We start from the raw sequence: 72089 nt of genomic DNA on the forward strand, positions 1-72089 counted from the left end.
CTTCCACTTGTTTTGATTTAGGATCCCATGTTAATGAGATCCCACTAATTGGTTATCTTCTGTACTGTATTAGATTTCAAAAAACACAATATTTATTTTAAAAACATAGTATTTCTATTAATGTGCTACAGTTACTACAAATGTAAAAGGAGAAAGTGCGGTCTGATTATTAGAGTTTAGGGGAAAACAGAAGCAAAATAAACAACCCTGTATTTCTTTGTTAAGAGAAAATCAAGGAAGAAAGGAAGATGGGAAGGATGACGAGAAGGGGGAGAGGAAAAAGAAAGAAGGAAAGAGAAGTAAGGAAGGGAAGGGAAGGGAAGGAAGGAAATGAGAAGGAAGGAAGGGAAGGAAGAAGGAGGGAGGGAGGGAGGAAAGACAGAATGGAAGGATGGGGAAAGGGAGGGAATAAAATAAGAGAGTAAGCAATTTGGAGTTTTGCTTCCTATATACTTTCTTTTTTATTTGCACAATAAAACCCATCATTGGAACTGGAAAGACTTATTTCACTGCAGAATCGTGGTGAGAATACTTGCAGTGATGGACTGACCAATTGATAAATGACTACTGAGGATGAAAGGAAGCCCTAGAAGAAAGCAAAGGTGTATAAGGCAGGTTCTTCATTCTTATCATGCTTAGAGTCTGAAAGGAATAATATTCAGACATGAAAAGATATTCTCTGAATTAACATCAAAAGTACTTTGCAGGCAAAGCATATTTTTGCCTTACATACTGTGCACTTTGGTTATTTACCTAAGACCTATGTTCAGGTCCTAGGTCAAGAAAGTTTGAGATCTTATTTATATCACAATTAAGATTCCAGGTGAAGTTTTCGTTTAGTCCATTAAGTGAGCCCAGCTTCAGTTTTCAATTGGGACATTGTTAAGACTCCCTGCTGTTGTCATATCTAGGCCTGCTGGAATCCTACCCGGGTCGGCCAAGTAACATCTTCCCACCATCACCATTGGTATGCTCCTGATTCCAACCTCTTTATCTGTTTAACTCCACTTCATTAGTGTTGCTTTTCCTTTTCCTACTTTACATATGAGCTACTTCCCTAGAAATAGAAGCAGCACAACAAAATATATACTCTTTTTTTTAATAAAGCCCAATTTTATTCACTGTTAATATCCTTGCAGTCCATTGTACACCTTCTGCACTGATCCTTGTTTCAGAAGCTGTTCGATACCATCTCTTGCTTTCTCTGCTAACTGTTCTTTTAGAAAATCCACATCAAAAGTGATTATCAAAGAGCCCTTGATATTTTTGTTGTCAAAATTGGGGAGCCCTTCCCCTTTCTTCCATAGCTTGGCTCCCGACCTGGTGATCTTGTCCTGGAAAATATGTACCTTGTGACCATCCAAGTGAGTAATATCCATCTCAAAGCCAGAGAGACTCAAACCGAGAGATTGTCACATTTGTGTACAGATCATCTCCTCTTCTTTCAAATGTTCGGTGCTTGACAACTTTGATTCAGAATCGTAAATCTCCAGGTTCCCCATCCACATGAGGTTCACCTTCTCCAATGAAAGGGTGCTCCATGCCATCTCTCACTCCAGGTTCTATTTCTACTTCCAGCGTTCGTTCTTCATTCACTAGTTTGACATTAGGGCACTCATCACAGACCACTTCCTGGGTCATCTGGAAGCACGCAGGGCCCAGCTGAGTGGTCTGCATCTCTTGTCGACAGTTACATTTCCATTTGCCAGGAGCCTGCCTGGCCACAGGCTTATTTCTAACTACTTCCACAAAATTTCCCACATACACTTCTTCCAAAGTGACTTCTAGATCTACAATAATATCACTTCCTCTTGGAATGTTTCTGTCTTGCTGACGAGGGGTTCCTACAAACATGAAACCAAAATCTCCAAAGAAGTGTGAAAAAATGTCTCCATGGGAGCTCTGATGACCATCTTTCAATCCTTCCTCACCATAAGTATCATACTGTTTCCATTTCTCACTATCTGACAGCACCTCATACGCAGCACCTAGATCCTGGAATTTCTCCTGGGCTTGGGGATCATCAGGAGTCCTGTCAGGATGGAGCTGCAGGGCTAGTTTCCTGTAGACCTTTTTAATGTCCTTTATAGAGGCACTGCACAGCACCCCCAAGATCTTATAGAAATCCCGCCCAGCAATCACGGCCCCAGTGAGGTTCAACACCAACAGGCAGAAGGTGCCCAGGTTCTGCCTCGATGCTGGCCCTTGTCCCGCGTACTCCTCACGGCCTGGCCGGTTGAGGCCGCCTCACGCTGGGGGTCTTGCTACTTGGTTGGCACAGATAGCTGGCTTGCCCCCTCCTGTCTAAAATATATACTCTAATTCAGAGACGCTTATTTCCAGGCAAGTAGCCTGGGCCAATGACAGTATGGCACTGGCATACTCTTCCTAACATAATGCATTCAGTTAACTTTTGTTTTTGTTTGGTTTTTTTTTTTTTTTTGGTACCAGGGATCGAACTCGGGTCCTTGCACTTGCGAGGCATGTGCTGCAACCACTGAGCTAAATCCCTGGCCCTCATTCAATTAACTTTTTATAAAGTTAAATTGCCTAGTGAAAAGACAGCCATGAACACTGCCACAGAAGCAAAACTGGAATGCGTAGTTTCTCAAGATCAGTATTTCATACAGCCACACTGACTCCGTGATCCAATTTGCTTCTAGACTTCTGATGAAAGAGAAACAGCAGTGCTAATAGTTGTAAGGAATCTTCATTTGAAAACCATCCCATGAAGATATATCATTACTATCCCTTAGGAAAACAATTTCACATAGCATTCCTATGAGCAGTTCATGAGATCCCTAAGTAGAATTTCACTTTGTCTAGACTTATTGATTCTCAATTTCACTTGTCCCTAAATGCTTTTCCAAGCAATTAAACACAACAATTGAGACAAATGTAATAGAGTTGAGCTAATTGAGGGAAACAACTTAAAGTAAGCCAGAAAGTGTCCAGAAAATTGTTCCTTGAGAACTGAAAAATTATATGGAAATGTATTCGGTGGCCAAATGTCTCAGTATCTGGGTAGGTAATCAATAATAATCACTGAATTAGGTATTTGTAGCAGAGAATTCCCTAGACATATTCACTGCTCTCTTCTGGAGAACTTGCAATGCTGCTGAAAACATAGGTTGGACAGAAGAGTCCAAGAAAGCAGGAACTTATTAACAGAGGTTGCATCTCTAAAAAGTGGGTCAGGGTCATGAGGTTCTGGGACTAGTCGGCCAAGAAGCAGAGGAAGAACCTCAGAATATCGGTGCCTTTCAAATGGAAACTGAACAATGTTGGAGAAATGTCCATTTTAAAGGAAGAAGGGGCAGCAGAGAGTTCTTACTGCCTCTGTGTATTTATTGCTACATATTTTAGAATATGGGTGGATCAAAGGGAGAGGTTATTTCACAAATGTTGAGTTTCAGCAGGGCCTGGTGAAGACTGAGGCAGGAGGATTACAACTTTAAGCCCAGTGTAGGCAACTCAATGTCTTGGTGAGACTGAATCACAATAAAAAATAAAATGCCTGTGGATGCAGCTCAGTGTGAAGGCCCTGGGCTCTATCCCCAGTACCACCCTCCCACCCCCCCAAAAATGATTTTTTTAGTTCTATAAAAAACTGAGTTGAAGCATCAGTTTACCCCTGGCATTTGGGTGTTCATTCTGTGTTCGGCTAAACACTGATTGCACATCCACTTTGGCCTGGTGGTATAAGAATGAGTAACACAGAGCCCGCTGGAGATAGGCAGGTCTGTGCACGCCCTACCGAGGTCCTGAGTCATGCAGAAGACGCCGAATAAACTCGCTGCAGACAGGCAGGTCTGTGCATGCCCTACCGAGGTCCTGAGTCAAGAGGAAGACACCGAATCACCCCACTGCATACAGGCAGGTCTGTGCACGCCCTACTGAGGTCCTGAGTCAGGCGGAAGACGCTGAATCAGCCCGCTGCAGACAGGCAGCCACCTGATTCCACATTACCAAGGCAGAGAGGACACCAGACCACCAGACCAAGGTACTGAGTCCCACTGTTCCTGGCCCAGAGGTAGGGGCTTCTGAGCCGTCGTCCCACTCTTCCTGGTCCAGAGGAAGGGGCTTCCTGGTCACCATCCCTCCCGCTGCTCTCAGCCCAGAAGAAAGGGCTTTTGGGACACCTTCTGTCCCCCTGCTCCTGGCCCAGAGGAAGGGGTTTCCCGGCCACCATCCCTCCAGCTGCTCCCAGCCCACAGGAAAGGGCTTTTGGGTCACCATCCCTACCGCTGCTCCTGGCCCCTGGCCCACCTCACCCAGCTCAGAGGAGGTAATCCGTGCAGGAACTAACAGCCGCCCGCCCCAGTTGAAATGAGAAAACACGTAAATAAGTCTCAAAACCAGACTTCCAAATCACCTACAGCAACCCCAAAGGGAAATGAGATGGAACCTCTGATACTCAACCTCCTGGACCCACTGAACTGGCAATAAAAGGGGATCTGGAAAAAATGAAATCAGAAATAATTTCTCAGATAACAGGAGAAATTGTGCCCCTAGTGCAAGACATGATTAATAAATCTAGAGAGGAGCTCAGGAACACGATGGAATCCCAACATAAGAAACAAATGGAATCCATAAAACAGATGCAAATAGATTTCCAGGACATGAAAAACTCCATTGAAAGTCTACACAGCAGAATGAGCCAATGTGAGGACAGAATTTCAGATATAGAAGATAAGATTACAATTAGTAACCAGGACAAGAAAAATTGCTTCAAAATTATAAGGGAACATGAGAAATCAATCCAGCAACTGCTAGATGATGCAAAACAGAATAACATAAGACTGATTGGGCTCAATGAAGAAACAGGAGAGAGTGGAGATGACATAAAAAAATCTCTTCACAGGAATAATGGCAGAAAACTTCCCAAGCAGGGGAAAAGACCTTGACATACAGATAAGTGAGGCATATAGGACTCCAAATAGCCTTGATCAAAAAAAATCTACACATAGGCATATAATTGTTAAGATTCCAGAAACACAACAGAAGAACAAAGTTCTCCAAGCACTCAGAGAAAAGAAACAAATCACATATAAAGGAAAGCCCATCAGAATCACAGCAGACTTCTCAACACAAACCATCACGGCAAGAAGAGCTTGGAGTGACATATTCCAAGCCCTAAAAGAAAACAGCCTCCAACCCAGATTGATGTACCCTGCAAAACTATCTTTCAAAATGGATGGAGAAATAAGATACTTTCATGACCAAGAGCACCTTAGGAACTTCGTGAATACCAAACCAGCACTCCAAAGAATTTTACACAATATCCTAGGAACAGACGTTGAGGATCACAACCCCAGGAAGCAAAGCAGAATGAACCCATCTGGCATGACAAGAAATTAAATGGAAAGGGGGAGAACCCAACAAAAAGAAAAAGTCATGGCAATGACAAGTCAATACAATTCAGTTATAACCATCAATGTTAATGGTCTCAATTCACCAATCAAAAGAAATAGACTGGCAGAATGGGTCAAGAAGCAAAATCCAACAATATGCTGCATACAAGAAACACACTTCATTCAAAAGGGAACTCATAGACTGAAAGTTAAAGGGTGGAAAACAATACTCCATGTGACAGGAACCCAGAAAAAAGCAGGAGTAGCTATCCTCTTGGCAGATCAAGTAGATTTCAAACCAACACTGATTAAGAGAGACAAAGAAGGACACTACATCCTTGTAAAGGGAACAATCCAACAGGAAGAGATGACAATCACAAATATCTATGCACCAAACACTAGTGCACCCAACTATATAAAACAAATACTAATGGACATGAAAAGCCATATATGCACTAATACAATTGTAGTGGGGGACCTCAACACCCCACTGTCACAAACAGATAGATCACCTAGACTAAAAATAAGCAATGAAATACTAGAACTCAATCGAACTCTTGAACAAATGAACTTAACAGATGTTTACAGAGTCTTCCACCCCACAAAATCAGAATACACATTCTTCTCAGCTGCACATGGGTCATTCTCAAAAATAGACCACATACTCACACACAGAACATGTTTAAGTAAGTGCAAAGGAATTGAAGTTATCCCCTGTATATTATCAGACCATAGTGCGATGAAATTGGAGATCCATAGCAAAAGAAACTCAAAAAATGTCATAAACACTTGGAAATTGAACAACACACTTCTGAATAACCAATGGGTCACAGAGGAAATTAGAAAAGAAATCAGACAGTTCCTTCAATTAAATGACAATGACAATACAACATATCGGAATCTATGGGACACAATGAAAGCAGTCTTACGAGGGAAATTCATAGCAGTGAATACACCTATTAGGAAAACAGAATGAGCCCAATAAAACAACCTGATGCTGAACCTCAAGCTTCTAGAAAAAGATGAGCAAGACAACCCCAAAGCTCATACAAGGGAAGAAATTATAAAGATCAGAGCAGAAATCAATGCAATGGAGACTAAGAGAACAATACAAAAAATCAATGAAGCCAAGAGTTGGTTCTTTGAAAGAATCAACAAAATTGATAAACCTTTAGTCAAGCTTGTCAGAAAAAGGAAAGAAAAGGCCCAAATCCATGCAATTAGGAATGAAAAGGGTGAAACTACAACAGACCCAGCAGAAATCCAGATGATCATCAATACCTACTTCCAGAACCTATACGCTAATAAGATGGACAGCACAGAAGAAATGGACAGATTCCTAGATACATATGAATTACCAAAGTTGAATGAAGAAGACCTAAAAATTCTGAACAACCCAATATCAACCAATGAAATTGAAAATGGAATTAAAAACTTATCACCTAAGAAAAGCCCGGGCCCTGATGGCTTCACTGCTGAATTCTATAAGACATTTAGAGAGGAACTGCTGCCACTACTGTTTAAACTCTTCAATGAAATTGAAAGGGAAGCAATACTCCCAAATTCATTCCTGGAAGCAAGCATCACCTTGATCCCCAAAGCAGAGAAAGACCCAACTGAAAAAGAGAACTATAGGCCAATCTCACTAATGAACATAGATGCAAAAATCCTTAATAAGATAATGGCAAATAGAATGCAGAAGGTCATCAAGAAGTTCATACACCCTGATCAAATGGGATTCATCCCAGGGATGCAGGGATGGTTCAATATACGAAAATCAATCAATGCAATACACTACATCCATAGAGCCAAGGACAAAAACCATATGATTATCTCCATAGATGCAGAAAAAGCATTTGACAAAATCCAACATGCATTTATGATAAAAACCCTACAAAAAATTGGAATAGATGGTCTCTACCTCAAACTGATAGAAGCCATCTATGAAAAACCAACAACCAATATCATACTAAATGGTCAAAAACTGAAATCCTTCACACTCAAATCAGGAACAAGACAAGGATGTCCACTATCACCACTCTTGTTCAATATAGTTCTGGAAACATTAGCCATGGCAATTAGACAAGAGAAAGAAATAAAAGGAATAAAGATAGGTAATGAGGAAGTCAAATTGTCATTATTTGCAGATGACATGATACTCCATATAGAAGACCCCAAGAACTCCACCAAAAGTCTTCTAGACTTAATAACCAAATTCAGTCAAGTAGCTGGTTACAAGGTCAACACACAAAAATCAATAGCTTTCCTCTACACCAATGACAGACTCAGAGAGAGAAATAGGGCAAACAATTCCTTTCACAATAGCATCCACAAAACTGAAATACCTAGGAATCATCCTAATGAAAGAAATCAAAGACCTCTTCTCTGAAAACTATGGCACTCTGAAAAGAGAGATTGAAGATGATATCAGAAAATGGACAGACATCCCCTGCTCCTGGGTAGGAAGGATTAATAGAGTGAAAATGGCCATACTTCCAAAACTGCTATATAGATTTAATGCAATTCCAACTGAGATTCCAGCAGCATACTTCATAGACCTCGAGAAAACAATCCAAAAATTCATTTGGAACAAGAAGAGACCCAGAATAGCAAAAGCAATTCTAGGTAACAGAGATATGGCAGGGGGTATCACAATCCCCAACCTGCAACTATACTACAAAGCTACTGTGATAAAAACAGCATGGTACTGGCAAAGAAACAGACTTGAGGACCAGTAGAACAGATTAGAAGATGCAGAAAACGCCAGACACACTCAGCCATCTCATCTTCAACAAAGGAGCCAAACACCCTCACTGGAAGAAAGATAGCCTCTTTAATAAATGGTGCTAGAAAAATTGGGCTTCAACTTGCCAAAGATTAAAACTAGACCTATATGTCTCACCATGCACTAAACTAAAATCAAAATGGATTAAAGATCTAAATATTAAAATAGAAACTCTGAACCAGTTGGAACAGAGGTTAGGTAGAACCCTTGAAGACATCGGTGTAGGAGAAGATTTTATGAACAAAACCTCAGTTGCCCATGAACTAGTACAAACAATCAACAAATGGGATCTCTTCTTATTAAAAAGCTTCTGCACAGCAAAAGAAACCACCAGCAGTGTGAAGAGACAACCCACAATGTGGGAAAAAAATCTTCACCTGCTCTTCCTCAGACAAAGGTCTACTATCTCAAATCTATAAAGAACTTAAAAAGATCAGACCTCCCAAATTTAAAGACCCAATCCAAAAATGGGCATCTGAAATGAACAGACATTTCTCAGACAAAGAAATAGAAATAGCAAATAAATACATGAAAAAATGTTCAATGTCACTGGTCATTCGAGAGATGCAAATGAAAACAATGCTGAGATTCCACTTCACTCCAGAAAGAATGGCTGCTATCATGAAATCAACCAATAACAAATGCTTATGGGGCTGTGGGGAAAGAGGAACCCTGCTCCACTGCTGGTGGGAGTGTAGACTGGTGCAAGCACTGTGGAAATCACTATGGAGATACCTCAAAGAACTAGGACTGGAAATCCCATTTGACCCTGCTATTCCACTGCTGGGGATCTTCCCCAAAGAATTAAAAGAATCATACCACAGTGATATATGTGCACCCATGTTCATAGCAGCACAGTTTGTAATAGCTAAAACTTGGAAACAGCCCAAATGCCCATCAACTGGAGACTGGATCAAGAAAATGTGGTTTTTTAATAAAATGGAGTACTACTCAGCCATAAAAAATGAGAAATTAGAGACATTTATAGCTAAGTGGATGCACATTGAGGCAATACTCTTAAGTGAAATAAATAGGACACACATGTGTAAATACCGAATAGTTTCTCTGGTGTGAGAAACTGAAAGTGTAAATAAGGACTAAATGTATAATAGGTCATGTGAAATAGGAAGAAAAGGGGCAAAGGGGAAGGAAGTGGGAGGGCTAAGGGAAAGGATAGAAGGGAATGGGATTAATATGAGAAAATGGAAAAAGAGGAACAAAATTTTTGTAAATAGGGAGGGCTGGAGGGGTTGAATGGAGGGCTGGGCAAGGGTGAAAAACAACCAAGAGAGACTATGTAAAGGTGCAAATTTCCAATGATGAATGTCATTATATTGTATACCTAAAATGTACCAATGGTTAGAATGAATAATTGATAATGTAAAATAGGAATAAAAGGTGCAAAGGGGTAGGGGTAGTGGGAGGGGCAGGGGAAAGGAAAGAAGGGAAAGGAAAAAATGATGAGAAAGGGAAAAAATGGAAATAAAGTCTTTGTAAATAGGGAAGGGTGGAGGGTGTGAAGGGAGGGCTAGGAATGGGGAAAAAATAAGAACCAAGATGCATTATATAAAGGTACAATTCCCAATGAGAAATGTAATTGTGTTGTATACCTACAATGTACCAATAAAAGAATTTAATAAAAATAAAAATTTTTTTAAAATTAAAAAAAAAAAAAGAATGAGTAACACAGACAGGGCTCCAACCCTCAGAGGGCATGCAAACTAGGGAGAGCAACATCAGAGAGGAATTAACAGTACACACTGTCATTTTAGATGGTAATAAATGACATTGTACGAGACTGCCTTTGCCAAGGTTGGCTGCAACAGATTTCCTACCCCACAACCTTCCCTAGCATCCGGCACTAAGACACTGAGTCACATTCCCTTCCTTGCCTGTGAATCTGGACTGATAAAAAGTAAAAATGATGTTGAGTGACTCTCCAGGCTAAATCATAAAAGGTGATGCAATGTCAGCCTTGTCTACAGGAACACTTGGCTCTTGAAGACTTTACCCACCACGCAAGTAGTTGAACTACCCAGAGGCCATGATGCCCTGCAGAAGCTAAAACCAGCCCACCTGGAAGGAGCATGAGATCACAAGAAGAGTGATGTCCTATCTGCTCCAGCCTCAGGCAGTGCCAGCTCCAGTCTCCCCTGACTGTAGCTGCGTGAGAGATCCAGAGCAGAAGCAGTCCAGCCAAGCCATTCCTCTAGTCTTCTCCCAATTCCTGTGAGATGTAATCAAATGATCACATCTGCTTTAAACCACTAGGTTTTGTAGCAGTATCTTTATGGTGACTGATAAACAGGACAATTAAGAAGACAATGAACCAGGAGTGAGAGCTACTTAATCCCACAATGAACATGGTCATACAGGAATTTCTTTGGTATGCTGACATCATTTTTTTTTTAGTTGTATGCCCAGGAATGATATAGTTGAATCATATAGAAATTCTATTTCAGGTTTTTATTTTGTTTTGTTTTGTTTTGTTTTTTGGTACCAGAGATCGAACTCGGGACTTTGCGATTGCAAGGCAGGCGGCTGAACCACTGAGCTAAATTGCTGGCTATTTTTGGTTTTTAAAGGAACTCCATAGGGGTTGTAGTAATTTATAATCCCACCAACAGTGTATAAAGAGTTCCTTTCTCTTTACATTTTTACTAGCATTTGCTAGCCTGTCAACTGGAATGAAAGAAGTCTCATTGTAGTTTTAATTTGCATTTCCCTGATTGCTAATGATACTGAACATTTTTTCAATAACATGATAAATACAATTTTCAATAACACAATAAATATAATTTGGCCATTTGTATTTCTTCTTTAGAGAAGAATCTATTCAGAACATTTCCCCTTTTTAAATTGAATTACTTGCTTTTTTGTCGTTTTTTGTATTCTTTATATATTCTGGATATTAACACACACACCCCGTCAGATGAATAGCTGGCAAATATTTTCTCCCATTCTATGGGTTTTCTCTTCACTTAGTTAATTGTTTTCTTGTGCAAAAGCTTTTTAGTTTGATGTAGTCCCATTTGTCAGTCTTTTGTTTGTGTTCATACCAATCTCCCCTCCAAAGAGTTTCATTTTACTCTTTTCCAAAGAGCCTAGCAATAAGCATATCTTTAGTGAATGAATGACTTGCTAGAGCAATGCAAAAATAACAAATGTTTGATTTAGCAGAAAAATCTACATGTCTGCTGAGCTGTACTCTTCTAATCCAGTACTTAACTGTATACCTGGATGGGTCCTTCTAGGTAATGTCTTTGATTCCTGTGCCCTTCAGTAAATCTGCCCTAGTGTCAGGATTATGGGGTCTAGTATTTGAAAACAGCATTTGCAATTCTAAAGACATTCCCCAGACTTTTAGACTTTTGATCAAAGAAGGGAAGGGCAAAGGCAGGGGTGGGGATGATTTGGGAAAGGGTGGACCTGGACGGGTGGTCCACTGGTTCTTATCGTAACTGTTTAAGTTTCATTTACATTTTTCTCTCGGTTGCTCAGGTCCAAAGCAGTGTTATTTGATGTTGAACACCTGCCTCTACACACGGAGCACTGCAGCCAGCCCTGCCAAGAGCAGTATTGACATTTCTGCTGTGTAGAATTTATTGAATTGCACAGTGGGGCCAAAATGTGGACACTCATGGGCCCCACCTGGTTCATGAGATTCTGGCTCAGAAAGAGTCACACCAACTCATGATTACAGAAGTACAGAATCTCCCCTGGTGCTTTCAGAGCCTGTGATTGAATCAAGCTTGCCAGTGCTTTTAACTCATATGATTGAGACCATTTTTGTAGGTCTCAATTCACTGTTGGGTGAGCCATGAGTGAGAGAAAAGTGAAACCCAGGGTCTAGGGTGCTGAGCTGATTCTCAGCAGATCTTTGGCCACCATCTATAAGATGAATGGCTCAAGGAGCTCACCATTCTGAGGATCCAGATAATAATCAATACACAGGGGTCACTAGAGTGGTGCTTCTCGAATGTTAATGTCCAACTTAATCACCTGGTACTTTGTGACATGCGCATTTAAATACAGTACATCTGGACTAGGGGTTGAAGTTGCCTTTCTAACAAGCTTCCAGCTGATGGCAATGCCAGTTCCAAAGTTATACATTGTGTAGTAAAAGTCTAGTCTGGATTTCAGATCCTACAACCCTGCCACCAGCCTAGCAGTTCTCAAAGTGTGGTCCCAGGATAATCAGGGTCAGCTTTACCTCGGAACTTGTTAATACTTACAAATCCTCAGGGCTTACTCCAGACCTTTTAGGTCAAATTCTAGAAATGAAGCCTGCAATCTGTGCTTTAGAGGCCCTCCAGGAGGCTCAGAGTGTTGGTTACTAAAGTTTGACAACCAAAGCACAAACAAGATACATTCACTTGAGTGAATGAGAGGATTTTAGCCACTGTTTCCAAATTTATATCTATTTTTTTCTTTTCCTTCTTTAATTTACTACTATATGTATATAACAATTACATTCATCTTGGGGAGCTGGTACATATACATATCACATCTTTAAAATGCTGGGATATGACTCAGTGGTAGAGTACTTGCCTGGCATGTACAAGGCCTAGATTCAAGCCTACACATTGAAAAAAAAATCCAAAAGGCAAACTTTTATCCAATATCCAACAGCTCTAGAATAAGAAAGCTCAATGTACCTAACACAAAACTGGAGTTTAAATCCATTTCAAAATGTTTCATTATAATCAAGTTACTAATTCCATACAAAAATTTTCAGCAGTCATTCACATATTAAAAGATGAATCCCTCAATCCGCACTTAACAATCTGATCTAATAATATGATCTTAGGGCAAGTCGAAAATCTTGAAAGTTGAACTCTGAGTTCCCAGGTGTGGATGCCCAGCTAAGGGAGGAATCAAGATGGAGTGAATGAGTCAAATAGAAAACCTGCTAAACTGGTTGACATGTTAGGATCAATAGGGCTAGTAAAAATTAGACTACCTTCCCAGCATAGGCTGGAAAAACATCCCTGACCTCAGATTTTGAGGTGAAATTTCCAAGACCTGCAGGACAACCTCCAGGCCCGCATTAATTGCCTATCCCCTCTGAAAGCACAAAAGAGTAAGTTACCCCACAGATTACCAGGGAAGGCGGCACCTGGAACCTGTCCAGGCCACAGAGCGCCTGGGACACCTGTGAACAGGCGTAGAACCTTCATACCTACTCCGGTTTCAACTTTCACAACTGGGACCACTTTGCAGTTTCAGCTTTAAGGGTAATCTCGCAGAGAAATACATAAACCCCTGACTAATGCCGTCTTGACTATAACTATGCTAATACAAGACGGTGTAGCAGTTTGAATAATTCTGACTAATAACATGTTAGACTAATATAACCCTTTTCATCTGAGAACCTCAAAATACGACCTCACTAATCCTTGAAACAACTTCTGTGAAATATATGGGAAATATTATCATCTCCATTTCTCAGGGGGTATAAAGAAAGCACCTCCAGATTGCCTGGGTGTTACTCTAGTCTCATAAGTAGGTTCAAAGCTCACAAAAAACAGATTTGCGACGGTGAGGCACTCAGGAAGAAGAGGATGGAAGAATGACAAACCAGGAAGGAAATAGCTTAGGTTTTAATATAAGCAGCATTAATCTTGGATCCAACAGAATTACTAAGAAGCAGGAAATAAATTGACTTTTAAATGCCATACCCAGGGTCAAGTACAGAAATTTTTGTTGTTACAGTTTTGTTTGAGAATACAAATTCTTACATCCTCAGGTTTGCTTTACCCTTTATTCAGGTCAGTGTAGTTTTGGAGGGTTGGTGTGAAGAGAAGCCATTGCTTTATTTCTCTTCTGTGCTCAAGTTCATCTTGCAAAGTTCTGCCCAGAGGGTTAGTAGCTAAACTTCCACTTAACATTCTCATATTTAGTTTCCTCAAGATGTCCTTGACTCTAACTTCTTTCTCTCAATACTGCTTTTCAAGTAAACATTTTATTTATGCAACAATTGCAAAAATTTTCCCTGGAAGTCATTGAAGATATCAAAAATACTTCAGGGTTCCTAAACTGATAAGTTTAACATTTAAAACTGTTTAAAATGCAGCAATTGCCTTTTTCCCTCCTTCTTTCCCATTTTAAAATGTCAAAGGCTTCCTGACATGCTTTGGCCATGGAAATGGAACATATTTTCTCATTAGGTTAATTAATGACTCTGCTTGGGTGGCATAATTTGGTGTAAGTTTCCTTTTAGAATTCTGTCATAACTAAAAAGGATCTTATTTTTTGTTATGTTTTGTGGTGTCTTTAAATTTTTATGACTTCTACTTTGTTTAGTCTGTGTGTAATCCTTCTTTTGAAACCTAATGTCCTAGAAAATTTACAGTTTTCTCTCAAAACTGGCACTTTTTACATTTTAGTGATTCCGGTTTCTTTAGTTCTCACTAGAACTTCATTTAAGTCCTTAAGGTGTAATTCACAGCTCAGGGAATTTATGATTACATCGTCAAAGCAAACTCCCCAAGTGCAATATATTAAACCTGACAAGATGCTGTTCATTAATCTCTAAAATATAGCCAGGTGTGATGTAGTGAAGTGAGGCTCCCAACTAAGAACAGCTGAAGAAGTCCAAGCTGCCCCACCAGAGAGGATTCCTTCCTCATCACTGCCAAGGCTGCCTGGGTGGGGACAGAGACAGAGCCAAGGCCTTTTCTCTGCCAACCACGGTGTTCCCTGTCTCTGCCGTTGCTCCTATAGCTCTGCTGCTCCTCTTTTTTTCTCATATTTGTTTATTCAACAAATATTTACTGAAAGCCTACTATGTGCCAGATACAAGGTAGACCTACAAAGACAATAGTGGCCAAAAGAGATACAGTCCCTCATCTTGCCTACCTATAAACACAGGCCTCAAGAATCCTTTATCCCAAACCACCAAATCCATGCAGTGCAAATACATTACCTGGATGGAAGGCATCTCTCTTCTGCCCCAGTTGTAACTTCAATGCTAATTCCTGTTAGCTGTAAGATTGCAGTGCAACTTGCTGAACACTCAGGAGAGGTTGGCAATGGCACCATCAAGAAAGAGCAGGCAAATCTGTCTTAGGATAATGACTGCTCAGTCAGAAAAGCAAAAGCCAGCTAATCATTGTGGGACACTGTATCTAGGACAAAGCAGAACATCCAGGCAAAAAAGCAATCACTTTTATGGGCTGGGGATTTAGCTCAGTGGTGGCACAAGGTCCTGAGTTTGATCCCCAGTACCAGGGAAAAAACAATCACTAAAGAACAAAACAAAACAAAAAAAAGCCATACCTTTTAAAGGTACTTGTAGGTCTTTCCCAAGACCCTCCTGCTTGTCTTCATAAAAGAATACAATGCAGTACAATATGTAATCCTGGATTGGATCTTGGAACAGAAAAAAAAGATATAAGTGGAAAAAATAGACGAAACCTGTATAAGAGTATATCTCTGTCAGTGTTTTAGATCTGACAAATGTGTCATGGTAATGTGAATGTTAGCATGACAGTGATTAAGCTCTCTACTATCTCTGCAACTTTTTCTATAATTCTCAAACTATTCCAAAATGAAAAGGTTATTTAAAAAAATTTGATTACGGCCCCAGTCACACAGAACACATGCCGAATCAGCCCGCTGCAGACAGGCAGGTCTGTGCACGCGCTACCAAGGTGCTGAGTCACGTGGAAGACACCGAATCACCCCGCTGCAGACATGCAGCCACCTGATTCCACACTACAAAGACTCAGAGGACAGCAGACCACCAGACCAAGGTACTGAGTCCCACTGTTCCTGGCCCAGAGGTAGGGGCTTCTGAGCGATCGTCCCACTGCTCCTGGTCCAGAGGAAGGGGCTTCCTGGTCACCACTCCCGCTGCTCTCAGCCCAGAGGAAAGGGCTTTTGGGCCACCTTCTGTTCCACTGCTCCAGGCCCAGAGGAAGGGGCTTCTGAGCCACCATCCCACTGCTCCTGGTCCAGAGGAAGGGGCTTCCCTGCCACAATCCCTCTCACTGCTCCCAGCCCACAGGAAAAGGCTTTTGGGTCACCATCCCTACTGCTGCTCCTAGCCCCTGGCCCACCTTACGCAGCTCAGAGGAGGTAATCCATGCAGGTGCTAACAGCCCCCTGCCCCAGTTGAAATGAGAAAACACATAAATAAATCTCAAAACCAGACTTCCAGATCACCTACAGCAACCCCAAAGGGAAATGAGATGGAACACTCTGATACTCAACCACCTGGACCCACTGAACTGACAATAAAAGGGGATCTGGAAAAAAGGAAATCAGAAATAATTTCTCAGATAACAGGAGAAATTGTGCCCCTAGTGCAAGACATGATTAATAAATCTAGAGAAGAGCTCAGGAACATGATGGAATCCCCACATAAGAAACAAATGGAATCCATAAAACAGATGCAAATAGATTTCCAGGACATGAAAAACTCTATTGAAAGTCTGCACAGCAGAATGAGCCAATGTGAGGACAGAATTTCAGATATAGAAGATAAGATTGCAATTAGCAACCAGGAAAAGAAAAATTGCTTCAAAATTATAAGGGAACATGAGAAATCAATCCAGCAGCTGCTAGATGATGCAAAGAAGAATAACATAAGACTGATTGGGCTCAATGAAGAAACAGGAGAGAGTGGAGATGACATAAAAAATCTCTTCACAGAAATAATGGCAGAAAACTTCCCAAGCAGGGGAGAAGACCTTGACATACAGATAAGTGAGGCATATAGGACTCCAAATAGCCTTGATCAAAAAAAATCTACACATAGGCATATAATTGTTAAGATTCCAGAAACACAACAGAAGAACAAAGTTCTCCAAGCACTCAGAGAAAAGAAACAAATCACATACAAAGGAAAGCCCATCAGAATCACAGCAGACTTCTCAACACAAACCATCACGGCAAGAAGAGCTTGGAGTGACATATTCCAAGCCCTAAAAGAAAACAGCCTCCAACCCAGATTGATGTACCCTGCAAAACTATCTTTCAAAATGGATGGAGAAATAAGATACTTTCATGACCAAGAGCACCTTAGGAACTTCGTGAATACCAAACCAGCACTCCAAAGAATTATACACAATATCCTAGGAACAGACATTGAGGATCACAGCCCCAGGAAGCAAAGCAGAATGAACCCATCTGGCATGACAAGAAATTAAATGGAAAGGGGGAGAACCCAACAAAAAGAAAAAGTCATGGCAATGACAAGTCAATACGATTCAGTTATAACCATCAATGTTAATGGTTCAATTCACCAATCAAAAGAAATAGACTGGCAGAATGGGTCAAGAAGCAAAATCCAACAATATGCTGCATACAAGAAACACACTTCATTCAAAAGGAAACTCATAGACTGAAAGTTAAAGGGTGGAAAACAATACTCCATGTGACAGGAACCCAGAAAAAAGCAGGAGTAGCTATCCTCTTGGCAGATCAAGTAGATTTCAAACCAACACTGATTAAGAGAGACAAAGAAGGACACTACATCCTTGTAAAGGGAACAATCCAACAGGAAGAGATGACAATCACAAATATCTATGCACCAAACACTAGTGCACCCAACTATATAAAACAAATACTAATGGACATGAAAAGCCATATATGCACTAATACAATTGTAGTGGGGGACCTCAACACCCCACTGTCACAAACAGATAGATCACCTAGACTAAAAATAAGCAATGAAATACTAGAACTCAATCGAACTCTTGAACAAATGAACTTAACAGATGTTTACAGAGTCTTCCACCCCACAAAATCAGAATACACATTCTTCTCAGCTGCACATGGGTCATTCTCAAAAATAGACCACATACTCACACACAGAACATGTTTAAGTAAGTGCAAAGGAATTGAAGTTATCCCCTGTATATTATCAGACCATAGTGCGATGAAATTGGAGATCCATAGCAAAAGAAACTCAAAACATGTCATAAACACTTGGAAATTGAACAACACACTTCTGAATAACCAATGGGTCACAGAGGAAATTAGAAAAGAAATCAGACAGTTCCTTCAATTAAATGACAATGACAATACAACATATCGGAATCTATGGGACACAATGAAAGCAGTCTTACGAGGGAAATTCATAGCAGTGAATACACCTATTAGGAAAACAGAATGAGCCCAATAAAACAACCTGATGCTGAACCTCAAGCTTCTAGAAAAAGATGAGCAAGACAACCCAAAAGCTCATACAAGGGAAGAAATTATAAAGATCAGAGCAGAAATCAATACAATGGAGACTAAGAGAACAATACAAAAAATCAATGAAGCCAAGAGTTGGTTCTTTGAAAGAATCAACAAAATTGACAAACCTTTAGCCAACCTTGTCAGAAAAAGGAAAGAAATGGCCCAAATCCATGCAATTAGGAATGAAAAGGGTGAAATTACAACAGACCCAGCAGAAATCCAGATGATCATCAATGCCTACTTCCAGAACCTATACGCTAATAAGATGGACAGCACAGAAGAAATGGACAGATTCCTAGATACATATGAATTACCAAAGTTGAATGAAGAAGACCTAAAAATTCTGAACAACCCAATATCAACCAATGAAATTGAAAACGTAATTAAAAACTTATCACCTAAGAAAAGCCCAGGCCCTGATGGCTTCACTGCTGAATTCTATAAGACATTTAGAGAGGAACTGCTGCCACTACTGTTTAAACTCTTCAATGAAATTGAAAGGGAAGCAATACTCCCAAATTCATTCCTGGAAGCAAGCATCACCTTGATCCCCAAAGCAGAGAAAGGCCCAACTGAAAAAGAGAACTATAGGCCAATCTCACTAATGAACATAGATGCAAAAATCCTTAATAAGATAATGGCAAACAGAATGCAGAAGGTCATCAAGAAGATCATACACCATGATCAAGTGGGATTCATCCCAGGGATGCAGGGATGGTTCAATATATGAAAATCAATCAATGTAATACACTATACCAATAGAGCCAAGGACAAAAACCATATGATTATCTCCATAGATGCAGAAAAAGCATTTGACAAAATCCAACATGCATTTATGATAAAAAAAAACCCTACAAAAATTGGAATAGATGGTCTCTACCTCAAACTGATAGAAGCCATCTATGAAAAACCAACAACCAATATCATACTAAATGGTCAAAAACTGAAATCCTTCACACTCAAATCAGGAACAAGACAAGGATGTCCACTATCACCACTCTTGTTCAATATAGTTCTGGAAACATTAGCCATGGCAATTAGACAAGAGAAAGAAATAAAAAGAATAAAGATAGGTAATGAGGAAGTCAAATTGTCATTATTTGCAGATGACATGATACTCTATATAGAAGACCCCAAGAACTCCACCAAAAGTCTTCTAGGCTTAATAACCAAATTCAGTCAAGTAGCTGGTTACAAGGTCAACACACAAAAATCAATAGCTTTCCTCTACACCAATGACAGACTCAGAGAGAGAAATAGGGCAAATAATTCCTTTCACAATAGCATCCACAAAACTGAAATACCTAGGAATCATCCTAATGAAAGAAATCAAAGACCTCTTCTCTGAAAACTATGGCACTCTGAAAAGAGAGATTGAAGATGATATCAGAAAATGGACAGATATCCCCTGCTCCTGGGTAGGAAGGATTAATAGAGTGAAAATGGCCATACTTCCAAAACTGATATATAGATTTAATGCAATTCCAATTGAGATCCCAGCAGCATACTTCATAGACCTCGAGAAAACATTCCAAAAATTCATTTGGAGCAAGAACAGACCCAGAATAGCAAAAGCAATTCTAGGTAACAGAGATATGGCAGGGGGTATCACAATCCCCAACCTGCAACTATACTACAAAGCTACTGTGATAAAAACAGCATGGTACTGGCAAAGAAACAGACTTGAGGACCAGTAGAACAGATTAGAAGATGCAGAAACAACACCAGACACACTCAGCCATCTCATCTTCGACAAAGGAGCCAAACACCCTCACTGGAGGAAAGATAGCCTCTTTAATAAATGGTGCTAGAAAAATTGGGCTTCAACTTGCCAAAGATTAAAACTAGACCTATATCTCTCACCATGCACTAAACTAAAATCAAAATGGATTAAAGATCTAAATATTAAAATAGAAACTCTGAACCAGTTGGAACAGAGGTTAGGTAGAAGCCTTGAAGACATTGATGTAGGAAAAGATTTTATGAACAAAACCTCAGTTGCCCGTGAACTAGCACAAACAATCAACAAGTGGGATCTCTTCTTATTAAAAGGCTTTTTCTGCACAGCAAGAGAAACCACCAGCAGTGTGAAGAGACAACCCACAATGTGGGAAAAAATCTTCACCTGCTCTTCCTCAGACAAAGGTCTGCTATCTCGAATCTATAAAGAACTTAAAAAGATCGGACCTCCCAAATTTAAAGACCCAATCCAAAAATGGGCATCTGAAATGAACAGACATTTCCCAGACAAAGAAGTAGAAATAGCAAATAAATACATGAAAAAATGTTCAATGTCACTGGTCATTCGAGAGATGCAAATGAAAACAACACTGAGATTCCACTTCACTCCAGAAAGAATGGCTGCTATCATGAAATCAACCAATAACAAATGCTGGCGGGGCTGTGGGAAAGAGGAATCCTGCTCCACTGCTGGTGGGAGTGTAGACTGGTGCAAGCACTGAGGAAATCAGCATGGAGATACCTCAAAGAACTAGGACTAGAAGTCCCATTTGACCCCACTATTCCACTGCTGGGCATCTTCCCCAAAGAATTAAAAGAATCATACCACAGTGATATATGTGCACCCATGTTCATAGCAGCACAGTTTGTAATAGCTAAAACTTGGAAACAGCCCAAATGCCCATCAACTGGAGACTGGATCAAGAAAATGTGGTTTTTTAATAAAATGGAGTACTACTCAGCCATAAAAAATGAGAAATTAGAGACATTTATAGCTAAGTGGATGCACATTGAGGCAATACTCTTAAGTGAAATAAATAGGACACACATGTGTAAATACCGAATAGTTTCTCTGGTGTGAGAAACTGAAAGTGTAAATAAGGACTAAATGTATAATAGGTCATGTGAAATAGGAAGAAAAGGGGCAAAGGGGAAGGAAATGGGAGAGCTAGGGGAAAAGATAGAAGGGAATGGGATTAATATGAGAAAATGGAAAAATAGGAACAAAATCTTTGTAAATAGGGAGGAATGGAGGGGTTGAAGGGAGGGCTGGGCAAGGGTGAAAAAATAAGAACCAAGAGAGACTATGTAAAGGTGCAAATTTCCAGTGATGAATGTCATTATATTGTATACCTAAAATGTACCAATGGTTAGAATGAATAATTGATAATGTAAAATAGGAATAAAAGGTCCAAAGGGGTAGGGGTAGTGGGAGGGGCAGGGGAAAGGAAAGAAGGGAAAGGAAAAAATGATGAGAAATGGAAAAAATGGAAATAAAGTCTTTGTAAATAGGGAAGGGTGGAGGGCGTGAAGGGAGGGCTAGGATTTGGGAAAAAATAAGAACCAAGATGCATTATATAAAGGTACAATTCCCAATGAGAAATGTAATTGTGTTGTATACCTACAATGTACCAATAAAAGAATTTAACACACAAAAAAATTTGATTATGAAGCAGGAGCCTTAGAATGAATAAAAAAAGCTCCTAAAAGAAAACAAAAGCACATACAGGGTATGGGAAAAGGATATAGCTCCTGATGACAAATTACAAATCTTTCTTGAAACTAAGGAAAAAACAGACCTAGAAACCCAAAGACCAGGAACCAATATTCCATAAATGACTTTATTTTTCCCTCTCTCACATGCCAATCGAAGTTTGCCTTACTGGTTCTAAGATAGCTTCTTAATGTGTGTGTAAAAGAAAGAAGGGTGTAGAAGAATCACGATCCCAAGTCAAAGGAGCGAGATAAATTTTCTTTCTTTCTTCCTTTCTCTTTTCAGTAATGGAGATTGAATTTAGGGCCTCTGCACTGACGTACAAGCCCAGCCCTTTTTATTTTTTATTTTGAAATGGTCTCACTGCTCTCCAACTTGTGATCCTTCTGCCTCAGCCTTCCAAAGTGCTGAGATTACAGTCATGTACTACCAAGCTCAGCTCTATGATTTCTTTTTAACTCTCTGTGCTTTAGATCATTGACACCTCCCCTAATTCAGACACACGTACTCACACTCACATACACACACGCACTGAATGGTGACTGAGACACTGCTAACGTGTCTTTCTCTGACGGAACACTTGCATTTTCCTCTACTCATTTTCCTGGCCGTGTAGAAGCTTCATTTTAAGTAACATAACAAGTATTGGTGTGCAGATTAAAGATATTCCTGGCTTAGAATTACATTCAAGAAGACTTGGCTTACAACATCCAAGGAGTGATTCTTGTTTTGGTTAGACTTGCTACCCTGGGGGGGAGTTACACAATGCATGTAATACACACACCCACCTCAGTCTTTTCAGGGAGAATTTTTTGTTTCAAAATAGAAATGATGGTGATGAAAGCAATACTTTTTTTAGCCAGCCGCATGCTTGAAAAGATAATGGTTTTATGAACCAAGTGTAAACCTCAGAACAAAATGCTGGCTGCAATAAAGAACTTCCTCAAAAGAGCAGAATTAGCTTTTCAACATTCAAATGGTGCCTTGTTCATGATGAAAATTTATCCCCATCTAGAGAAATAGGTCATAGAATAAGATTGTTAGAGGGGGGAGGATTCTTAGAGATCATGTAATCTAATTTCATCTTATTACAGATGAGAAAAAACAACTGAGGTCTGTGCTTGTGGCTTAATTAATGCTCTGAGACTGAGCTGACCTCAAAACCAGATGCCAAGCCTGGTGTCCCCTCCTTGAGCCACACTGACCCATCTCCTGTGACCCTACCCTGAGGATTTTAATGTGAATACTCAGTTTGCTTTATGTTCCATACCTATTTTAAATGCAGTCATGTAAGCAAACAATTGTTGCTGCTGTTATTATCATCACTAGCTACTTTGAGCTATAAGAGCAACACAAATTTTATAATGCCTGCACTGAACCGAAAGGGAATTTATATGTGTTGACCAACGTCTTCTGTTCTTTCCGGTTCCACTGCTTTCTCCTGGGGTCCCATGTTCACTTCAAGAATATACTTTTTAAAATTCCTTTCCTTCTGTGAGGCTTTCTCTCCTCTCCCTCTCTCTCCCTCCCCCCCCCCGCCTCTCAAATATATATAAGCCAACAAGGAGGACTCACTGAAAACAGAGCCCAGGTTTCTAGAAAGTCTCTGCAAATAGGAAGTAAAACCACATCACACCATGCATCTGCCAAAAGTAATAAGCCCAGCCAGCCTCAGCACCCTCTTGAGTTCGTCAGCAACTAACACTACTCATTTCTCCCTTTCCTTGCAAAGGAAAAGGAAAAAAAAAATGCCAGGCAAAGAATGCCAGGCAAATCAAACCATGGGAAAAATAACACCTTCCAACTCAGGGCAAAATCCTCATTTCCAGCCTCTGCTGCAGATGTCCCATCCAGTGTGTCTGGCAACCAGCACTGCTCTTGGAACAAGATCCAGATCACAGGTTAGAGAGGAGATTTTGGCCAGAGACCATTTGTGAACATTTAATTCATAATTGAAAAGCCTGAGAAATCTCACTATGATTCAATTTTATGTAATGATTAAAACAAATCCATATAGGCAATACTTCCTCATACAGCTTTACGATATAAGGTACCTTCCAACTTTTTACAAACTTTTTTAATTACTCCCCCAAATGACTAAGTATGTGCTTGGAGATCACTGGAGGACAAGTTAAAAAGCTCACCTTGCTAATGTTGGCTTTTATCTTTCTAATCAACCAAGAATAGCAACCAAAATAGGAGAAACAAAACAAAACAAGAAAAACTCATTATGAAACATTCTTTCTGAAATACAGAAATTCGAATTAAAGTTTTAAAAAAACAAAACTGGAATTTAATCCCTGCTATGCCACAAATTCTGTTTGTCATCCCTGGGCTCTCAGACTCCTTCTAGCTTCCAATATATCTTTTAATAATGTAGATAGTCCCTTCCACCCTTAATATTCTGATTTTATTATTCCTGAAATTAGATTTCTATCAAGTAAGGAGGAACATATCATCATCTTCAAAAATGTAGAAGTCTTTTGTCTCCTTTGTTAGATTGATTTTTAGATATTTCATTTTTTTTGGATGCTATTGTGAAAGGAATTGTTTCCTTAATTTCTCTCTCAGTGAGTCTGTTATTTGTGTACAAGAAGACTATTGATTTTTGAGTGTTTATCTTGTATCCAGCTACTCCACTGAATCTGTCAATTAAGTCTAGAAGTATTTTGGCAGAATTTTGGGGGTCCTCTATGTAGAGTATCATATCGTCAGCAAATAATGACAGTTTTACTTCTTCCTTTCCTATTTTTATTCCTTTTATTTCTTTCTCTTGTCTAATAGCTGTGGCTAATGTTTCCAGAACTATACTGAGCAGAAGTGATGATAGTGGAGACCCTTGTCTTGTTCCTGATTTTAGTGTGAAGGTTTTCAGTTTTTGACCATTTAGTATGATGTTAGCTGTTGGTTTTTCACAGCCTTTATTAGCTCGAGATAAAGACCATCTATTCCAATTTTCTGTAGGGTTTTTATCATGAATGGGTGTTGGATTTTGTCAAATGCTTTTTATGCATCTATTGCTATGATCATATGGTTTTTGTCCGTGACTCCGTGATATATGCACACTCATGTTTATAGCGGCACAGTTTGTAATAGCTAAAACATGGAAACAGCCCAAATGCCCATCAACTGGAGAATGGATAAAGAAGACATGGTTTTTCTATAAAATGGGATACTAGTCAGCCATAAGAAATAAGAAACTAGAGACATTTATAGCTAAATGGAAGCACATTGAGGCCATCCTCTTAAGTGAAATAAATAGGACACACGTGTAAATACCGAATAGTTTCTCTGGGGTAAAATACTAAAAGTGAAAATAAGGTTCAAATGATATAATTGATAATGTGAAATAGGAATAAAAGGTCTAAAGGAGTTGGGGAAGTGGGAAGGGTAGGGGAAGGGAAAGAAGGGAAAAGAGAAAATATGAGAAAAAGAAAAAATGGAAATAAAGTCTCTGTAAATAGGGAAGGGTGGAGGGAATGAAGGGAGGGCAGGGAAATGGGGAAAAAATAAGAACTAAGATACATCATGTAAAGTACAAGCTCCCAACAATGAATGTAACTGTATTTTATACCTAAAATGTACCAATAAACTTTTTTTTTTTTACTTCTTTTATTGGTACATTTTAGGTATACAATTCGGTTACATTTATCATTGGGCGTTTGTATCTGTACATGATGTATCTTGGTTCTTATTTTTTTCCCCATTACCTGTGCACCCTTCACCCCCTCTGCCCTTCCCTATTTACACAGATTTCATTTCCATTTTTTTTTCTTTTCTCATAGTTTTTCCTTTCCCTCTTTTCCTTTCCCCTTCCCCTCTCTTCACTCGTTTGTCTTTGGACCTTTTTTCCTATTTCAAATTATCAATTATTCATTTTAATCATTTTAACTCTTGTTTACACTATCAGTTTCTCACACTAGAGAAACTATTCAGTATTATTTCACTTAAGAGTATGGCCCCAATATGCATCCATTTAGCTATAGATAACTCTAGTTTTTCATTCTTTATGGCTGAGTAGTACTCCATTTTATTTTAAAAAACCACATTTTCTTTATCCATTCTCCAGTTGATGGGCATTTGGGCTTCTTCCAAGCTTTAGCTATCACAAACTGTGGCACTATGAACATGGGGGCGCATATATCACTGTGGTATGATTCTTTTAATTCTTTTGAGAAGATACCCACCAGGGGAATAGCTGGGTCAAATGGGTGTATCAATAAACTTAATGAAAAAAAATGGCTATCACATGTGTGGTGAATGGCACATGCTTATATCTCAGGAGATGGGTGATCAAGAAAAATATTGTCTTCCAAACTAGAAAATCACTCAGGTTTCTTCTAAATTCTTTATCATTTATTTATTTATTTTCTTAGTACACGTTTGTAGAACATACTGCTTGCATTCCTTGCATGGAGTTGGTACATGTACATTACACATCTCAATTCCTTTTTTCATTCCCTTCCCTGTCCTCCCTGCCTGCTCCTGCATCTCTTGATCCCTTCCCATTTGAGAAACATCTATCTCCCGACTTCCTATTATCCATCTTTTATTTTGTTCTCTATATTTTCATATAAGAGAAATGTGATATTTAAGTTTGTGTGTCTGATTTATTTTACTTAACATTATGGTCTCAAGATGTTAATGATTTCCCATCATCAAACACACTGCTACTTTCTCTACCCAGGGTTTCTGCCAGGAAAGAGTATACTCAACAGAAAACTCCACTGAATCCCTAGAAACTTTGTCTCCAATCATTAAGAATTAGTGGAGAAGATAACATTTTGGCACAAACTACTGGATTTGGTGAATTCTAAAATAAAATAAAAATACAAGAGAAAAGGAAATTCTTAGTTTTTAAGTGAATAAACTAATGTCTGATGTCCTTTATAGAAAATACAACTGAAGATTCAAAAGTCACCAAAGGGGAGCCAGACATGTGGCTCATGTTTATAATTTCACCTACTTGGGAAGCTTAGGCAAGAGGATCACAAGTTTGAAGCTAGCCTGAGCAACTTAGCAAAACTCTGTCTCAAAATAAAATAAAATAAAAAGGGGCTCAGTGAGAGATTGCTTGCTTAGTGATTTGCAAGGCCCAGCATTCAATTCCCAATACAAATTTAAAAAGATAAAAATACCAAAGGCAATGTCATGCACTTGAGATGTATATAGTGTACACTGCACAGAAGACATCTCATTGGTCATTCTTTTCATGTAGTATTTCCTACCAGATCTTGGTTTCCACCCAGAACCTTTGCAGGAGCAAAAGAGGCAGGAAGGAGAAGCAGGGCTGGCAGGGCTGTAAGTCAAGGCAGGCCTATTACAGTATAACCATCATCAAAATGACACTCAGAAAACCACCCCCTAGTGGCTTTGTTTCCAAATGTGAGAGAGTTGGGAAGCTTCCTGGCTAAGATTAAGCTTCCCAAATAGCTCTTCATTTCATCCCCTGACCATGTAAGCACACAATACATTTACTCTCTCCATCCTCCTCCATATGGCAAAATCAGGGGCAGTGAGGGGAAGAGGAGGAGAGGCTTCCAGGTGTCCTGCTCAGAGGGATTAGAAGAGCTCAGATTTCAACTCACCCCCATCAACCCATTTATTCATACTTCTCCCATCACTCACCCCGCAGATGAAACTTGCCCTTTGGCTGCCTTCATGGGAGGTGTTTAGAAATAAGAGCACCTGTCTACGAAAGCCAGACATTCGCAGGAGTGGCCAAGGAGACAATGGATTACATTTGGGGAGTTTCTGGGCCTGAACTTTTACAACAGCTGTATCTGCACTACATAAGCTTTTGTGAAATTGTGTGTTGAGAGAGAGACAAACAGGTTCCTTGTCTTTGCACTGAAAATACATCTGCAAACCTGTCACATTCTACAGCAACTACAACAAAGGTAAACATTTAATAGTACTTGGAATTCTATCCCTTCTCTGTTAAGGAAGGTTAAAACCTGTTGGTTAAATGAAAAGTTTGTCTGAAACTAGATTCTTCTCCAAACACAGAAGGAGATTATAATTTCAAGCATTTTCCTTATTGGATTGGTGAATATTAAGTATTGGTACCCAAGTGCCAGAGTAACAAACTAAAGACCACCCATTAACTTAATTCCAGAGGATTATTTCATGTAACTCAAGCTCCACTTATCTGAGAATGACTGATGCTATTCACAAATGCCCACAACAAAAACCAAGAGTGCTTATGGCAATTTGACCTTTTCATTTTTCACTGGTTTATTTTCAGATAGCTGGGAAAATATTTTTAACTTGAATTCGATGACATGGTTTCAAATCCATCTTGCCTAATCTCAGTTAGCCAGGATCACCCCAGATACCACTCACAGTGAATCATAAGCCAAAAAAGCCACTATTCAGTAATGAAAATTTAGCAAAATATAATGTGGACCTAATGATACACAAGATACTAATAATTCATGGAAACAACCGACTTTCTCCTACACTTGTACTATTTGCCATATCTTAATATAATTCCTTTTATTTCTTTTTAAGCATTTTCCTTCCACTGAGGTCCAAACACACAGACCCTCTCACAATAGCACCAACATTCCATCCTCCCCCCTTGGCATTTTAGATAGAAATAAAAGAGTTTATCCCTTGTTTCAAAATCTAGAGTGCATCTCTCTTTGCTCTTGAGTACAAGAGAGTGCAGGTATTTCAGTCAAAGATCTGAGATTAAAATAATTTCTGAGGAGGGGACATGATGCCAAAAGTGAAAACACATTCTTGGTGCACTGTTTGCCTATTAAGAATAAACTGCATTATGAAGAGGAATGCAGAGCAAGGTATCTACAGAAACTCTGAGGCATAAGAAAGTTAAAGCTCCTTGATCTGCATCAAAATGTTGACAGTTCTGACTGCTCTGTTCCAAGAGGACTTTCTAAGATATATCTGCAACATTGCTTAAAAGTCCTGCCACCTAGTGGAAGCGGTAAATAAATGGGATCTCAGGTAATAAGCCAGATTTGAGAAGCCCTGAGGGAAAAAACTGCTCCTCTATCAATGAGGCTTCCCCTGGAAAATCATATTGGGTTACCCTTGGAAAGGACTCACATGAAGCATTATGATGAATCGAATGGATCATTGTACTCTTCCTTGTTCAAGTGCATCACATTCAGGATGGGAAAGACTTATGTTAAAGTCCTGAGAACCATGTGTGGAATCCACAAATAGCCTATGATAATCATTCCATTAATCTGCTTTGGTTGATAGTTTTCAAAATGGATTCCTCGGAGTTCAGAAATAAACCAAATTTGTATGAGCTTCCCTCATGGGGACTTGGACTTAATCTTCCAAAGGCTCAGCAGGAGGGCTCTTCATAAAAGCAATTTCTTTCATTGGCTAAGGGAAAATATCCTGCTTAAACAGAAAGTTAGATCATTAATGGCCAGACCTCACAGATAGCCACTGTGTTTCTGAGAAAACTTTCTAATGAGTCAGGCTAAGAAGAAACTCCCTAGAAAGGTTGTTTCAAGTAAAGTTCTATTCATGAATAAGATCTGCAATGCATGCTTGATCCCGGTGATACCAACACATGTATATGACAGCGATCAGTTCCTTAATGACCTAAAGGTATGGACTTGTCTCCCAGGCTCCCTGGCTAAGAAAACAAATGGCTATGATGGACAAGATCAGAAACTGGGATTACTGCACACTAAGGATGAATGTATTCTCCATGTACCAAAGGCTCTTTCAGTTTCTTCTTTGTCCATGGGTAACAGCACATAGTACTAGGCAAGGCCACTGCCTCTTTCCAAAATTCCAGGACTATCCAAAAGGAACCAACATTTTCCTCTGGTAGAAATTTATGATTCCAGACTCCATTAATCGAATCTTCAATTCTATCTCCTATTTCTGAAAAATGATCTACTGGCAGATAGTTGTAGATAAATGACGTATAGATGAACATGTGTGAGGTTTAATTTATTATGTATAAAACCCTTGGAAAGAAGTTATGAAAGGCAATCTTACAACTCAATATTCAAAAATTATACTCTGTGCCTTTATCCAAACTTTCCATTATTTGTTGTTTTTTTAAAAAACAAACATTATTATTTATAGATCCAGATTTGATTTCACAAAGAATTTATTTCACAATTTAAGGCCAAAGTGCTTTCTTAATGTAATTATTAGTATTGCTACATTCAGAAAAGATTTTTCCACCATTCTTATGGAAGAATAGTTTTCTAAAAGTTCTACAACAATAGAACCTTTAAAACTTGTTCAAAATAAAAGAATTACAGTGTTTCCAAGGAATATGAAATACACTTTTAACAGAAAGTAACTATTATATACCATTTTATCAGACATTCCTAACAATTTTCATAACTACTCCTGTGGCTACATGGAAATAAATGAGAAACCCATAAATGAACTTGAGACCTGCCCTATAAAAAAAGTACTAAAGGGAGTTCTTCAGGGTGAAATTAAAGGACACTGGACAATAAATCTGCATAAAAATAAGGTGAGCCCTAGTTTTACAAAGGGAAAAGTAAAAGACATAATAAATGGATTTTCATGGTAGTTTTTTTCTCTTTTCTAATTTAAAATATAACTGCATAAAACACTAAGTTTAAAACTATGTTGATAGGCAGACAATGTATAAAGATGTCCTTTGTATGAAAACAACACAAAGAAGTAGAAAGGAAACAGAGTTGTATAGGAGTACAGTTTTGTATACTATTGAAATCAAGTTGGTATTAATCTGAAGTAGATTACCAAGGAAACCGCTAAAAAAACAGAAAATATATAGAAAAGAGAGTTGACAAGGGAATTAAAATGGTACACTAGAAATTACATATTTGCCACAAAAGAAAGCAGGAGGAATAGAGAAAAAAGACTTAAAATATATAAGAAATACATTACAAGAGTAGACATAAGTGGTAGAGCATCCCTGGTTTCTGTCCCCAGTACCATCAAACATTTAATTTTAAATAAGTTTAAAAGGACTAGATTCATACAAAATATGATCTCTAGTCACAACAGAATAACGTTAGTAAGTAATAAGGAGATAAATTTTAAGAGTTTACTAATACATGAAAACAAAGCAGCACACTCCTTTAGAAAAAGCAATGTTTCAAAGAAGTCACAGGAAAATATTTTAAATGTCTTAAGATGAATAGAACTAAAGCACAAAATTATAAAAAACTGAAAGTATATAAAACACACCTGGTGAAACTAAAGTAGTTCATACAAAAAAATTTATATGCACAAATGCTTATATTGAGAAAGAGAAGAGACTTCCAGGAAGATGGTGGAGTAGTGAACAGCAGAGAAACAGCTTCTCTGAGATTTGGTGTCCAGACCCTGGAAAATAGAAATACAAGGAACTGAAGAAGGAAGAAAGTGGGTCCCTGGAACCCAGCAAAGATCTAAAGTGAAAACTGAAGCCCACAGGGAAAACAAATAGAGAAACCAAATGCAGAAGGGGTGGCAAGAGGTGCTTTCTCCCAGAGCCCTGATTCATTGTGTAGGAGGGATGGCTCAAACCTGCAGTTGCACGGTGACTGTTAGCACCCCCAGAGGCCCCCATAGATAAATGTACCAGTGGAACAGAGCAGTGGACATAGCAGACTTCAGTGCCTGGTGAGTTATTTGGGTTCGGATGTTCCCCAGGAGAGGGAGACTGCCCAGTAACCATCTTGGAGAGAGGGCAACTCAGTTTGGAGTGCAGAGCAGCTGTGGCCTGGCTCCATCTAGTGGCTCCCAGTGTCAGAGTGACATGTAACCACATTCAAGTTGGCAGGAGTCAAGGAGCTGGGTTCAAGCCAGCAGGAGGCACATGGAGTGTTGCAGGCTGGACAAATCAGGTTGCAGCCTCAGAGTCAGAAACCAGCCTGAACTTCATTAGAACTAAAGGTGCAGGCTTGCTGATATTATCCACTACCCCACCCTAAATCTATGGTTGGCTTGCTGGGATTAATCATCACAGATCTGGGCTCTGTCTGCCCACCCTGTCTACTACTTACAGCAGTGACATGCCCTGAAGTGGACATTTTTCTTCTTTTTTTTTGTTTCTTGTTTTGTTTTCTTTTCTTTTTTCTTGATTGTTCTTGTTTTATGAGAATGTGAACATTGTTTCTAGTTTTCTTGTAGTTGTTGTTCTATTCTGTTCTTGTTTTAATTTCTTTCTTCTCTCTTTCTCTCCTGTCTTCTTCACCAGTTTCCCAAAGTTTGTCCTCGAGCCTTGCTTCCAATTGCTTCCTCTTCTATTTCTCTATTTTTCCCTAAAACCCCTGTTAAATTTTCTCCCCTGCGGGGAAAATTACTATTTTGAGGGCATATTTACTATATACAATTTTCTGGTTTGTTTTAGATTTTGTTATATAATCACAAATATAGTTCATATAGTTAAAGGTGGTAAATTAATAATTATCACAGTTTGTCATTCTCTAGGCTGTGTTTGATGCTGCTGTTATTGTTGATTGTACTGCTTTACTCAAGGTGACAAAATTGTTCTAATCAGTTGTTCTTCCTGATATGCCAAGAGTGAGATTGCCTGAGGGTCATAAATAATACTATAGACAGGTGCCAAAAAACCAGGGGGTAGGCCAAATAGAGAGTAACTTCTCATCCCCAGTAAATTGAAGGGGTAGGCTCTTCCAAGAGACTCAAAACTCAAAAGCCAGCTACACCTGAAAGACTTCTCTGAGAAGCAGTCATTTCCTAAGGGTTATAGCAATAAAGCTGCCTGCCATAAGCAATTTAAAAGCATCAAACCAGGAATTAAACTTAAAAAAATAGAAAATGAGAATACACTTAAGCAAGATGCAACCCCAGACTTCACCAAAGGCAAACCAAGGTGGCAATGAAGTGGAACAATTTGAAAGTCACCAACCTAGACTCTCTGAAATGGTAACAGTGGAAGTAATAAAGACAATGAGTAAGGCTCTAGAAATAAAATCAAATCAGAAATAATCCTTCAGATAACTACAGAGATGGTGACCATAATGAAAGACATGGTTAATGATTCTAGAGCAGATACAGGCAAAAAAAAAAATACAGGTGCTCAGGAAAACAATGAAAAGCACAAATGCCTAGGATAGGAAAGAAATGGAATCCATGAAACAGATTCAAACAGATATCCAGGAGATTACAAATTTCACCAAAAGTATACACAGCAGAATGAGCCAATGTGATGACAGAATATCAGATATAGAAAACAATATTGCAGTTAAGGATCATGAAAAAAAATGATTTCTTTGAAAAAGCAAGGCAAGGGCCAGGGATTTAGCTCAGTGGTTCCACCATATGTCTCACAAGCACAAGGACCCAAGTTTGGTCCCCGGTACCAAAAAAAATTTAAAAATAAAAATAAAAAAGCAAGACAGCATAAAAATTCAATTCAACAGCTGCAAGATGATGCAAAGAAGAATAACATAAGATTGATTGGAGTCAGTGAAAAAGCACAAGATAGCACAACTGACATAAAAAACCCTGCTCATGGAACTAATGGCAGAAAACTTCCCAAGCATGGAAAAAGAATTTGACATACAGATAAATAAGGCATATCAAACTTCAATTAGCCATGATCAAAGAAAATTCTACACCAAAGGATATAATAGTCAAGATTCCAGAAATTCAACACAAGAACAGAATATAAAAATCTTATAGAGAAAAGAAACAAATCACATATAAAGGAAAGCCCATTAGAATCACAACAGACTTCTTAACACAAATCCTCAAATCAATGAGAGAGTGAAATATTTCAACCCCTAAAAGAAAACAACCTTCAACCCAGATTGCTGTACCCCACAAAACTATCTTTCAAAATTGATGGAGAAATAAGATACATTCATGATGAAGAACACCTGAAGAAATTCATAACCACCAAACCAGCACTCCAAAATATTCTGAAGGACATTCTAGAAACAGATAACAAGGACTACAACTCTTTGGTAGATCCAATAGAATGGATCTACCAGGGAAGGCAAGTAATTAAACAGAAGAGGCAAAAAAACCAACAACAGGAAAATAACATAACACGGATAAGTCAATTCATATCAGTTATAACTATTAATGTAAATGGTCTCAATTCACCAATCAAAAGAAGCAGGCTGGCAGAACTGACCAAGAAGCAAGATCCAACAACATGCTGCATACAAGAAACACATTTAATTCAAAAAAAATTAATAGGCTGAAAGTCAAAGGATGGAAAACAATACTCTATATGACAGGAACCCAGAAAAAAGCAAATAGCTGTTCTATTTGCAGACAAAGTGGATTTCAAACCAAGACTGATTAAGAGAGATGAAGAAGGTCACTACATCTAAAGGGAATAATCCAAGAGAAAGAGATAACAATCATAGGTATATATGCACCAGATACCAGCTCAATGAACTGTACAAAACAAATATTAACAGACATGATTAATCAAATAAACCCTAATACAATTGTAATGGGGGACCTTAATGTCCCACTGTCACAAACTGACAGATCAACTAGACAAAATATCAACAAAGAAACATCAGAACTGAGCTAAACTTTTGAACAAATGGACTTAGTAGATGTCTACACAGTGTTCCACCCCACAACATCAGAATACAAATTCTTCTCAGCTGCACACAGGATGTTCTCCAAAATAGACCATACACTAACTCATAGAATATGACAAAGTAAATGCAAAGGAAGTGAAATTACCCCATGCATATTATCAGACCATAGTGCAATGAAACTGGAAATCAATGGTAAAGAAACTACAAAAACTTCATAAACACATGGAAATTAAATAACACCCTTCTAAACAACCAATGGGTCACAGATGAAATTAAAGAAGAAATTAGACAGTTTCTACAATTAAATGATAGTGCCAGTGCAACATACCAGAACTTATGGGATGCAATGAAAGTAGCCCTACAAGAGAAATTTATAGCAGTGAATTCTCATATCAGAAAAACAGAGCAAGCTCAAATAAACAACCTAATGTTGAACCTCAAGCTTCTAGAAAAAAAGAGCAAGGAAGTCAAGCCCAAAGCTATACTTTATTCTCACTGTGTAGACTCATATTCATAATTATCAGATTAGGAAGTGTCATAATTTTTGTTCACCAGGATAATTGTGATTGTCAAATAATGAATCAAACACCTACTATATGTAGAAGCAGCCCAGAACTAGGATTGGTGTATACAGTGCACATTGAAGAAGATGAGGCAGTAAGCAAAAACAAGGGAGAACAGAAACCAGTCTCTTGGCCAAGGTTGAAGCTGTGGAAGGTACACCATATTCACAGAGCCTGTAGCCTTATTCTAGTGTGTGAAGCTTCAGGATTGGCCTGAACTCCTATAGCAGGATATTTCTGTTAGTCTAATTAAGAATTATTATGTTTGTACACTAATGTTCATAGGGGCATTATTCAAAATTCACCTATGTATCAAAAGATAAATGAATAGAATATGGTGCACAGTAATTAGGATGATATGTCAACTTGATTGGGACCTGCCCCAGGGACTAATGGAGCACACTTCTAGGTATGTGCAGGTAGTTCACGGAGGCACAATCTTGGGGTCTGTATCTAGACCCTTGCCTTTTTGGTACTGTTCCCCTCCTTTGCTTCTCAACCTCCATGAACTAAGCAATTTTGCACCCTTACTCCCTTCTTCCATGATGTCTCCGCTTTGGAGCCAGCTGACCATAGACTAAATCCCCATAAAATATAAGCCATATTAAATCTCTCCTCCTTTAAGTTGTGAGTGTTGGGTAGTGTGTCCAGCAATGGAAAAGCTGAGTAATTTAGTGCATTTATGTATATAATGGAATAGTATTCAGCCCCCCAAAAGAATGAAGTCTTATACATGATACAACATGGATGAATATTGAAAATATTCTAACAAATGTTATGGTTTAGATCTGAAATGTCCCCCCAAATCATCATGTATTCTGAGGTGGGACTTTTAGAAGATGATTGGATCACTGGAGAACTATACTCAGTAGTGGATTCACCTACTAATGAGTTTAGCAGCTGAGTGTGTTGCTAAGAGGTAGGGCCTGGGTAAAAATGGATGACTGGGGCTATGACCTGAATGGGTATATATATCACTCTCTGGCTCCTCTCTTCTCTCTGCATCCTGGCCACCATGATGTGAGCAGCTTTTCTCTACCCAACTCTTTGACCATGCCCTTCCTGCCTTGGAGCCAGCTGACTCTGAACTAAATCCTCTAAAATGCGTGAACCAAAACAAGCCTCTCCCACTTTAAGATATAGTAGTGGGTATTTTGTCCAAATGATGAAAAAGTGGCTAAGAAAGATTTTGCTACCAGGGAAATGGGGTCATTGTCATAACTATATGTGGCCATGCGGTTCAGAAGCCTTTGGAACTGGCTTGTGGGAGTTGACAAGAGAAGCTCTAGAATGCTGTAAGCTGAGATTGATAGGAGATTCTATAGCATTCAAAGACCAGAATGCTCATAGAAATACACACACACACACACACACACACACACACACACACACACACAAAAGCCAGGCACAGGTTTCAGCTGGGAACAAGGAATTCACTGGAGTTGGACTTGAGACCGTGTGTGTCATGCTCTAGCAGAAAATTTGTCTACATTTTACTCATGTCCATTTTACCCATATTATGGTTTAAACATGGGATATATTCAGAGGTGGGGCTTTTAGTAGGTAATTGGACCATTGGGGCATTATACTTATTACTGAATTTACCCACCAGTGAGTTTAGTACTGTTGTTAAGAGGTGGGGCCTGGTTTAGTCATGATCTGGAAGGGGATATCTCCTTCTACAGCTCCTCTCTTCACTCCCCATTTCCTGGCTACCATGTTGTGAGAAGCTTGCCTCTGCCAGACCCTTCTACCATGACCTTCCTGCCTTGGAGCCAGCTGACTATGGACTTCATCCTCTAAAAATCATGCATCAAAATAAACCTCTTCTCCTTTCAATTGTAGATGTCTAGTATTTTGTTCCAGCAATGAGACGATAAATAAAACAAGCCACATAAAAAAGAACAAATATTGTATGTTTCTACTTACATGAGGAATCCAGAATAGTCAAATTCATCATAGAGATGGACAGTATAACAGTGGCTACTAGGGACTGAAGAGTTATTATGTAATGAGTACTGTGTGTCTTTTGTAATGATGAAAAAAATCTCTGGACACTGATGATGATCATGATTTTACATATGCATGTGTTACAGTGAACTGTGCCAGCTCAGTGTTACAGCCAAGCATTACAGCTCTGTGTTACAGCTATCTAAAGGTCTCCAGAGCTGAAGAAACCAAGTGGCACTCAGAGAGATGGATGGAACAAAGTTTATTATGCCAGTAGTCTCAGAGGAGTTCCTATTTCAGTGTCTGAGCCCCACACAGAAATGGAAGCAACATTATATAGAGATCTATGGAGGAAGAGGTTGGGCCTATGTACTGGGCAAGCACGCTCACAGAAGTGGGAGGGCAGAGTTAACAGAACATTCTTGAAATGTCTGGTAGAAACACTGCGCAGTCCAAACAGTTACATTGTTTGAATGGAACATCTTACGGCAAAAACATCAGGGAGGGATTGGCAACAGAAAAAGGCCTGCCATGTTATGCATTATTTCCTTATCAAAGGTACTTAATGTCATTGAACTGTACACTTAGTGTGGCTAAATTGTTAAGTTTTGGGTTTTGAATAATTTACTGCAGAGCAGGATAAGTAGGACTACCAAAGAGACGGGGCCCATAGGCACAACTTTCAATCAATGACAAATGCATTTGGTGGATAAATACTCCAGCTGCTCTGCTCCTCTAATGAAAAACTCTGAAGCATGTTCTTTGCCTCCTCCCGGGCAAAGTGGTCCCAGTGAGAGACCAATGGGATGGAGCCCAGTGGTCCACAATAACAGTCTGCTTTTAAATTTAAGTTTTCTGTTTTGCTTTCCCACTCTCTTTCCTCAGTTTCCTAGAATCACATCCCAAAAAGGCATTTACATTCCAATCCATGTCTGAATGTCTGATTCTGTGAGAACATGTATATCATGGCTGGTGAATCCACACTGTTGTCTGTCCATTGCACCTGCAGAAACATTGTAAGGGATGTTAAATATTGTCTGTTTTTCTTCATGGCATTCAAGGTAAATATCAAATACATATTTGGTGCTAAAATATATTTGTCTAATCATCTATCTAAAGTTGGGGAAAATATTTTTTATTCAGAGAAATGTATCAATTTGTATGTGAATAGATTTGTTTTCTAGGGCTCCTGTTACAGATACCATTACAGACTGGGTAACTTCAATAACAGAAATTGTTATCTTACAATTCTGGAGGGTAGAAGTAAATTCAAAGGGTAGGGTAGTAGAGTTCAAAGTGCCTGCAGGACTGGTTTCTTCCAGAGCTTGCCGCTCCCTGGTTTATGGACTACTGTCTTCCTCCTGTGTCCTCACATGGTATTTCTTCTATGTATCTGTATCCTAATAACCTCTTCTTATAAGGATACCAGTCAGATTAGATTAGGGCTCTAATGACTTCAATTTAATCTATTTACCTCTTGGAAGGTCATATCTCTAAATACAGTCACATTTTGAGGGGTAATTAATACTTGAACATATAAAATTCAGGAGGGACATAATTTGACCCATAACAATGAATATCTGTATGTTGTATCATTTTGTCTTTAAAGACAAAATGTTTTATGAATAAATGGTTTTTCTGTCACCCTCCTCTTTCTAGATTAGTACCATGTGGACTACATTACTGAATGAACTACAGTTCTTCTCTCCAAAAAACTAAATAGAAGAGATACTAAAAACAAGGAAGAACCAAACAACTTTAACAGGAAGAAAATTGTGAACTTCTTGAATAACACCATCAGATTCTTAGAAAATATTCCTACTATATACAGTAATACCTCGGTTCATGAATGCTTCTGTTCACAAACAATTTGGTTCCTGAAGAGAAGCATTCAGCAAAATTTCGCTTTGGTTCACAAACTCCACAGTGGGTGACAAATATGACTGTGGCCATCCTCCCCTCTCTGAGATGTGGTCATGGCTTCGTTTAGTCAAGACCGTGGTTGCAGACACACCTGTGCACACTTGCTGTGAAGCTCTTTTGTGTGCTTTTTAGCATATACAGTACTGTACAGTATCATTCCACCCAGCATGGTGCCATAGAAAATGCAGAGCAAGCATGGTACTAAAACTTACAGAACAATAATGAAGGTTACAAGAACATGCAGAGTAGTAATGAAGGTAATCAGAATGTGAAGAGTGGTAATGAAGGTGACGAGAATGTGCACAGCAATAATGAAAGTTAACAAGAAAGTGGAGAGCAAGAATAGTAAGGTTTTGAAAAAATAACCATGAATTGAAGAAGGAAATCATAAAAAAGCATGTGTAGTATTGATATGACTGATCTGGCCTCATAGTATAAGATGTCAAAGTTGTCAATCTCAACTATTTTAAATAAAGATGTTATCTAAGGAGCTGATGTGGCAAAAGGAGTAATGATGTTAATCAAGCAGAGGAGGCAAGTGCTGGAAGAGTAAGTGATCTGCAATTTCAAGAAGCTGTACACAAAGGCGCTTTCACTGGGTGTTTTAATGTCACTGAAGAGACCTCTTTGACTCTGAACGAGATCTGGAAGAAACATTTCCTCCACTGCATCAACCTCATTGACAAAGCCTGGGAAGGTGTCACATACCAGACCCTAAACTCAGCCTGGAGGAAACTGTGGCCAGAATGTGTCACTGAATGTGACTTTGAAGGCTCTGAGGCACAGGCAGCGGAGGAGACTGTGTCCATGGGCAGGAGTGTGGGTCTGGAAGGACATCAGTGGGGCAGACACAGAGGAGCTTGTTGAGGACCATAAGGAGGAGCTCATGACAGAACTCTCTGAACTCCAGTGAGCAATAGAAGGCGCTTATGGAGGAGCATTCCACTGAGGAAGAGGAAGATGGAGAGGAGATTAGCAGGGATGTGATAAAATCCATTATGGAAAAATGGAATGAGTGCCAGGATTTCTTAAGAAGCAAGAAAAAGTAATGAACAGAGTGTTGAATCTGATGAATGATAACTTGGTCTCTCATTTCCAGAGGGTTATACAGTGCATAAAAAAAAAAAAGACAAATTTTTCATCAAAATTGGCCCTGCAGCTAGGAGAGAAAACCCCTGAAGTAGATTTCCTCAATGTCATTATAGAGGGGGACTCTCCCTCCAAACAATATCCTCTTTCCCATCCACCTTTCTGTCCTCCATGCCAGAAGTCACCTAGAGCAAGGTTAGTATTCTCTCTCTCTCTTCACACTGTACTGTGCTGTACATTGTTTCATATTTTTGTTGTTAAAAAATACAAATGGTTCAAAATGTATTAACCTTATTTACATTGAACATTATTGGGAAATTTGATTCAGTTTGCAACAAATTCAGTTCACAACCAGAATCATGGAATGAATTAAGCTTGTAAACCAAGATACCACTCTAGTAGCAACAAAAAAGCATTCTGATCTGCTTTTGAGTGTTCACAAGAAATGTCAGCCAACAACTCTGGTGGTCTTCATCCTGACACCCTGGAGATTTGACAAGACAGGGTCATTTTATATCTCAAATTGCATTACACATTCATTTCTCTATGACTTAAATGAGGACTCTGGGGGCCAGTGGCCAATCCTAGGTTCACTTCGTCCTGTAGAAGGATAGGAAAAATTATGACAGGCTCTAAATGATTAGAGAGTGTGATGATAGCATGATTTACGACCAGCAGTACCAGCATGGCTATTATTCAGTGTTAAATTATAAATAAACTGAGGAAAACGTTCTTTTATGCCACATCACAAACCAATGTCATCTGAGCAACTTAGTGATCCCATGACCCAGGATGTAAGAAAATATTTCATTGAGGATATGGGTAGAATGGGAAGGCATAATCACAGTGATGAAAGAGGCAATGAAAGTTTCTTACTTCTGACTAACAAATTTTCTGCCAGTTACAAACACCATCTCCACTCAATACTACATCTTAATTTTGATATAGTATCGCCATCTCTTCTTACTACTGGGACTTCTAATTCTTCTGTACTGCCTTCCTGCCCGTATGTTATGGTTTGCAAAACATGCTGAACTGCAGTGAGAGTTTTCTTGGTCAGGAAGGAAAGTCAAGCTTGTTTCCTGCTACACGTTTCCAGGCCACAGGGTCTGTTATTGTTGTTGTGTTGTGTTGTGTTGTTGCTGTTGTTATTAGAACTTTCTCTAGGTTCTCAATCTTTCAGATGTATGACAATTTTAGTCCTACTTTGCTTCCACAGATGCACTTTCATTTGTCTTTTTTCAATCAATTTCCAGATGTTGCTTATTCATTTTAGTTCCAGCACATTTTATTCTTTCCTGAACTTCTGCATAATTCCCTTCCATACTGCCCTTCCTCCCCTCATCCACCCCAGGAGGTAAATTCCTAAAAGCTGCTGCAATTCTACCAAATTTAGTTGGTTCTTACATGCTCCAGCTGAGTGTGCCCGGCCCCTGGGGACAAAAGGGATGATTGGTCTGCAGGAGGACCTCTCCGAAATGGGCTGCCAGCTGAGAGCCAGATGTTGCAGAGGTTGGGCCTACTATTGTGTTAAAGTCCCTATAGGGAGGAAGAGTGCTCACTGAGGCTCTGAGTCCAAACCGCAGTTTGTTTTAGAACTTTTTTAATAAGCTTTTTGTGCAAATATCAAACCAGTAAGCCAGAAATATTTTTTAAATTGTTGTTGAACAATATAAAAATTGTAAAGAAGTCTCACTGTTCTGTAATACTTCACACACTTGGCATTATTTGGAAATGAGCTTCCACATAGATTAATTTTTTAGACAATTGAAACATGTTTTTAAGCCCCAAATTGTTGCAAATCATTAAACACTGTCTATATGAAATCTTTCTAGAAAGCATTATATTTTACAGTGTGCTGATAATGATGACTGCATGTTTTCTAATCATTTGGGTATAATGCTGCGGACACAGTCACACCCTAAAATCTGCGAGGTATTAGTCTGCTTTGGCTCATGTGAGGTTTCTCAACCTTAACATCATTGACCTGTTGGGTCACATAACTCTTGTAGGAGTACGGCCTGAGCGGTGCAGGATGCTTAGTGGCATCCTTGGCCAACAGGTACCAGGGGCACCATCCTCTGAGGGGTGACCACTGCCAATGTCTTAAGGATGTGAATGTGCACTGTCTTCACATATTCTCAGCACTGTACTGGAAAGCCTGGTCAGTGCAACAGGAAAACAAAAGCAAAAGAAATCAAAATATAAGGATTGGAAAAGAAGAAATACTTGCAAATCGTATGATTATATACAAGGAAAACCTAAAATAATATGCAAAACATTAGAAATAACAAAAGTGAATTTAGAGGGTCATCAGTAATAAAACTAACATACAAAAATAAAGTATATTTGTACGGCCTAAAAAAAATTGGAAATAAAATGTTTTAAAATACTACACATAGCCTCATTTAAAAATAATTAGAAATGAATCTAACAAAAGATGTGTATCACTGAAGACTACAAAATATTAAAGTGAATTTAAAGAATTAAAGAGGAACAATATATTAATAGATTGGAGGAAGTCATATTGTTAAAATTTTAATTCTTCCAAAATTTATTTATAAATTGAATGAAATCTAAAACTAAATAAATCCCAGCAGTTTTTGTTTTCACTCTTTTTGAGGGGAAACTGACAAATGAATTTAAAACATATGAAAATATAAGAGACTTAGAAAGACAATCTTAAAGTAGAAGAAATTTGGAAGAATAATACTATGACATTGAAAGACTTCGTGTAAAACAACAGTAATAAAGACGGGGTGATACTGGATTAATGGAACCCCAAAATATCATATTTAGATGCATTCATATATAATCAGATGATTTATGGAAAAGTTGCTATGAAATTTTCTGGAGAAAAGGTGACGGTTTTATTAAGTGATGCTGTAACAATTAGATATCTATTAAAAAATCTTTATTCCTATTTCATCCCATACACAGTAATTAATTTGAGTTCATCACAGATATAGAAATAAGTGGCAAAACCACACAAAAACTTCTGAAGAAAATATCTTCATGACTTTGGGATAGGCAAAGGTTTCCTAAGGAAGATTCGAAGAGTAATCATCATAAAAGAAAAAGTGTTGTGTTATATATATTTAATTAATCTTAAGAAGTACTATTCATCATTACTATACTACTAAGAGAGTGAAAAGACAGGATAGAGAGTGGAAGAAAGTATCTACAACACAAAAATCCAACAAAGGACTTATGTAGAGAATATATTTTTTAAACTAATTTAAAATTGGGCAAAAGATATAACCAGATAGAAGAAATTTCAGTGGACAACAAAATATATGAAAAGGAATATAAAATCATTATTCATCAGAGAAAGTAAACTTAAACCACAAAGAGATACTAGCACATGCCCACCAGAATGGTTAAAATTGAAGACTGACTGTAGCCAGTATTAACAAGAATTTGGAGCAAATGTATTTGGATAAAAATGCAAAGTGCTATAACCCCTCTGGAAAACTTAGTATTTCTCCTAATGTCAGACATCTATCCACAACTCAGCAATTGTACTTCTAAGTATGTAACTGAGTGAAATAAATACATATATTTGTTTTTAAAAGATATGAACAAGAATGCTTACACCAGCCTTAATACCTCTAATAGCAGTAACATGGAAATAACTGTTTATCAAAAGGATCATGGAAGAGTAAATTATAGTATACTCCTACTGTGGCATACCTACATCATAATAAAAAAGAATAAATTACTGCAGTAATGTGCTGGTAAACATTTAATAACTGTCTAGCTAAGAAAAAAAATTCTAACTGGTAGCATTCTCTGATTTGGGGGTATAAATACTTGCACCATGGCCAATTTCAACATATAAAGAAAATCACAGAATGTAGACTTGGAAAGAAATGTGCACAACTGCAAGCTATGTGGGCCAGCTCTAGCACATCACCACATTACTGACACCTGAAGCAACATTAAGGATTTTCTTATGAACTATATTGAGCAAAATAAGCCAGAAAAGAAGACCTAATGATTACAGTTATATTAATTAAAAAATTATTTGATGATGATAGAACCCAAAAAGAGTTAATATGGGGAATTGGTATAGACAGGGGAGGAGGACAAAAAAATTTTCTTGGATGCTAGAGATGTTTTATATTTAAATTGACCTTGTGATTGTACAGAATAAATATCAGAATAGATTTATGCAGAAATTCATCAAGCTATAAATTTTAAATTATTGTGCTTTATACACTTTACTATATATGTTATGTATCAATAAAAAATTTGAAGCAAGCTATTGAAGGATAAATCTAGCAAATTAGACACATATAAAATTTTAGGTTCATTTTAAAACTTAAAGGTCACTGAGAGGCATGATCTTGAAGGGGATAGTGGAGCCCCACATCCCTGGCCATGAGGTAAGCAGGTTGAGTCCATCACATTCCCCTACCAAAATATGCTACATACCTCCACCCCAACAATGGCCTAAAAGCAGTGGGTTTACCTGATCATGTACTACTTCTATTATCAGCCAAAATAAAACTTTTCTCTTTATAAGTTGATTATACTGAGATATTTGTTATAGTGGTAAAAAGCAAACTAAAACAGCTCTGGTTATATTACAGCTGGAAAACTAAACAAATGATATACTTCCCTCCTCACCAAAAGAAAATTACTACTTCTAGGGAACACAAGTAGTTTTTATAGGTTACTTCATGGCATTTTTAAAGTTAATAAAAGTAATAATATTGCTCCAAATAGAATAACTACAAAAGTATATTGAGAAACTATAATAAGGATAGAAACTATACATACACACACACCCCATATATATATATGTATTATGCATACATATATATGTATATATAAATACATATTTATATATATGTATTTGGCACAGGGGGAGAAAAGATCAAAGCTTCCTCCACCATCAAGAAAAATGAATAGATGATGCTTAAAGATAATGCCTGAGCTCAAAACGTAGCAATATAGGATGTAATTTGGACACATAAAAATAGAAAAGAATTACTTATGAGTAGGAAGAATATGAGACAGGAGGCAAAATACTGCTTTTGTTTTTCTGTAACAACCTTTGTAGAAATATTTGATTCTTTATAGTACATAAACATATAATTTTTATGGAAACTATTTTAAAAACATGACAGGTTTGAAAAATTAATATGCAGAAGGTTATTTTGGCTCATAGTTCCATTGAATTCAGTTCGTAGTCTACAGGCTTCAAGACAGAAACAGCATCCTGGAAGGCCCTGACAGAGGACAACAGCTCATGTCATGGCAGCCAGCAAGGCGGGGGGGGGGGGGGGGAGAAAGAGAGGGAGAGAGAGAAACAGAGAAAGACAGAAGCAGAAACAGAAACAAATTGAAAAGAGAGGGGGGAGGGAGGAGGAACTTGGGATAATACACTCTTCTAGGTCAGGCACAGTGACCCCATCTCCTCTGTCATTCAACTATGACCTCATCTATAGAATAATCCACTGCTGACTATTGAGTCCCCATGATCCAGTCACCTTCCAAACACATGAAATTTGGAGGGACATTCAAGATCTAAACCATAAAATTCTGCCCCTGGCCCCAAAATGCTCATATCCATCTTGCTATGCAAAATACATTTAGTCCATCTCTAATAGTCCATCTCTAAACACTTCCAACATATGTACAATGTCATGGGGTGAACAATCCCATTAGTAGAGGGAAATAATTCCCAATAAGATAAATTAGAAAGGAATTGAACCAAAGCAGCCTAAAAACCAGCAAGTTAAACATTAATCCCTGTAGCTCCATGTTCAGCACCTAGGCCAGGTGATGAATGCCAAAGAAATTGGACTTTTCTGCCCCTATGGCCTTGCTGGTTGCAGCCCACACAGCCTCTTCTGCAGGCTTTGTTCACTACCTGAAGTTTGCTTCAGCAGACTTTCCACATTCCTGGCATCTCTAAGTTGAAGAGGTCTCCAGTGCACCCTCAGCTTCACTCTCATACCTTCCTACACTGCCCTCTCAGGGGCATATTGCCTGGCCTCCCAGACCTTCTTCTGAAATCTAGATGAATCCTCCCACAACTCTTGCATTCTTCATGGCAGTAAAATAAGAACCATGTAGATGACACCAAGGTTTGCTCTAGGTTGAGTAGTAGCTGAACCCCCTTGAACTATACCTGTCTTGGCCTTTGAGTAGCTGGATGGCTGACCGTGGTGAAATGAATCCTGGGGAAACAATTCCCTAGGCAACTGTTCTCTAGCAGAGGACTCAGGGCTCTCTTCTCAAATGAAAGCTTTACACTTCTGCATCCTTGAGCCTGTGATAGGTGGGGTCTGGCCAACTCCTGTGATGCCTTCAAGTGATCTTTCCTATTGTCTTGATGCAAAGCATTTGGCTTCTCTTTAATACTAATCTTTTCAGCAATCATGCTCTCCTTTGCTCAACTTTGTAAGCACTTCCTGTCTGACAAAACTGTAAACTTTTCAAATCATTTCACTCTGCCATTTCCTGCTGAATCTCACTGTAGATCTGGCTAAAAGTAGCCAACAGTGCCCGTGCTAGACTCTGAATGTTTAGCAGCCTTGAAATTCCTCTATCAGATCAATTAGTCTGCTGCCTTTAAATTCAGCCTCACACAGTCTTAGGACATGGGCAAAATGGCTTCTCATCCAGTTTCCAATATGACCTTCATTCCCATCTGAAACCTCATGAACTCAATCTTTACTATTCATATTCTTATCAGTATTCTAGTCCTCTGAGCTCCAAGCATAATCACCCATCAAGCTTCTCTTATAACATTCTAGAAATTGTCCAGCCAGTATCTCCAAACCTTTCCAAACTCCTCCAGCAAACCATATCTAAAGGCCCTAAACTACATGGTTAGATAGAATCACAGCTACAACTCCCTCTCAGTACCAGTGTTCTGTATTAACTTTCTCAGTTGTTGGGCCAAAATACCTAAAACCTACATCTCAGAGGAGAAGAGGTTTATTTTGCCTCAGAGTTTCAGTGGGTTCAGTCCATGGTATACCGCCTCTGAGGCAGAAACAACATGGTGGAAGAGCCTGGCAGAAGAAAACTGCTCATGTCATGGTGGTCAGGATGGGGGAGGAGAGGAGAGGAGAGGAGAAGAGAGGAAAGGAGAGGAGAGGAGTGGAGGGGAAGAAGGGAAGGGGAGGAGAGGGGAGGGGAGGGGAAGGAAAAAGAGAAGAGCCAGAGATATCCTTCTAGGTCATACCCCCAGTGACCCTTCTCCTCTCTCTAGGCTCCACCTCCCAACAACACATTCAACTATAAGCTCATCAGTAGATTAATCCACTGATAAGTATTGCACTCCTATGATCAAGTCACTTTCCAAATACATGAGACTTTTGGGGGACATTCTGGATCCAAACCATACTAATAGTGTTACATCAATGTTAACTTCTTAGTATCAATAACTTCACTATAGTATATAAAGATGTTAACATTAAAGAAAATCTGATGAAAGCTCCTGATAACTTTCTCTTTTGGGGACTAGGGATGTAGCTCAGTGGCACCACACCTTCCTGGTAAGCACAAGGTCTTGAGTTCAATCCCTGATACTGGAAAAAATTAATAAATAAAAAAAACTTTCTCTTTTTACAACACTGTAAGCTTAAAATTATTTCAAAATATAATTTTTAAAAATCAGTAGAGGAAAATAACTCCCAGTAAGATAAATATAAAGCACTACTAAATCTGAAAGAGTGCCTCAGGAATTCTCCTAATATATTGTATAGGAAAAAAAAAGTTTTTTAAGAATGTAAAGAAGTGTTCAAATTATATGGATAATTGGTCCAGAAGTACTAACATTTTTTCAGTAGTACTGTGAAAAAAATAAAAAGAATGTAGTAGAGGCTATAATTTAATAATGATAAAAATTTTCTCAGAATTTAAGATCAGCACAAGTCTTCAAATGAAAAACCTAGCAGACTGCCAAGTAGGAAACAGGTTTTTAAATTTTTATTTACATTAGTACGTTTGCAGTACATAATGATTACATTTATCTTGAGGAGTTAGTATATGCACATAACACATCTTAATTCTTTTTCTGTCCCCTTCCCTTCCCTCCCCTCCCTCTCTCTCTTTCAACCTCTTGTTTCCCTTCCCATTTGAAAAAGATCTCTCTACTGCTTATTATCTATCCTTTATTTCGTTCTTTATTTATATTTTTATTTTTATTAGTATATATTTGTTGTACATAATGGTTACATTTTACAAGAGACCATTATTATTAATCTAAACCACTGAATAGATAATAGTAACTAACATTTACATTTTACTTCATAGATTGACCCTGTGAGTATATACTATCACGTTTCCAACTTCATTAAGGTATGTACTCAAGTATTGTGCAATGTGACAGTTTGATAAATGTACACAATGTAATGATTACAAAAATAGAGCTGATTAATATATCCATCATCTTACATGTGTGTGAGAGAGATAGAAACATTTGAGACTTACCCTCTTAGTAATTTTCAAGTATGTAACGTATTATTATTAACTATACTCACCATGGTTCAAGATAGAGCTCCAGAATTTACTTATCCTGGCTAACTGAAATGGTGTACCCTTGGACAAACATCTCTCCATTAAACAATCTAGCCCTAGACCACAGCAACTACACTTCTACTCTCTGCTTCTATGAATTTGACTTCTTTTAGACTCCGTATATAAGTCAGATATGTAGCATGTGTCTTTCTGTCCCTGGCTTATTTAACACAATATCCTGCAAGTTAATCCTTTTGTTGCAAATGAATTTCTTCCACTTTTGAGGCTGAGTAGTATTTCACTGTGTATATATGACACGTTTTCTTTATTTGTTCATCCACTGATGAATACTTAGATTGCTTCTATATTTTGCCTATTGTGAATAATGCTGCAGTGAACATGGGAGTGCAAATATCTCATTGGCATACTGATATTATTTCATTTGGAACATTTATTCAGATGTAAGATTGCTGCACTGTTTGTAGTTCTATTTTTACTATTTTGAGGACTGTAGCATCTGTATTCATTTACATTTCTATCACCCTTGTAGAAGGGGTTCCTTTTCTCTATGTCCTCACTAACACTTTTGTCTTTTTTATAATAGCCATTCCAAGAGATATAAGGTGACATCTCATTGGTTCTAATTTATATTTCTTGATAATGGACATTTTTCATACATCTGTTGTTCATTAGTATAGTATATCTTCTTTTGAGAAATGCCTCAAAAGAATGTCCATTTTTTTTTTCTGATACTGAGGATCAAAACCAGGGAGTACCGAGCTACATCCTAGCCATTTTATAAATTTTTTTTGAGACAAGGTCTTGCTAAGTTGCTCAGGCTGGCCTCAAATTTGCAATCCTGTCTCAGCCTCCTGAGTAGATGGGATTATGGCATGTAGCACCACATCTATTTCTACCCATTTTTACATTTTTTTAAAGCTCTGAGGTTCTTTGAATTCCTTATATATTTTGGACCTTAACCCCTTTTCAGATGTATGGCTTGAAAATATTTTCTCTCATCCTATAGGTTATCTTTTCACTCTATTAATTGTTTTCCTTGCTGTACAGATGCTTTCTAGTTTGTTGCAATTCCATTTATCTATATTTGCTTTTGTAGCTTGTGCTTTTGGGGTCATATTAGAAAAAAAAAATCACTGCCTGGATCATTGTCAAGAAACTTTCTTCACAAAACTATTAACAATAACTGTAACTGCAATAATTTTTAAGAGATAAAAATTATAAAAAGAACTGTTATGAAATTAACAACATAAAATGTGAGGGGCAGGGAGTAAAAGTGTAGAGTTTTTATAACCAACCAAAGGTAAAATTTTCATCTACTTAAAATATCCAAACATATAATAAGATGCTTTGTGTAAGTTTCACTGTACCACAAAGTAAAAATCTGTAATAGATACACAAAACATAAAAAGAAAAGGTTCAAAGGCCAGGGATTTAGCTCAGTGGTGCCGCCGCCTGCCTCACAAGGGCAAGTTCCCACGTTCAATCCCCAGTACCAAAAAAAAGAAAGAAAAGGTTCAAAGCATACCACTCCAGAAAAATTTTAAGCCTCAAAGGAAGACAAAAAAGGTAGAAAGAAAGCACAAAGTATCTACAAAACAACTCTAGAACAAAAAGCAAAATGACAGTATAAGTCCTTACTTAAAAATAATTACTTTGAATGTAAATGGATTAAATTCTCCAGTCAAAAGCTATAGAGTGGCTGAACAGATTTGGGGTGAAAAACCCCAACTATATAGAGCAGTGGCGGTAAACTTCTGGTATGAGTGCCACAGTGGGCTGTTTGCATCATTGAAAACTCTAAAAGGTGCGCCATCATTAATATAAAGTCTAGAAGAGACTTCCTTCACCTTTAAGCTCACATATAAACATAAAGTGAAGGGACAAAAAGGATGTTCTATACAAATGAAAACCAAAAGAGACCAGAAGTAGAAGCTATACTTACATCACACAAAACAGAATTTAATCAAACACTCTAAAAAGAGATAAAGACGTTCACTACATAATGATAAAGGGGGGCTGGGGATTCAACTCAGTGATTTCATCGCCTGCTACACAAGCACAAGGACCCGAGTTCAATCCCCAGTACCAAAAAAAAAAACCAAAAAACATAATGATAAAGGGACCACTTCACCAAGAAGATACAACAATAAATGTATATGCACCAACATCAGGGCACCTAAATATGTAAAGTAAATATTAAATGAGTGAGAGAGAGAGGCACTACTATAACAGCAGGGCACATCAATATGCCGCTTTTACAATAGACAGGTCAAATAGACAAAACAATAATAAGAAAACATTAGATCTTCATGACACTTTAGACCAAATGGCCCTAAAGGACATATGTAAAACAATCCATTCAATATTCTCTCCTCAAGCATATACAGAACATTCTCCAGGATACATCATTTGTTAGGACACAAAACAAATCTGAAGAAACTTTAAAATAATGAAATGATATAAAGTGTCTTTTCTGATCACAAAGATATGAAACTAGAAATCAGTAACAGGAGAAATCATGGAAAACCCACAAATATACAGAAATTAAACACCAGGCTCTTGAACAACCAATAGGGCAAGAAGTTGAAAGAAATTTTTTAAATATCTTGAGATAAGCAAGAGTAGAACCACACACAAGACTTATACAGTACAGCCAAAGCAGTTCTAAAAGGGAAGTTTATAGCAACAAAAAACCATATCAAAAAAAGATAAAGATCTCAAATAAACAACCTAATGTTATAACTCAAGAACAATAGAAAGAAAAAAACTAAGCATGAAGTCAGCAGAAAAAATAAATTATAAAAATAAGAACACAAATAAATAAAATAGATACTAATAAACAATAGACAAGGAAAAAAATACTGAATTGTTTTCAAGAAGAAAAAATTGACAATTTTTAAGTGGATTAAGAAAAAGGGTAGAGTCAAATAAATAAAATAAGAAATAAAAAAGAAGACGTATCGCTGACAGTACAAAAATATAAAGAAATTACTCTGAACAACTATATACCAACAAATTGGTCAACCTAATAGAAATAGTAAGTTCCCTGATACATGTAGCTTGCAAAGACTGAATCATGAATAGAAAATCTGAAAAGATAAATAATGAATTAAAAATGAAAAGTCTCCCATCAAACAAAATCTATCAAAGGTTTAAGAACTAATACAAATCTTTCTTAAATTACTTCTAAAAAGAATGAAGAAGAAAAAACATTTCTAAAGTAACTTTATAAGGACACTACCCTGATATCAAAATCATACAAGGATATTACATGAAAAGAAAATTACAGGCCAATATTTCTGATGAACATAAATTCTTGACCAGATTCAATAGCACATGAAAAAATCATAAACCACCACCTGCTGCACAAGCGCAAGGACCCAAGTTCAATCCCCGGTACCTAAAAAAAAAAAAAATCATAAACCATACTCAAGCAGGATGTTATCCCTGAAATGAAAGTATGATTCAATATACTCAAGTCAAGAAATGTAATCCAAGTAGATTTCAAACCAACATGGATTAAGAGAGATGAAGAAGGACACTACATCTTTGTAAAGGGAACAATCCAACAGGAAGAGATGACAATCATAAATATCTATACACCAAACACTAGTGCACCCAACTATATAAAACAAATACCAACGGACATGAAAAGTCATATATGCCCTAATACAATTGTAGTGGGGGACCTCAACACCCCACTGTCACAAATAGATAGATCAACTAGACTAAAAATAAGTAATGAAATACTAGAACTCAATCGAACTCTTGAACAAATGAACATAACAGATGTTTACAGAGTCTTCCACCCCACAAAATCAGAATACACATTCTTCTCAGCTGCATATGGGTCATTCTCAAAAATAGACCACATACTCACACACAGAACATGTTTAAGTAAGTGCAAAGGAATTGAAGTTATCCCCTGTATATTATCAGACCATAGTGTGATGAAATTGGAGAGCCATAGCAAAAGAAACTCAAAAAGTGTCATAAACACGTGGAAATTGAACAACACACTTCTGAATAACCAATGGGTCACAGAGAAAATTAAAGAAGATATCAGACAGTTCCTTCAATTAAATGACAGTGACAATAAAACATATCAGAATCTATGGGACACAATGAAAGCAGTCTTATGAGGGAAATTCATAGCAGTGAATACGCATATTAGGAAAACAGAATGAGCCCAATTAAACAACCTGATGCTGAACCTCAAGCTTCTAGAAAAAGATGAGCAAGACAACCCAAAAGCTCATACAAGGGAAGAAATTATAAAGATCAGAGCAGAAATCAATGCAATGGAGACTAAGAGAACAATACAAAAAATCAATGAAGCCAAGAGTTGGTTCTTCGAAAGAATCAACAAAATTGACAAACCTTTAGACAACCTTGTCAGAAAAAGGAAAGAAAAGGCCCAAATCCATGCAATTAGGAATGAAAAGGGTGAAATGACAACAGACCCAGCAGAAATCCAGAGGATCATCAATACCTACTTCCAGAACCTATACACCAATAAGATGGACAACACAGAAGAAATGGACAGATTCCTAGATACATATGAATTACCAAAGTTGAATGAAGAAGACCTAAAAATTCTGAACAACCCAATATCAACCAATGAAATTGAAAATGGAATTAAAAACTTATCACCTAAGAAAAGCCCGGGCCCTGATGGCTTCACTGCTGAATTCTATAAGACATTTAGAGAGGAACTGCTGCCACTACTGTTTAAACTCTTCAATGAAATTGAAAGGGAAGCAATACTCCCAAATTCATTCCTGGAAGCAAGCATCACCTTGATCCCCAAAGCAGAGAAAGACCCAACTGAAAAAGAGAACTATAGGCCAATCTCACTAATGAACTTAGATGCAAAAATCCTTAATAAGATAATGGCAAACAGAATGCAGAAGATCATCAAGAAGATCATACACCCTGATCAAGTGGGATTCATCCCAGGGATGCAGGGATGGTTCAATATATGCAGATCAGTCAATGTAATACACTATATCAATACAGCCAAGGACAAAAACCATATGATTATCTCCATAGACTCAGAAAAAGCATTTGACAAAATACAACATGCATTTATGATTAAAACCCTACAAAAAATTGGAATAGAAGGTCTCTACCTCAAACTGATAGAAGCCATCTATGAAAAACCAACAACCAATATCATACTAAATGGTCAAAAACTGAAATCCTTCACACTCAAATCAGGAACAAGACAAGGATGTCCACTATCACCACTCTTGTTCAATATAGTTCTGGAAACGTTAGCCACGACAATTAGACAAGAGAAAGAAATAAAAGGAATAAAGATAGGTAATGAAGAAGTCAAATTGTCATTATTTGCAGATGACATGATACTCCATATAGAAGACCCCAAGAACTCCACCAAAAGTCTTCTAGACTTAATAACCAAATTCAGTCAAGTAGCCGGTTACAAGGTCAACACACAAAAATCAATAGCTTTCCTCTACACCAATGACAGACTCACTGAGAGAGAAATAGGGCAAATAATTCCTTTCACAATAGCATCCACAAAACTGAAATACCTAGGAATCATCCTAATGAAAGAAATCAAAGACCTCTTCTCTGAAAACTATGGCACTCTGAAAAGAGATTGAAGATGATATCAGAAATTGGACAGACATCCCCTGCTCCTGGGTAGGAAGGATTAATAGAGTGAAAATGGCCATACTTCCAAAACTGATATATAGATTTAATGCAATTCCAATTGAGATCCCAGCAGCATACTTCATAGACCTCAAGAAAACAATCCAAAAATTTATTTGGAACAAGAAGAGACCCAGAATAGCAAAAGCAATTCTAGGCAACAGAGACATGGCAGGGGGTATCACAATCCCCAACCTGCAAATATACTACAAAGCTACTGTGATCAAAACAGCATGGTACTGGAAAAGAAACAGACTTGAGGACCAGTGGAACAGATTAGAAGATGCAGAAACAACACCAGACACACTCAGCCATCTCATCTTTGACAAAGGAGCCAAACACCCTCACTGGAGGAAAGATAGCCTCTTTAATAAATGGTGCTGGAAAAATTGGGCTTCAACTTGCCAAAGATTAAAACTAGACCTGTATCTCTCACCATGCACTAAACTAAAATCAAAATAGATTGAAGATCTAAATATTAAAATAGAAACACTGAACCAGTTGGAACAGAGGTTAGGTAGAACCCTTGAAGACATCAGTGTAGGAAAAGATTTTATGAACAAAACCTCAGTTGCCCGTGAACTAGCACAAACAATCAACAAGTGGAATCTCTTCTTATTAAAAAGCTTCTGCACAGCAAGAGAAACCACCAGCAGTGTGAAGAGACAACCCGCAATGTGGGAAAAAATCTTCACCTGCTCTTCCTCAGACAAAGGTCTACTATCTCGAATCTATAAAGAACTTAAAAAGATCAGACCTCCCAAATTTAAAGACCCAATCCAAAAATGGGCAGCTGAAATGAACAGACATTTCTCAGACAAAGAAGTAAAAATAGCAAATAAATACATGAAGAAATGTTCAACATCACTGGTCATTCGAGAGATGCAAATGAAAACAACACTGAGATTCCACTTCACTCCAGAAAGAATGGCTGCTATCATGAAATCAACCAATAACAAATGCTTATGGGGCTGTGGGGAAAGAGGAACCCTGCTCCACTGCTGGTGGGAATGTAGACTGGTGCAAGCACTGTGGAAATCACTATGGAGATACCACAAAGAACTAGGACTGGAAGTCCCATTTGATCCAGCTATTCTACTGCTGGGGATCGTCCCCAAAGAATTAAAAGAATCATACCACAGTGATATATGTGCACCCATGTTCATAGCAGCACAGTTTGTAATAGCTAAAACTTGGAAACAGCCCAAATGCCCATCAACTGGAGACTGGATAAAGAAAATGTGGTTTTTTTATAAAATGGAGTACTACTCAGCCATAAAAAGTGAGAAATTAGAGACATTTATAGCTAAGTGGATGCACATTGAAGCAATACTCTTAAGTGAAATAAATAGGACACACATGTGTAAATACCAAATAGTTTCTCTGGTGTGAGAAACTGAAAGTATAAATAAGGACTAAATGTATAATAGGTCATGTGAAATAGGAAGAAAAGGGGCAAAGGGGAAGGAAGTGGGAGGGCTAGGGAAAGGATAGAAGGGAATGGGATTAATATGAGAAAATGGAAAAATAGGAACAAAATCTTTGTAAATAGGGAGGACTGGAGGGGTTGAAGGGAGGGCTGGGCAAGGTTGAAAAATAAGAACCAAGAGAGACTATGTAAAGGTGCAAATTTCCAATGATGAATGCCATTATATTGTATACCTAAAATGTACCAATGATTAGAATGAATAATCGATAATGCAAAATAGGAAGAAAAGGTCCAAAGGGGTAGGGGTAGTGGGAGGAGCAGGGGAAAGGAAAGAAGGGAAAGAAAAAATGCTGAGAAATGGAAAAAATGGAAATAAAGTCTTTGTAAATAGGGAAGGGTGGAGGGTGTGAAGGGAGGGCTAGGATTTGGGAAAAAATAAGAACCAAGATGCATTATGTAAAGGTACAATTCCCAATGAGAAATGTAACTGTGTTGTATACCTACAATGTACCAATAAAAGAATTTAATACAAAAAAAATATTTGCGGTATGGACCCACACCTACCTAGGACATTGCCAAAACCCCAAGAAAGTAGTATGACTAAGACCCATGTCTTTCCTGAGTAATATTTCAATGGGAAGCCCCTTAGTCTCTTTCATGCCATTTCACAAAGCAGAGAAAAAGAAGGGAAAAATATACTGGAGAAAAGGCCAAGTGTAAAGGAGAATTTGATGTTGGCCTCCCTTTAAAAAGTTCCACTTACTTCCTTGAGCCATGCAAGGTTTATTGTTTTTGTTTGTTTTTTTTTGGAAGGTTTATTGTTGAGCCAATACCATAAAAAGAGATAACTTCGGCTTCTACAGAAGACCACACCATAATCAAAAGCCCTAATTCCGTGGGTAAATAACAATGATTGCTAAGGATGTTAAAACTCCAACAATGTGCCCAAAAACCCCTAAGAATGCTACATGTGACACATCAGAACCTGATAATGATTTCATACAGCAAAGGTGCTTTTATTATCCCCATTCTATAGAAACAGAAAATTGAGGCACAAAGCAGCTCTTTAACTTCTGCAAGGAAGTTATACAAAAGTGCCGAAGCCAGTATTCCACCTCGCAGCTTGATCCCAGGGCCCCTGCTCTTATGCACTATTTTCACTGACTTTTAGAAAAGAAATTAAAAACAACAGCACTCTGTATTAGTACAGAAAGAGAACATTTTCCAACTCATGAGACTAGAATAGCCTTTATCCAAAACTTGACAAAAATATAATGAAAAAGAAAAATCACAGGTCAAATACTCTTGGAAAGACTAAAGCAAAAAATAGTATACAAACTAGTAATAAATTAATTTCAGAGAATTCTTAGAAATAAATAAGAAAAAAAGACAACCCAATAGAAAAATGGCAATTCACAAAAGTACATATTCAAATAGTGAAAAAAAATTAAGTTCTCAATGTTAGTCATTAGAAAAATCCAAATTAAAGACACAACATGTCTACTAGAATGACTAAAAATAAAATGACGGTCAATATCAGAAGTTGGTCGGGTAATAAAACAAGAGGAACTCTTGGTACAATTACCTTGAAAAGGAGCCTAGACATATCTACCAAGAGTGAAAACATAAATGCCCTATCACCCAAAAGTTCAGTAGATATTCACAAATATGAATCAAAAGACACACAAAAAATGTTCATAGCATTTTTATTTATGAGTCAAAAATTGGAAGCAACCTAAATATCTATTAGCATTAGAATGGATAAATTGTGATATATTCTACCACAAAGTGCTACACAACCATCAAAATGAACTACTGTTATACACAGTAATTTAAAATTTTTTCAAATTATAATGTTAAGCAAAAGAGCCAGTCAGGAAGGTGGGAATTATCTTCCATTTATATGAAAGCAAGTATCTGGTGATAGAGGTCAGAACAATATTTATCCCTGGGAAGTTGTAATAACAGGCAAGAGAAGCAGAAGTGTGCTGGGAATGCTTTATTTCTTGATCTGGGTCTTGGTTTCATGGGTGTGTTTGCTCAATATTTCAAGTCTAGTTCCAGAAGTAACATCTTGGTGAGACCAAAATTTATAACATACCTTAAGTGAAAATGGTTCAATCAGATGAGAAAGACATTAAGCAGATTCAACTAAAAAATCACCCAAATGTTCCTTGCATCACTTACTGAGTGCCTAAAATATGCCTGGAACAATCCTACCTGAAGGAAAGGCATAAAAATTGAGAGGAGGGAGAGGCAGGGCTGGAACTCAGCAGTCCAAGCAGGTTTATTGGCAAGCCTGAGAGGGCCCTCTAATCTGGCAGGCAGAAGAGACAGTGTGCTCTCTTAGACTCAGGGGCAGTTTTAAGGGTTTGGAAAGGTGGAAGTGTCTCCTTACAGGACACTTTAAGGAAACTTCAGCAGGGAACTTCTGGTTCCCTGTTTTGGTAATCTGGTCATTTTACGTGGAAACTGGAGGTTAAATAAACAGAGATTTAGATCTCCTGAAATGGTGGGCTTTGATCAAGATTGTGGTTCCCCCATCCAGTCTCTATTAAAAATAACCTATTTCAAAACAAAACATGCTATCTTGGAATTGTGCAAATTGTTTAGAGAGTTTGGGGAAGCCAGGGAAGTCCCAGAGGAGACAACACAAACCTTGCAAGAATTTTGCAGATGAAAGAGCTGGATGGGGACAGTGGTAGAGGATGGGTGTCAAGAGAGAGGTGTCTGAATAAGAGCTGACAATATTTGCAAAAGAGTACATTGAGAGAAAGGATTGTGAATTGTAGAAGCACTGAATAAAGTGTAAAGTGCAAGACAGAGTAGTGGGAGGTGAAGCTGGTCAAATAAGGATCTCTTAGTCCATACTGAATTTTTCTTGGGTGAAACACTGGAGCTCCTGTAGAATTTTTTATCTAATTCAATGTGAAGGATAAATGAGAGGAAGGTAAAACTGGAGCCAGGAAGATTAGGTAGAAAGTTTTTATAGAAATTCAGGTATGTGTCAGTTTTTACCAGAGTAACACACAATCCCAAACCTTACTGGCTTACAACAACAAACAGTTCTTAGGAGCCTGTGGGTAAACTGTGGTTGGTTTCACAACTTTGATGGACTAGGCCAGTCTTGACCTGACATGGCTACAGTCTATGGACAGATCAGTGCACTCTGTGAGGCTCTTACTTCAGGACCCAAGATAGAGGAGCAATGGTTTTTCTGGGCCATGTTTTTCTACTGGTGGGTAGTAAGAGTGCAGAGATTGATGGGGATAGGCAGAAACATGCCATGCTCCAAGCTGGTACACTATCCCTTTCGCCTACATTCTCCTGGTCAAAGCCACACAATAGGATTCTCCATCCACAGGTGAAGAAGGAGAGAGTATTTGCTGACCTTTATTTACCACATTAGGCAAAAGAGTATGAACACTAAACTAAGGTAGACAGAATAAGAATAGACACATAAGGGTAGGAAACTGAGACTATAACCAGAATCTCTTACACCAGCTAATTGAGTTGGGCAGGGATGAACTACCAGGTGAGGAACTAGGAAATTAAACCAGAAGCTTTAACTCAGAGAATTGCCTGGTTAGACTTGGACAATATGTTAGCTTTCTGACACTATAATAAATACATGAGGTAATCAACTTCTAAAGAGAAAAGGCTTATTTTGGATCACAGTTTTAAGAGTTTTCAGTTCATGATAGATTTGGCACTGTTGCTTTTAGGCTTGTAGTGAGGCAATATATCATCAAGAGTAAAATGTTTGCCTCATGGCCAGGAAATGCAACAGAAAGAGAGAGGAAATGGCAGAGGATTCACTACTATCTCTTTCAAAGGCATCATCTCCCTGATGACCTGAAGACCTCTCTCTAAGGCCCCATGTCTTAAAACATTCCACCACCACTTAGTAGCATCTACCTAATGACCAAGCCATGACCACATGGGCTTTGGGGGAACAGTTCAGGGCCAAGAAGGTAGTCAGTCCAAATCAGTTCATTGATTTAAACATTAGGCCAAATTGAGAAATTTAAGAACATATCCTCTTAAAAAGCGGATAATGAGAGAACAATTGAAATGTGAAGTAGGGAATATGGTCGGTAACAGTCTTATCTTAGTCACTCTGTCATCATGGGGATACAATACCTAATGCTAAAAATCTAAAAAAGGAGAGGCTTATTTTGGCTTACAGTTTAGTCTACAGTCAGTCATCTCCAAGGCAGAAATAGAATGATGGATGGAAATGGCGGAGGGAAAGCTGCTCATGTCATGGCAGCCAGGAAGCAGAGAGGAGAGGGGAAGAGGAGGAGGAAGAAAAGAGGAGGAGGAGGAGGCAGGGAGGGAGCTATACACTTCTAGGGCATGCCCCCAGTGACCCACCTCTAACCAGGTCCCACTTTCTAAAAGCACACTCAGTTGCTGAACTCATTAGTGGATGAATCCATTGATGAGTATATAGCCCCCCGGAACCAGTCACCTTGTAAAAGCCCTGCATCTGGATGCATGAGTTTTAGGAAAAATTCTAGATCTAAACCACAACAAATCTTGAGCTGATCCCAATTCTTGAGATAAACAGCCTCCTCTGAGCTTTTAAAAGGTGGCCACAGAACAGAGAATGATAGAAAATATAGAAGGAAACAGAGTTTAAGATGACCCCCATCATCTGGTCCAAGAAATCTGTTGGGGTTTTTTTTTGAGCTGCTTGCATTTAGAATTAGCCTTCATTTAACACCCATAACTTGTGTTAATACACACATATCCATACATGTACATACATTTAAATCTTGTACCCTTAAAGTAAATTGTAAGACCCAGACAAGATTCTATATGTTTTTAGTATTCCCCAGAGAATATAACACAGTGCTAGGCAAATTTAAAAACACAAAAATACATTAGATGATTCATTACTCCAATGAAGAGTAGTCAATGACTGTCATCCTAAATAAGTCAATATGATATCATTTTAATGGGTATTTCTATTTATTCAGAGAGTCCATCATGCAAATTTTCCTTAAAATAGCACATCTATACTGGGCATGGTGGCACATGCCTGAAATCCCAGCACTCAGAAGGCTGAGGCAGGGGGATCACCAAGAGTTTGAGGCCAGCCTGGGCTCCATAGTGAGTTCAAGGCCAGCCTGAACACCATAAAGAGATCCTGTCTCAAAAAACAAAACCAAAAACAAATTTTCACATTTATGACCTAATTTTATCTTTTTAGAGAATTCTTATTCTTCAAATTCTCATCACCTGGTATATAGCTCCTTCATTGCATCTGCATTCAATACTCAGTTGTTGAAATATTAACCTAGATGCATACCAACTGGCAGACTGTGGGAAACAGGAAAGGGGAACATTACTAGAACCTCTGCAGTGAGTCCTAGTCTCCTACGAGCCAAGGCAGCACAAGGCGAGTTAATTTATTATGCAGGAAAGGTAGAAAAATGAGACTTGGAGAAGAAGCTGAGCTTTGGGCCTCATCAGTGCTGCTCTGGGAAGCAAAGACAAAAGACCCCGAGCTTGAAGCACCTTTTATTCAGTATGTCAGGAGAAACAAATGTAACAGATGAAATGCAGAGAGCTCAGTACCTCACATTGGGATAAACAAGGTGTAACAAAAGACTGGGAGGAGGGTCAGGGATTTAGTTCAGTGGTTCCATTGCCTGCCTCGAAAAAGTAAGGACCTGAGTTCGATCCCCCATACCAAAAATAAAAAATAAAATAAATAAAAAAGACTGGGGGGGGGTGTGGCGGAAATCCAAGAACAATGAGGAACTATGCAGATGAAGATTTGGTTCCTCCTAGGATGTCTCCCGCTGGTGTAATCTTGTCCTGGAGAATTACAGCATCACCGGATCATTGAGGGCTCAGTTGTGACCAGAGGCCAAAATGGAATTATGTCTTGGAATTCCATAGTTGGGCTGTAGGCAGGAGAATTAGGCTAACCAAATGATTTTTCCCTAAAATTATGTAGCATTGCTCCTGACATATCTCCCTTTCTTTTTGTTTTATATGAGGGTGTTTTTAGGAAAAGTGAGCACACCCAAAAATGGCTTGTCACTATATATCGTGAGGATCTATAGTGTGTTTGACTGTCTTAGCTGTCTATAATAAGCATAATTTCTATTAAATGGGGCTGTAAAAGGATTAAAAATCAAATAATAAAAAATTTTTAAACAATGTTGGCTAAAAAACTTAAAACTTTTGTTGAACTCAAATAACTATTGTCTTCAGTTATACTTTTCTACTGGGGGTTTAAGACCAAGTTACGGTGAGACCTATATTAAATAAAATCAACCTCTTGCTGTCTAACAAGGTCAATTAAGTCTGTGCAGGCACTGTCTTGGAACCATGCATAGAGCCTCTTAGCTCCTCTGTCAGTGTCAGCCATCAGGATATGTCACAGCCTTGCTTGACCATGTTCTTTTCTGTGAAAGCATGGGAGATTTTTTCCTCCAGGTGACATTCCTTTGGCACAATTTTGTTGGATTTTACCATTTTGGCATTCAGCAACCTCCCTGCTCAGGAGGTTGGGTGACTCATCAAAGATGTAGGATCTTGGAGAAGGTTCCCTCATGTCCTGGATCTTTTTTTTTTTTTTCAGTACCAGGGATCAAACTTGGGACCTTGTGCTTGTGAGGCAGGCAGTGGAATCACTGAACTAAATCCCCGGCCCTGGATCTTTTTGTTGTAGTTGTTGTAGTTGATCTTGGAGGGTCAGGGCCAAAATATTCACTGTCATATTAGCCCAGATACCTTTTTAGTTCTGGTCTCAAAACTTTGGTTGTTGAACATCCAGAAGAGAAGATCAATAACATTAGCATTGTAAGCGGAGTGGTGAACTCAACTATTATAATTTTACCTGAATATTAAGCATTTTGGAATAAAAATATAGTTAAAAAGAGACGCTCAGCCGGTCCCAGAACCCGAAAGGAAGCTCCCCGCCTCCATCTCAGGCTCCTAGCGCAGAGAAGCTCAGCCAGTCCCAGCATCCGGAAGGAAGCTCCCCTCCTCCATCCCAGGCTCCTAGGGCAAAGAAGCTGACCCAGTCCCAGAACCCAGAAGGAAGCTCTCCACCTCCATCCCAGGCTCCAAGGGCAGAGAAGCTGAGCCAGTCCCAGCACCCGGAAGGAAGCTCCCCCACCGCCATCCCAAGCTCCTAGGGCAGAGAAGTTCAGCCAGTCCCAGCACCCAGAAGGAAGCTCCCCCACTGCCATCCCAAGCTCCTAGGGCAGAGAAGGTGAGCCTTGTGAGTGCCAGAAGCAGCCGCCTCCTGCCCAGTGGAAATGAGAAGACACATAAACAAGCCTCAAAAACAGACTTCCAGATCCCCTACAGCAACCCCAAAGGGAAATGAGATGGAACACTCTGATACTCAAACACCTGGACTCTCTGAACTGCCAACAAAAGAGGATCTGGGAAAAATGAAATCAGAAATAATTACTCTGATAACAGCAAAGATTTTGCTCATGGTGCAAGACATGATTAATAAATCTAGAGAGGACACAGATTTAAAAAAATAGAGGATCTGAAGAACAGGATGGAATCCCAACATAGGAAACAAATGGAATCCATAAAACAGATACAAACAGATTTCCAAGAGGTTAAAAACTCCATCGAAAGTCTGTGTAGCAGAATGAACCAATGTGAGGATAGAATTTCACATATAGAAGATAAAGTTGCAATTAGTGACCAGGAAAAGAAAAATTGCTTTAAAATTCTAAGGGAACATGAGAAATCAATCCAGCAGCTGCTAGACAATGCAAAGAAGAATAACATAAGACTGATTGGAGTCAATGAAGAAAGAGGAGAGAGTGCAGATGACATTAAAAAAACCATTCAGAGAAGTGATGCCAGAAAATTTCCCAAGGAGGGGGAAAGAAGTTGACATACACATAAGTGACACATATAGGACTCCAGCTACCCTTAATCAAAACAAATCTACACATAGGCATATAATAGTTAGGATTCCAGAAATCCAACAGAAGAATAAAATTCTACAAGCAGTGAGAGAAAAGAAACAAATCACATTCAAAGGAAAGCCTATCAGAATCACAGCAGACTTCTCAATGCAAACCATCAAGGCAGGAAGAGCTTGGAGTGATGTATTTCAACCCCTAAAGAAAAACAGCCTCCAACCCAGATTGATGTACCCTGCAAAACTGTCTTTCAAAATTGATGGAGAAATAAGATACTTTCATGACAGAGAGCACCTCAGGAACTTCATGAATACCAAACCGGCACTCCAAAAAATTTTAGACAATACCCTAGGAAAAGACAATGAGGATCACAACCCCAGGAAACCCAGCAGAATGAATCCATTGGGTGTGACAAATTAAACGCAAAGGGGGAGAATCTAACAAAAAGAAAAATCCATGATAAGGCTTTTAAAACTTTTGACTTCATCTCCTTAATGAGTGTATAATTCAATCTTACTATTGTACTGATTAGTATTTTTCTGATTCTAGAGTTGCACACCATTCCTTGTGCTATACTGGCTATTTATCATCTTCTTATGTCTACATTTTAATTGGGTTGGCTATCAATGAGCTCTAAGAATTCTTTATATATTCTGGTCATAGGTTATATGCATTGTAAATATGGTCTGTTTAAGGACTACTTTTCATTTTAATGATGTCATTTAAAGTTCTAAATTTTGATGGAATCTCATTTATCAATTTTTTTCTTTTATACATCATGTCTTTTGTATCCTAGGTAGTTCTTGCCTACCCTGAATTCATAAATATTTTCCCTTATAATTTCTTCTTAAAGTTTTATACTTTTAAGCTTTCTTACTTAGGTTCATAGATCCCTTCAAGTTATTGTCATGTATGGAAAAAAAGAGTTGAGGTTCATTTTTTATATATGGATACCAGTTGTTCTAGTGCTGTTTGCTGAAGACATTATCTCTTCCTCAGCTCTTGAGTCAAGTTTATATTCTCTAAAATGCTAATGTTAAATAATCTTTCAAAACTCAGTGGACCATATATGTGTGGTTCTAGTTCTAGATTCTCTGTGTTATTCCAATGATCTATATGTCTTTCCTTACACCAACACTGCCTTGATTACTGTAGCTTTAGAAGAAGTCTTAAAATTAGGTACTAAACATCTTCCAACAATGTTTTTGTTTTTGTTTTTGTTTTTACCTTTTCTAGGTCCTTTGTACTCCTACATAACTTTTAAATTTCAATATCCAGTTCTTCATTTATAGCAAGTATACACAGACCTGAATTTTTATATATACCTTGTGTTTTCTAATCCTGCTAAATTCAAATACAAGTTCTAGGGGCTCCTAGAGATGTCTTAGTATTTTCTCTGTAGATGATCATTTCATCTACATATAAAGATTTTGCTTCTACCGTGCCAATTGTATCCTAGTTGTGTCATTTTATTGCCAGACTATTTTGGTGGGGCCTAGGTTTCAAAGTTTAATGGACAGAGTAGGCAGATCTGCCCTTGTTCACCACCTTAAGGAGAAAGCATTGCATCTTCTCCATTTATATAAAGCATTCTCGCTGGAAGTATGGAGTACATGTCTTTAATTTGTTGAGAAGTTTCTGTTCTACTTCTAGTCTCCTGATAGCTTTTACCATGAACAGCTGTAGAATTTGGTCTAATACTTTTTCTCCAACTAATGACAGGATCATATGGCTTTTTCCTTTCCTCTGTTAAAATGATGACTTTTGGGGGTGGATCTTCCAATGCTGAACCAGCACTGCCATCCCTATAACAAAACCACTTTCTACATCCTGCCAGATCTGACTTCTAATAGTTTGTTTTGTTAAACAAATTTCTATCTATGTTCATACTTTTTTCTTCTATTATCTTTATCCAGTTTTAGGATTAGCACAATGTTGATTTCCTAAAATGAGGGGAGAAGTGTTCCTTCTTTTTTCTGCTTTAATTGTTTGATATAATTTATCAGTTAAAATGTTTATGAGCCTGCTGTTGTCATATAGGTAGGTTTTCCAGCTAGGAATATACTTTCTTTAATAGGTGCTATTCAAATTTTATATTTCCTCCAGAGTTAGTTTCATTAATTTGTCTTCCAAATTACTTCTTAGAAGTTGTCAAATTTATTTCCAAAAAGATTTTTGTAATGTGCTTTCTATATCCTTTTAAATTATGTAAAATCTGTGGTAATGTCTCCTAGATCTTGATATTGTAATTTTAAAAATGTATGATTGATATTGTGTAACAGGAAGTAAAGGTCTAAAGGAGCAGGGGAAGTGGGAGGGGTAGGGGAAGGGAAAAAAGGGAAAGGAAAAAATATGAGAAGAGGAAAAAAAATGGAAACAAGGTCTTTGCAAATAGGGAAGTGTGGAGGGGTTGAAAGGAGGCAGGGGAAGCGGAAAAAAATAAGAACCAAGAGACTCATGTAATGGTACAAGATCCCAATGATGAATGTAACTGTATTTTATACCTAAAATGTACCAATAAAGTTAATGGGGAAAAAATATAGTTAAAGAACTGTTATTATTGCCAATCATGCTTGTTCTTGTGGTTGGATCCCTGAGTAGCTATCTTTTTACAGGATGTCATCTAAGGAAAATAAATGAGCCTACAAGTGTGCTTATTATCATACCTGACTGGAGCATGAGAGAAGGGCAAATATCTGAATCAAAAGGTTATTACCATAAACAATATGTTGGAAGACCCATACAATTGGAAGGCATGAATACATTTTGTACACCAGAAAAGGAGCAGTAATAAATACCAGAATTATATAAAACCTTATGTTTTTCAATGTAGTTTGGTACCAAAATATCTTCCTAATAACTCTTTTGTTTATGCAACAGAAATTAAACTTTTGAAGATGTCAAATGTAGACATATCACAATAACATATTTAGAACTTAACCAATGTAAACATTTTATAGTAACATATTTAGAACTTAAACTTCAATGATAACCAATGTAATCAATTTATAATAACATATTGAGACAATATTTATTGGGGTGTCTCCCATAAGATTATGAAAATTATTAGGGGGTCCCTTTAGTGAATTAAGACCAGAATAATTATTTTCTGGGTGGCCCCTTCTTTATTCACAAAAGGGAGTACCGACGGTCTCTATTTACTTTGACAAACAAATGATAAGAATATATATATATATCTTTTTATTTTATTACTGCTTATTGCAATTTGATTATTGCAAGTAGGTGATAATATACATTACTTTTGTAAAATAAATCTCAGTGGCACTTTGATCAATTAGCAACCTGGGAAGGAAGGCATGCCTTTAAGTTAATTACTTTTATCTGTAAGCCAATTTAATAGGTGACTATCTTTTATGAAAAAAGAAAAAAATGTTTTGAGCTCAACTATACAAATGGACAAAAGACAACAGACAAACATATAAGACAATTTATAAAAGTAGAGTGCACTCAAATATATTTGGCCAAATTGAATTATAATATCCCTTTTATGGCTTTTAGATTTATAATTGTATATAAGACTGGTCAAAAACTTTTGTAGTTGATTAATAGAAATCTCTTGAGATTAGAATCAGAAGGAACGTAAATGCCTTTATACCTGTAAATGTAAAAGGAACATTTTTAAGTTGCCCCCCCCCTTTTTAATCCATAAATCTATATTTATTCTTCCTCTGGGGGCATCATCTCAGTCCTGGACCCCGCCATGGATTTTTTGGTCGTTGCTGGTGAGGTGGGTCGCTCAGGTGCAGCTGGCTCATCGCTCTCAGCTGGGGTGCTATCACCCATTCTCCAAAATGTTGGTTCCACCAGCATGATCCACAGTCTCACATTCTGGGAGGGCAGCCACAAGGTTTCATCATTATCTGACAGGATACAGGCAAAACCTCTCCCCCAAGTTATTAAAGCAGCGGGACTGTTCCACTTACCTGTTTGGACATCTTCCCAAAGGACTTATGGTTTCTGAGTCTTAGCCATGGCATCTGTTTGCCAATGGAGCATAGCAGGCGGTTGTATGAAGCCTGCTACAGGATTCAAAAAATTAAGTACAAAAACAGCTGGATCTAAATGGGCTTGTGGAGGCAGCTGATTTCCTTGTGATTGTTTAAGCAATTGATGTTTGAGAGTGGCATGGGCTCTTTCTACTATGGCTTGTCCTGGTGGATTATATGGGATACCAGTACTATGCTTAACATGCAAGTAAGAAAGAATTTTTGGATAAATTTGTTAACATACGATGTACCATTGTCAGTTTTAATATTTTTGGGAACTCCCATGGCAGCAAAGGCAGATAAGCAGCATTGTTGAACATGGTGCCCTTTCTCACCAGAGTGACACGTGGCCTGTATCAAGTGTGAAAATGTATCTATAGAGACATGTACAAATCAAGACTTTCCAAAAGAGGGGACATGCATCACATCCATCTGCCAAATTGTATTGGTGGCTAGGCCTCAAGGGTTAGTTCCCTCAGGGGGAATAGGTCATGGAATCTGCTGACAACTAGGACAGACCATAACTATCTGTCGTGCCTGAGATCGGGATAACTGAAAATCATGTTGTAATGCCCCGGAGTTCTGATGAAAATAGTGATGTGATTCCTTAGCCTGATCAAAAGCAGCAAGGAATCCTATAAGCTGATCTGCTTGTGCACTGCCATACGAAAGTGGTCCCGGAAGATTGGTATGTGATCAGATATGTCCAATATGAAAGGGAGCAGTTCTTTGATGTATGGCCTTTTATAATCTTAAAAACAAGTTCAATAATTTGGATTTTAAGGTAGAGTGGACCATAGCTCCTTCCAGTCTTTGAGTCAAACAAACTGCATAAAAGGAAGCACTCAAAATATTAAGAGGTTGGGCGGAAAAGTTTTCAACCACAAATAAAATGGCTAGCAACTCTGACCTCTGTGCAGAGAGACCAGGTGTAGGCAACACATAGCTAAAGGAAGAGCTCCAAATTGCTGCTTGGCCCTTAGAGAAGCCATCAGTGAAATAGGTTGAGGCACCTTGCAATGGCTGAAATTGAGTAATCTTGGGGAGAATAAACTCATGTGGTAAAAAAAAACCTGAAACAGAGGATCACTAGGGTAATGATTATCTATCTGACCAATGAAATCTGCAAAGGCTGCTTGGCAATATAAAGCAGTTTGTAGCAGCATCTGCATTTGATCCTTATCAATTGGGATAATGATGAAATGAGGGTCAGCACCAAGTAATTGTTGGGTACAATTACATCCCAAGGAAACTATTTTTGCAATTTGTTCCAGATATAATTGTAGAGATTTCACTAACTGGTTAGATAAAAATAACTGTTCCATGGGAAAGACCTGTTTCTCATACCACTGCCCTATTAAACCTGTTAAGCACAAACAAATGAACCGGATAATTAAAGTTTATCCAAAAAACCTGATGGTTATGTATTCTTTGTTCTATTAATTGTAACTCCTTTTGTGCTTCTGGAGTTAATTTTCAAGGGGAATTAAGATCAGAATCTCCCTGTGATATTTCATACAAATTCTGCAATTGAAAACTTGCTATCCCTATTTTAGACCTAATCCAATTAATATCACCTAGTAATTTTTGAAAATCATTTAATGTTTTTAATTTGTCTGTTCTAAATTGTATCTTTTGTGGTTCAACCAATCACTCTGCTAACAAGGTACCCAGGTAAGTATAAGACTCAGATAGAAAAAAAAAAAAAAGACTCAGATAGTTGAACTTTTTTGGGTGCTATGCACAATCCAAAATGCACTAAATCCTTCTTTGCAATAGCAAAGGCCTGTAAAAGTAGCTGTTGTGTATTTGCAGAGATTAGTATGTCATCCATATAATGTGTTAAATATACAGTAGGAAATAATTTACGAATAGCTTGAAGAGGCTGTGCTACAAAAAGCTGACACAATGTAGGGCTGCTAGCCATTCCTTGAGGCAGCACATTCGTAGTAGGTACTGAAAAGGTAAATTGAGGTCGGTCACTTGGCCACAAAGGAATGTTAGAGAAGCAGTCGTTTAAATCTATAATTCTAAGTGGCCACTTCTGGGAGATTGCCACTGGGTTTGGTAAGCCAGGTTGCAGTGTCCCCATTGGAATGAGGCTTGCATTAACTGCACGTAAGTCCTGAAGCAAATGCCATTTGCCTGACCTTTTAGGAATAACAAAGATAGGTGTGTTCCAAGGGCTCACAGATGGTTCTAAATGCCCCTTGTTAAGTTCTAATATGAGTTGCTCTAGAATGGTTAGTTTCTCCTGTGGTAGGGGGCATTGATTAACCCAAATGACATCATTTGATTTCCATTGTAAAGACAAGGCTGCCTTGGGCAGAGAAACTTGTTCAATAGCCCCAACTAAAAATTTTGTTCATATCCAATTCCAAAGCGATTACTTTTTGTTTCTGTTCTATAGGCGGTGTTGTTCCCTGAAGTTGCTTGCCTAATCCTATTTCCCATTCATATCACATTTTAGACATCATCTGTTGGCCCGGTGAAGTTTCAGGGGGCAAAGTAGTCACTACAACTCTCCATTCTTCCAACAAATCTCTGCCCCATAAATTTACAGGTATGGGAGCTATGTAAGGACAAATATGTCCCACTTGACCATCAGGCCCTTCATAAGGCAGGGGAATGGGGCTCTGCAAAACTTGTGGGGGGGGGGTCGCCAAGGCCTACCAGAGATGTTTTAGTTGGTTTTTTCCCCAAGATGACGGCCAAAAACATGTGCCAATCATGGACACATCCGCACCTGTGTCCATCAATCTTGTAAAGAATTTGCCATTGCACATGGGGAGGTTTTTGGAAATCTCTTGGGTAAAATAAATCTCTTCTTGAGGAATTTCTGGCTGAGGATCCTCTCGGGAATTCTTAAAGCTAACATTATTTAATTTTGGTTTAGGCAAAAGCAACAATTGTGCAATATAATCTCCTTGTTCTATTACCCAGAGTCCTGTGGAGCTAACAGGAACACACAATTCAGATGTACAATCAGAATCAACAATAGCCGGAATAACAGTAATGCCTTTCAAAGAGAGAATTTTCCAAGTATCAAACCAATTGTTCCTGGGGGGTGGGTGTCCATGAATTCCTGTGGGGACAGATACCGGAGTCTCACCTCCCAGCAGGTGAACTCTGAGCAGCAGGAAGATCTATTCCTGAGCTCCCCAGTGTTCCCCTGATGAGGGAAGAAATGTCCCTCCCGACACCCATGCTGTCTGATTTTGTACTTATGCATGGGTCTGAACCGGGTACCACTGACTCAGGGGGACTGGAGCCCCCTGGCCCTGATCCCCTATTGTTTCCCGAGCCCGGGGAAGGGCTCGATTTCCGTTTCCGGGCAGCAGTGCACCATCCCTATCATATTTGGAGCGGCAATCTTTAGCCCAGTGAATGCCTTTTTGGCATCGAGGGCAAAGGCCAGGCAGTAACTTATTTTCTCTGGATGCCTGACTCAGTGGCCCTGGGTCAGCTTGTAAAGCCCCTTTCATTTTGCAGTTTTTTCTGAGATGCCTCGTTTTTCCACAATTAAAACATTTTAAATCACTGTGTGTACCGCGTAAATGTTGGGAGATGGCTTGAGCCATCAGAGCCGAATTGTATAAAGGAGACCCAATATTCTGGCATGCCTTAATATATGCTCCAAGATCCTTAGAGGAGCGAACAGGATTTATTGCCTGTTTGCAATCCATATTAGCATTTTCACAGGCTAGCTGTAAAATCAGGATGTCTGCTGCCTGGGAATTAGAAATCTGTCTCCTAATAGTTTGTTGTAATCTCCCTACAAATTCTGTGGAGGTTTCCAATGGCCCTTGCATGATTTGAGTAAAAGACTGTGTCAGCGCACCCTCAACTGGCACAGAAGCTCAAGCCCTCCACAGGAGGTCCTCTAGCTGGTGAAAGAGTAACGCTGGGCAACAGGCCTGCCTGCTTAAATCTGAAAAGTCACCTGTGCCCGATAACACATCAATAACTTCTCTCGACTGAGCATCTCCCTGAGCATTTTTATGAGCCTGTTCCCTGATTAATGAACGCAGTTCCACCTCAAAGTGGAGATACTGAATAGGGGACAGACATGTTTTTACAAGGTGAAAAACATCATGAGCAACCAGAGAATAAGTCTGAAGTACACTGTCCAACAAACCCACTGTATAGGGGCTTTGGACGCCATTAGTTAGCACGCTCTGCCTGAGGTCCTTTAGGATGTTAAAATCAAATGAGGCATGAACATACATGTCCACCTCTGAGTTGTCAGGGTCAGGCAAAACTGAGATAGGAAAGCACAAAGGGTCTCCAACCACCTTGCTCAATGTCACAGCCTTTTGTAGGGTATGGCGATAGGGAGTGGCCCCAGAAGTGGGCTTCACAGGGGGCAGCTAGACCTTTGCAAGATGGCTGAGGCTGAGAGGCTGGAGAGTTAGGGTCTTTCTCAGCACACTTTGGTGGTGGAGTAGAAGCTGCAGTGAGATGAAAGCAAACCAGAGAAGAACCCGAACAAGGGGAAGCCTCGACAGAAGGGCAGGTGGAGGAAGGTGTAGCCGAGGTTTTCCTAATTGACAGAGAGAATTTGAGAGCAGAGGGGACTAAAGCCCAAGTGGGTAGCATTGGTGGGGGAGGAGATGATCACCCCTTTGCCCTGCCTTATGGAGAACGGTACCTACACATTCCCACGCTATTAAGTTAGTTGTCGCTTCCTAAGAAAAAGTTGGGATGTACATTTGTATGTCTATTAACAAAT

At 38.4% G+C, this 72089-nt stretch overlaps 1 pseudogene; it reads right to left on the reverse strand.

The window, feature by feature from the left end:
• Nucleotides 1–965: 965 nt before the first annotated feature.
• On the reverse strand, nucleotides 966–27493 carry LOC101705157 (dnaJ homolog subfamily B member 11 pseudogene; annotated as a pseudogene).
• Nucleotides 27494–72089: the final 44596 nt, after the last annotated feature.

The sequence above is a fragment of the Heterocephalus glaber genome, unplaced genomic scaffold, assembly GCF_053883595.1.
Source record: "Heterocephalus glaber isolate CG9 unplaced genomic scaffold, H.glaber_assembly_v1.0 deba00001587, whole genome shotgun sequence".
Classification (NCBI taxonomy): Eukaryota; Metazoa; Chordata; class Mammalia; order Rodentia; family Bathyergidae; genus Heterocephalus; species Heterocephalus glaber.